This window comes from Mustela nivalis (assembly GCF_964662115.1).
Source record: "Mustela nivalis genome assembly, chromosome: 19".
In the NCBI taxonomy this organism is placed as follows: domain Eukaryota; kingdom Metazoa; phylum Chordata; class Mammalia; order Carnivora; family Mustelidae; genus Mustela; species Mustela nivalis.
Genome location: NC_139038.1, coordinates 10,167,659 through 10,237,081, shown reverse-complemented (window position 1 = coordinate 10,237,081; position 69,423 = coordinate 10,167,659). Strand labels below are relative to the sequence as shown.

The window sequence follows — 69,423 nt, the reverse complement described above, 5'->3', positions numbered from 1 at the left end:
ACAATATCCTCTTAAATAACAGGTGGGTCAAAGAAGAAATCACAAGGGGAATGAAAGGTTATTTCAGGGTCAAGAGCACTGGGCTGGCTTAGTTGGTAGAGCATGCAACTCTTGATCTTGGGGTGGTGAGAATTAATTAATAAATGCGGAAGAAGCACTTAACAAAATCCAACACCCTTTCCTGGTAAAAACACTCAACAAACTAGTAATAGAAGGGAATTTCCTCAATCTGATAAAGGCCATGTACAAAAATCCCAGAGCTAACATCAGATTTAATTGTGAAAGACTGGAAGTTTTCTTTCCTAAGGTCAGGAATAAGACAAGAATATTTGTTCTCACCACTTCTGTTCAACATTGTATTTGAGGTTCTAGCCAGAACAATAAAGCAAGAAAAAGGCATCGGATTAGAAAAGAAGCAAACTCTATTTGCAGATGCCATGACCCTAATACACAGAAAACCCAGTTTGTCAAACTTAAAGGATACAACATCAATATACAAAAGCCAGTCATTTTCCTATACACTGACAATGAACAATCTCAAAATGAAATCATGAATATAATTCCATTTATAATAGCATCAAAAGAATAAAATACTTAGCAGTAAGCTTAACAGAAGAAGAATGAAACTTGTACTGAAACTAGGAGATATTATTGAGAGAGACTAGAGAAGATTCAAATGAATGAGAAAACATCCCATATTCATATTCATGGATAAAAAGACTTAATATTATTAAGATGGCAAAAATCCCCAAATTGCTCTACATAGTCGATGCAATCTCCCTCAATACCTCAACTGCCTTTTTTGCAGTTGGACAAGTTGATCGTAAAATTCAAATGGAAATGGAATGAGCCTCAAATAGCCAACAATCTTGAAAAAGAACAGAGTTGGAGGACTCACACTTCCTGGTTTCAAAACTTACTGTAGAACTTACTTACTACACCAATTAACACCTGTGGTACTGCCATAAACACAGACATATAGACCAATGGAGTAGAACTGAGAATCCAGAAAACCTGGATGATCTATGGTCATTTGATTTTTGACAAAGATGCCAAGACCGTTCGATGGAGAGAGGATAGGGTCTTCAACAAAGAATGCCAGGACAACTGGTTACCCACACAGGTAAAAGAGTGAAGTTGGCTCTTCACAAAACACTGTATAATTTCACCTCACACCATAATCCAAGACAGATCAAAAACCTACCTATAAGAGCTAAAACTTTAAAACTCCTAGAAGCAAACATCGGGATACATGTGCATGACCTTGGATTATGCAATGATTTCTTAGCTACGACTCCAAAACCTCAAGCTCCCCAAAATAGATAAATTGGATATCATCAAAATTTAAAATTTGGGGGGCATCAAAGAACAATATTGGTAGAGTAAAACTACCCCTTGAAAGGGAATGGAACTCCTGGGTCGTAGGGTATCTGTCTTTAGAGTTTTGAGTAACTGCCAAACTTTTCTATGGAGGCTGCATTCTACGTTTCCACCAGCAATGTATGAAGCCTCCAATTTCTCCACATCCTAAACAACACTCACTATTTTTCCTCTTTTTGAGGTAAGTGGTGTTCATTGTGGTTCTCATTCACTTTTACATTTCCCTAATGAATGCTCTAATGTAGGGCATCTTTTCGTAGGTTTATTGCTCATATGTGTATCTTCTTTGGAGAAATATCTACTCAGATCGTTTGCCTATTTGAAATTTGGGTAGTTTGCTTTCGGTTTATTGAGTTGTGAGAGCAAAAACTATAAAACTCTTAGGGAGAAAACAGGGGCAAGTCTTTAGAAATTGGACTTAGAAATGGTTTCCTAGATGTGACACCAAAGGCACAAGAAACAAAAGAAAAGGGAGATAAATTGAATTTCATCAAAATTTAAAACTTCTACAAATCAAAGGATATTATCAAGGAAGTTAAAAAACAATCCACAGAATGGAAGAAAATATTTTTAAAATCACACCTTTGGTAAGAATCTAGTGTCCAGAATATTTAAAGAACTCTTACAACACAATAACAAAAAAGACTTGAACGGACTCTTCTCCAAATAAAATACGTAAATGGCAAAAAAAAAAAAAAATCACGTGAAAAGATGCATCACATCATTAGTCATTAGGGAAATATAAATCAAAATTCCAATGAGATACCACTTCACACCCATAAGGATGGCTATAATCCAAACATAAAATAATATGTTTCGATGAGGTTATGAAGAAACGGGAACACTCGTACTTTGCTGGTGGGAATGTGAAATGGTGCAGCCACAGCAGAAAACAGTGCGGCAGTCTCTCTTAACTAGTTAAACGCAAAATTACCCTGTGACCCAGCAATTCCATTATTAGGTATATATCTGAGAGAACTGAAAAACATGTGCACAGGGAAACTTGTAAACAAATGTTCATAAGAAGCACAATTCACAATAGCCAAAGATGAAAACAGCACAAATATTCATAAACTGATAAATAAATCAACTGTAATATATTCATACTCTGGAACGTTGTTTGAATGTTCTGAGACTTTCTACAATGTGGATGGACCTTGAAAAACACTATGTTAAGTGAGAGAAGCCAGGCATAAAAGACCACATACTGTATGACTCCATTCATATGGAACAGCCAGATTCATGGGGTTGGAAAGTAGATTAATAGTTGCAGGAGGTTGGAAAACAGGAGAATGATGAGTGATAGTTTTATGGGTATTGGGTTTCCTTTGGGGGTGATGAAAATAGAATTAGATAGTAGAGATGGTTGCACAATATTTTGAATGTACCAAGTGTCACTGGGTTTTACATTTGAAAATGGCTAGGTGGTAAATTTTATGTTCTGTGTATTTTACCACAATAAAAAGTCACCAGTATGAAAATAAATAGACAAGCCACAGACTCAGGAGAAAATATTGGCAAAATATATATCTGATAAAAGACTTATACCCAGCATATATAAAGAACACCTACAAATCAATAATTAAAAAAAGAATGAATGCAATAAAAAACAAGCAAAAAAATCTAAAATCAGAAACTTTTCAAATGAAGTTTTATAAATAATAGTATGTTCTTCACAGCTGGTCTGCAGGAAAATGAAAATTAAAATCACAGTGAGATATCAGCACATTTCTATTAGAATGGCCAGGCTGAGAAAGGATACCTACTGTATGATCTTATGGTGAAGGCTGAAATTTAAAAGACTGACAATACCAAGTGTTGGTGAGAATATGGAACAAGTCTCCCTCATTGTTAGGGGAGATATATATATATAACCGCTATAAGAAAAGTTCTGATCATTTCTTGACGTACACTTTCCCGACCATTCCAGCATTCCATTCCTTGTTAGTTACCCTAGAGAACATTCTGGAATGATGGAAATGTTTTCTACCTTTATCCGTGTCACGGACTAAATGTAAAGGGAGGGCTTTGGGGAGGTAGCTAGGTTTAGATGAGGTCATGATGGTGGGGACCCCAGAATGGGATTAACCACCCTTGTAAGAAGATGAAAGAGACCAGAACTCTCTCTGTCCTTGCCATGTGAGGACACTGCAAGATGGCGGCCATCTGCAAGCCAGGAAGAGAATCCTCCCCCAAAACGGAATCTGCCAGCATCTTGATCTTGGGTTTCCCATGAGGAGCACGAGAAATAAATGTCTGTTGTTTAAGCCTCCAGTCTTCGGTATATTTTTGGTGATGTTTGCCTGAGACGCCCACGGTCACTGGGCTACAGGAAAAGCAAATGTGAGAACTCATCAAAGTACATACTTAAGATTTGTGTGTTTTCTCTATTAAATTTTATCTTAGGGAAATGCAAATAAATGTTGACTTCCAGTCCGTAGGTTTGCCTGTTCCGGTGGTATAGGTTACCAGCTCAGAAACTGTTTTCTTGTATTCTAGGCTTGAGCGAGTGAGTGGTAAGAAAGAGCCAGGTTTCTCATTGTTGGAGAAGGAGAACATAGGTACATGGGAAGGAAAAGTCTAGAAGTATACTAGGTTGCTGGATAGATGCTGGGCGTGTCAGGACGAACTCACAGTTTTTAGTGTGTGTGTGTCTGTACAGAGTGAGATTATACAATTATATGATTAGATGAGATTATATGAAAAAGCAAAACAGGGCAAAATGTAAACATCTAAGCTAAAAAAAAAAAAATCCCTGGGTTTTGCTTCATATATTCTTGCAGCTTTCCCGTAAGTTTAAAATTATTTCTAGATAAAAAGTTAAAAAAAAAAAAACACAATAAAGCAAATTGGCAAAAAGCAGCCCGCAGGGACGCAGAGAAGAGAGAAGTTTTCGAGAATCACCCCACCCAAGGATGCTCGGGAAGGGGAATCCTCTTTACACACTCAGACTTGTGAGCGTCCACACACGCGCTCTGGTGTCCCTTCCAGAATCAAAGAGAAATGCCACGTGGATTTTCCCATTTGGAAGAGGCGGCGGCAGCCTGGCAGAGAGAAAAGAGGCCGGGCCAGGAGCCAGGATACCTGGGCCCGAGTTCCAGCTCATGGAGCCGTGGAGGGTGGCTCCTGTCCTCTGGACCTCACTGTCCTGTCCACACTGTGCGGGGGCCAAAATCTCCAGCCACTCTGTTTTCACCACTCTGGATGGTCCCAAAGCCAGCGTGGGGCTCGCCAACAGCTCAAAGACCCACGGCGGCCCCCCTGGGGGTTTCCACTTTCCAAGAATTAGTCTCTCGGCTTGTGTCTCTTGGAACGCCAGCCTCCTAGCACTTTCCCTGCCTTGTCCCGGGGCCAGCCTCCATCTCGTGATGTGATTTTCCAGACCGAGGCATCTCCTTGCCCTTGGAGCCTCCGTGCTGCAGTCTGAGGACAGACCCTGCCCCCAGCCCGTGAAGATACAGCGGCCACAACAGGGGCTCCGCTCTCGCTGGACTTTCTGACCTCCGGGGTGGTGGCCACAGAGAGACAGGTGACCTCTGGATCCAGGACCACCAATGATCCCTGGGCTATGACGACCCAGGTAGATGGGACTCACCTGCTGATCCTGTCTGCCCACACCCCCGACTGTCTATGCTGAATCTCAGAGACTTCCTCTGCAGGCTCCAGCGTCCCCAGGGCAGAGAGAATACGCCTTCGCTAATTTCACACATTTTTACCGACCGTTCCGAGTCGGGGTGAGCACACATACACCCAAAGAGTTTGCATTCCACGCCAGCTGCACGGAATCAGTGCTCTGTAGGAAAGGAGAAAGGAAATCCTTGCATTTCTTCGGTCAAGAGAGGAGAACACAGTTTTGGGCACCAAGAACGGGAAATGCAAAAGCCCTGAGGCCACATTGGGTTCAAAGAAGGGAAAGAGGTATGGCCAGGGTCAACAGGGGCCAGATGTGTAGAATGGCCAGATGTGCTGGTCCCTTAGGGGTGATGTGAACGCAGTTGCATTTGCCAAAATGCTTGACCACAGAGCAGAGGGTGCCCAGAGGCAAGTGGGGTCACTAGTCTCAGACAGACACGTTCTCGCCATTGTCCCGCCAGAAGGTGGGGTCTGAAGGTGGAGCCTTGTGGTCCACCTGACTGAAGAAGAACACACCAGGGACCATCTGACCCACTGCTGCCCTTGCACCTCTAACCAAAAGAACCCACTCCACTTTATTAAGATATAATTCAGATGTCATACAACTCAATTCAAAGGGTGCAATTTAGTGGATTTTAATACACTCATAGGTATTAGCACCGTCCATGCTAGAATATGTTCATCATCCCCCCAAACAAACCCTATGTCCTTCATCAGTCACCCCCAGCCCCCGTCTCAGCCCCTCCCAGCCCTAAGCAACCCCAAACCTACTCTATGCCCCTGTAAGAATGACCCACTCTTTGCCACTCTCCACCCCCACTGGCCTTACCTGGGAGCTGACTCCTATCCCAGTGCTCCAGGCACTGACTGAACCCCTATACCCACCTGCTGGAGTTGGAACATCAGGGCTACCACCAAGCCTGCCCTGCCCTCGGATGCCAGCCATGGCCTGCTGTCTGAGTGCTGGGACAGCCCTAGGTATGTGGGAAGGAAAAGTCTAGAAGTATACTAGGTTGCTGTCCTCAGCTCTGCTTTTTGGCTGGATATGACTGGATTCTGTTCCTCTACCTGCCCCATGAGCTAGCTTTCAGGAGCCACTTCCCCAAACCCCAAGACTAGACTTCTTGGGTCTCAACTTAGGACCTGCTTCTGCCCCTTCTTCTGTCCCAGGACCAGGTCCCAGGCAGCTCCAGCCACCTAGCCTAAACTTGTTCTTGTCTCTCTCTCTCTCAGGGGCAGGACTTAGATGGCCCCCCATTTTGCCATTCCCCCCACCCAGGATCCACCCTGACCTTCCTGGAGGTCTAGAGGGTGCTCCCCATTTCAGAAGCAGAAGCCTCCCCCACCAATGGGGAAGGACATAACTGTCGTCCATTGGCTCCTCCACTCTTAGCACCCAAACCCTTTTTTTCATGGAGAATCCATTTCATCTGGTTTGGAGGGGCTGACCCTTCTCTGTCCCCCACTCCCACAGAGATAGCCATATGACTCGGGCATGAATAAGATAGGACGAGAAAGGGAGAGAGAATGAGAGAGACCTGGGAAGTGGACGGTTGTGTGCTAGTTAACGGTGGGTCCCTTTGGGATGAGATGAACCCCAGCAACTGGCTCAGAAATGGGCATATGAGCCCAGCAGGACGGTTCATCTTCCCTGAGATTTGCATTCAGCAGCTGGAAGGAAGAGTGTCTCTTTCCTTTCCTACGGGGACTTCTAAGGATGGTGTCCAGGGTTGCTAGACATCGGTCTTCCCAACTCATGGAGAGAGGCCCTCTGAGACAGACACCAAAACACACTCCAGAAAGCTGGAGGGAGAGAAACCCAGTGACATAATTTCTATCCCAGGATATGGCCCCACCCTTGGACTTCCCAGCTACCTAGGCCAATAAATTCCTTTTTTGCTGAAGTCATTTGAGTTGAGTTGCAGTCGCTTGTGACCAACACTTGCTGAGTGGTGAGGGAAAGGATTCTGGCTTCAGTGGGAAGCTGGGCTGGGTGGATGTTAAAGCCCCCTCCAGCTGGGAGCCTGAACCATCAATTTGGCAAAACCAGCCCTCCACCCCAGCTTCAGGGACTGACGTGGGGGAGCGGACACAATGCACGTCCTACACTGCAGAAGCTGGGGACCCCTTTGCGTCCCTGGCCTTGGTGGTTGTCCTTGCAACAACCAGCTGATGGCCCTTTTTGGAGGACTGCCTGTGGGCTGTAGAACAGGCTTCCCTGTGCGTGGAGAGAGCCAGAATGCCGGAAATTTCCCACCTCTCAATGCCATGGTTCCCGACCCCTGACCAACACTGGCACAACAGTCATGCTCAGGAAAGTCCAGCTTGCCTGGTTCAGGCCAGGAAGCACAACGTCTGCTCTAGGGTCCCCTCCAGGTCAGGCTCCTGGGGCTCATGCCGGGATCATGCTTTTGCTTGACTCCCTCCCCCATCCTGTCCTAGGTCCTCTAACCCCCGCTAGTCTCCCCTAGGAACACTTTCTCAATAAACGATTTGCACAAAAATTGCATCTCAGGGTCTGCTTCTAAGAAACCCAACCTGTGTTCTTCTGACTCCCGCCTGTACATCAAGACTCCTGAGGACATGTCCAGCTGACAGGTCCACCTCAGCCTCCATAAACCCTGCATTGAGATCATCCTATTTTGATCCAAGCCTACTCTTCCTGATCCTGCCTACCTCACCTCCTGATCCCCAAATGGAGGGGTCATCTTCAACCACCATCACCCCCACCCTCCCTCTGTGACCCGCAGTGCATCACCCACTCCCCTAGATTCTGTCTCTCTGTTAGTTTGTGACCTACTTCCTCCCTACCTAGTTTGTTTACCTTGGGTACCATCCCATAGATATTTGCCTCACTATAGCTCAAGTCCAAATATCTGGCCGTTTGGTCTCCTGCACAACCCTATCCACGGTTTGTTTCAAGGGTAACAAGTTCCTGGGCTGGGTGTCTGAGGTCTGCAGGACTTCACCGATGCCTGCTCTGGACCTAGCTTCTGGCCGAGCACAGGGCACGTGCTCATGTGGGGACACGTGGGTACATGACCCAGCCCCACATCTCAGGGAGATGTCCTCCTCTGACTCAGATCTCTCTCCCCGACCCCACTGCACCAGGCAGCCTTTCTCCATCATTTTCAAAATTATGGATTTTTATAATTCAATATTTTCGAATTTTCTGGCGCTCCTTTTCACCATCTGAACGCTGTGCTCTGTTTACCACCGGGTGTTTATATTTTGACGGTTTCTAGTTAGGCTTTGGGCAATCCAACATTTCGATTGTTTTCATGTTTCAATGATCAGATGTGTCCTCTTGTGTCCTCTGCTTGTGTCTCCTTGGACCTCCTTTTGGAGTCTTCATGTCTGGCAACTGGCTTCCTGGGTAACATCTTCAAGAGACCATCTGGATGTCTTTAGACTGGGACCAAGGCCGGAAATCAATCCACAGGGTCGCCACTGCCTCCTCCTCCTGCCAGTGTTCCTGTGGGCCATCTGGGTCACAGCAGGCCAGGCTCCTGGCCCCCTCCCACCAGGACCCAAGGATTTTCCCCATACAGGGTCCAGCAGGGCCCCTCACTGGGCACCTGCCTAGGACCACACCCTCCCAGCCCCGCCACTCTGGCTCAGCAGAAGCAGGTCTTTCCCACAGGGAACCTACATCAAACTAGAAACAGAAAGAAGCAACATGACCAAGGGCTTTTTATAGTTTGCAGAATGCTTTCACATGCACACATCCCATTTGCGCCCCATAAGAAGTCTGGGAGGTGGGGCGGGGTCATAAGCATGTCTGCTTATAAATGATGAACTTGGGGCTTGGAGAGAGAATGCAGGTTGCCTTCCTGACGCAGCTAAACAGCGGTCATGGAGCAGAGACTCAAATCCAACCTTTGGCTTTCAATGTGGTGCTTTTTGGAAATCAACAGACACGTAAATACAAGCAGGTACGCGTCGTAAGTTCCGAATGGTACAGAGCGCAGTACCAGCCAGGCACCCACAGGGGATACGATGGTCCGGAGAGGCTTCCTGGGGGGACAGCCCAGAGTCTGGGTGTGAATGGCAAGGAACTAGAGGAGTAGGGGTGAGGCTCAGGACCAGAGACATCGCATGCATCCCTTCCTATACCCCTCTTATGGGGCCACCTCCCACCTCCTACCTTCCACAGGTGCTAACCCTCTCCCCCTTCATGTTACCCACCCAGAAGCAGTGGCTCAGAAATGCAAGAACTTGGCCAAGGTCACCCAGGCAGTGGTAAGGCATGAGAAGGAGCAGTGCACGGAGCAGGGGACAGGCCTCAGCACTGCAGAGGGGAGAGTATGGCTTCAGCTCTAAGTCCCCCAATGGCTTGGTCAGGCCCCATCCTGGTGAACAAGCAGGATGGACAGACGGCTTGGGGGTGTGTCTTTGGAGAGCTCCTCAGAGCGGGTTCCCACCCATCCAAGGGGAAGTGGACACTTTGTTCACCGCAGGGAACAGGGTCCCAAGCCCCTTGGCCATTCTGTTCTACCTTTTTTTTTTTTTTTGGCCCCCACAAATGTTGGAGGAAGGGCAGGGAGGGAAGATTTGTTTCCAATTGGTTTCAGGAGGCTGGAGCAAGACCTCTGTTTTTCCAAAGCAAAGCGGAGACGGTCCGCATTAGGACGAGGAGCATGAAATCCATTCTAAGAGGTTCCGTGTGTGTCTGCAGGATGGGGGGGTGAGCTGGTCCTCACCACCACCATCTCACGTTTGAGCCCTTTCCCTGGACCAGAGGCAGGGAGCCACACTCCGCCAAGTTCCCCTTGCCCCAAAGCAGCAGCAGAAGAGCCCAGCGCAAACCACAGGGGCCCCCACCGCCAATCCCACAGCGCTTGACCTGTTTGGAACCAGGTGGCGCCAGCTGGGGCTTGTCACTCCCACCCCTCCTTCTCCAGGAAGCCTGCCCTGACCACTGCCACACACAGGATCATACAACCTGGCCCCACCATGGCCTTGGCTGTGGGCAACACCATTGCCAGTTGAAGTCAGGTCAAAAAATACATCACACTTGTCCCATTGTAGGACTCTGTATGGGCCTTATAGTGTGTTTTCTTGTCACGTGTCATCAGTTCTTTCAAGGATTTATCTCACGAACAGTGATCAGGTGGCTGTCGGGGCTGACCCCCGAGACGTGGGTCTGGCTTGCCCTCAGGTGGTTCACCAGTTGGTAAAAAGGCCAGACAGGTAAACACATGATTAAAATTTAAAAGAGGGGCATCTGAGTGACCCAGTCATTAAGCATCTGCCTTCGGTTCAGGTCATGATCCCAGGGTCCTGGGATAGAGCCCCATGTCGGTCTCCCTGCTCAGCGGAGAGTCTGCTTCTCCTCTGCCTGCCATTCCCCTGCTTGTGCTCGCTCTCTGTCTCTCTGTCTCTCTCTCACACAACCTCTCTCTGTCAAATAAATAAAATCTTTTAAAAAAATAAAATTTAAAAGAGCAACTGTTGACACAACAGAGAGGAAGGACCTGAGGGTCAGGGAAGTCTTCCTAGAAGGGATTTTGAACCGGGTCTGAAGGGGGTTCAGCCGTTCTGCCGGTGGAGACAGAGAGGGCCCAAGTTCCACCATGGGGCTGGAGTAGCCACCGCATGGACGGAGGGAGGGGCGCAGAGGTGGGCTGGGACAAGTACGATAATAATAAAGCTGTTTGTTGAGCAACTAGTTGTCAGGTACGGCCCTGACTGCTTCACTCATGTGAACGTATTTAACAATCACAAACGGGCTATGCGGTACGTAGATCGGTGCCATTATTGTCATTTCAATTTTACTGACGAAGGGAGAGAGGCACAGAGAGTTTGAGCAACTTGCCTACAATCACACAGCTAGCAAGTGGTGGGACTAGATGTTGGCCTCAGGCAGTGTCGTTCCAGGGCCCATGCTCTCTGCTGGGATTTTGTACCATCTCTATTAGGAGGATTACTGTATCATCTCTTCCTAAAGGTTCTATATGCATCACAGTTCCCATAAATTAGCTTTTCAATCACGAACGAGGAACACCATCTCGGCTCCCCCACCCCCGCCAAAAGTCCCACTGCTCTTGTTCTCCCATGGTTTCCTTATGAATCTCATTTCCCCAACAAGAGCACAAGCCCCTCCTAGTAGGGTCTGCCTTTCAGGGCTTCCCCATTGAGCCCCATGTTCATGACCCATCTGGAGGCAGCCCCAGACCCGGCAGTGCTCGCTGGAAGGATGGGTTGATTGAGGCCTCACCGCAAGTCACCTGAGCTGCCAAACACCTGGAGGGCAGCCAAGTGGCAAGGCTGAGTGTGAAATTTTCCAAACTGCCTCCCCAGCCGGCTCAGTCCTGAGTCCGGCGGCCCCGGGAAAGATGAGCTCACGCAGGGGCTCTCCTACACCTCACTCTGAACTGCAACCAGTGCCTGAGCCCCTTCCAAATCCCTAACTTGAAAAACCTGTCTGCGAGCCCTTGGCCCCAGAGCGTGTCTGCCATGCACGATCGGTGCTAAGGAATGGCGCCCAAAGCTGGCCCAGCTGCAGCCCAGGCCCCAAACCAGGACCTCAAACATGGCCTCACCGCTGAGGCAGACATGGCCAGAGCCAGATTTGGGGGCTGTGTCTGGAGCTGTGGGCCAAGTCGATTAGCAAAGGCAAGGCTGGAAGTTGGAAGCCTACAAAGGAGTGTTGAAAGGGAATACTAAGCCTTGAACTCGGGCAGCAGTCATGGGCTAGAGAGGAAGGGAGGTTCCCCAAGACACTGGAAAGGTGTCAAGGACTGTACTTGGGTTCTCCAGATTGGTTGTTGGGGTGATGGACAGAGTGGGGGGCCCAGACCTGTGTGGCTGGAGAGAAGAGTTTTTAAGATCCTTTCAAAATTCTTTGACTTTTAACAGTTACGATTTGTCTCAGTGTGGATTCCTTTTAATTCATCTTACTAGGTGTTCTTTGAGGCTCTTGAGTTTATGGGTACATGTTTTTCATCAAATTTAAGATGTTTTTGACCATTACTTCTCACATATTTCTTTTGGCCTCCTTTTTCTCTTAGCCTTCTGAAACTCCCATAATGAATATACTGATCTGTTTGCTGGTGTCCCACAGATTTCTTGGACCCTATTCAGTTTTCTTCATTCTATTTTCTTTCTGTTCCTCAGATTAGATCATTTCAATTGTCCTATCTCCAAAGTTGTCGGGTTTTTTTTTTCTTCTGCATGTTCAAATCTGCTGTTGAATCTCACGTCAGTTATTATACTTTTCAGATCCAGAATTTCTTTCTATTTCTTAAAAAAATCCCTTCTATCTCCTTTGTTATGTTCTTATTGTTCTAACCTATTGGTTTCTTGATTTCCTTGAAACTTTGTTCATAGTTTCTCTTAGCTCCTGGAACATATTTAAGACAATAGATTTAAAGTCTTTATCTAGTAAGTCTAATGTCTGAACTTCTTCAGGAATGGACTATACTTCCTGATTCTTTGTATGCCTTATAATCTTTATTGAAAACTAGACATTTTGAATCTTAAAAGCAGCAAGAGAGGGAAAGGATCCACATAAGTTTAAAAGTTGATTTCTTGGGGGCACTTGACTGGCTCAATCATTGGAGCATGCAACTCTTGATCTTGGGGTTGTGAGTTTAAACCCCCACTGGATGTGGAGCCTATTTTTTTAAATGAAGTATTTTTAAAAGTTGATTTTTAATCATAAATCATGGATATCAAAAAGGAGAGGGGTGATTATATTTAAAGTGCTGAAACTGGGTACCTGGGTGGCTCAGTCAGTTAAGCATCTGCTTTTGGCTCACATCATGATCCCAAGGTCCTGGGATCAAGTCCGTCATTGGGTTCCTTTCTCAGGGAGGAGCCTGCTTCTCCCTCTCTCTCTCTGCCTGTCACTTCCTCTGCTTGTGCTCTCTTTCCCTGTCAAATAAATAATTAAAATCTTTAAAAAGAGATAAAATGTTGAAAGGAGGGCACCTGGGTGAGTCAGTCTGTTATGCATCTGCCTTTGGCTCAGGTCATGATCTCAGAGTCCTGGGTTTGAGCCCCACATCAGGCTCCCACTCAGTGCAAAGTCTACTATTTCTTCCCCCTGCCCTCCCCTGCTCATACTCTCTCTCAAATAAATAAAGTCTTAAAAAAAATAAAGTGCTGAAAGAAAAAAATAAGAATTTAATATCCAGCAAAACTATCCCTCAAAAATTTAAGGTAAAATTAAGACATTTCCAGGTAAACAAAACTTGAAGAAGTTCATTGCTAGTAAACCTGCCCTATAAGAAGCGCTAAAGGGAATCCTTCAGGTTGAAATTTAAGGATATTACATCATAATTTGAAGTCATATGAAAAAATAAAAAACTCCAGTAGGGATAACTGCATAGGTAAATATGAAATCAATAGTATTATAATTTTGGATTATAACTCCTCTTTTTATATCCCATAAGATTGGAAAGACAAAAGCATTTTCAAGGTTATAAACCTATGTTAATGGGTACACAATGCATAGAGATATAATTGATAATGATAGAAAGGTGAAAGGGACAGAATTGTATAGGAAAAGAGTTTTTGTGTGCTACTGAAGCTAAGCTGGTATCAATTCAAATGAAATTGTTATGCATTCAGGGATATTAATCACAACCTCCATAGTAATCACTAGGAAAATGTATAAAAGATATACACAAATGGAAATGAGAAGGGAATCAAAATAGTTCACTACAAAATAAAAATCAAACACAAAGAAAGCAGTGATGAGGATATGAGGAACAAAAGACGACATATAGAAAAAGTAAAATGGCTGAAGTCAATAATTCTTTATCAATAGTTACTTTAAATATAAATGGATCAAACTCCCCAATCAAAAGGTACAGATTGGCAAAATGGGATTTTAAAATAATAATACTTCAACTACATACTGTCTGCAAAAGACTCAGTAGACATGAGTTGAAAGTAAAAGGAAAGAAAAAGATTTTCTGTGCAATTTGTAACCAAGAGAGCTGTGATGTTTATACAATATGAAACAAGATAAGCTTTAAACCACACACTGTTACAATGGACAAATGGGATGTTATGTATTAATAGAAGAATCAGTTCATGAAGAAGATATAACAATTAGAAACATTTATTCACAAAGGAGTCCCAAAATATATGAATCAAGAATTGAGAGAATTGACAACAATGTGGATAGATCCAGAGATAGATCTAGAGATAAGTCAGTCAGAAAAAGACAAATGCCATATGATTTCACTCATATGTGGAATTTAGGAAAAGAAATGAACAAGCAAGAGGGGAAAGAGAGAGAGAGAGAGACAACCCAAGAAACAGACTCTTAACTACAGAGAACAAACTGATGGTCATCGGGGGGGGGGGGGACGACAGTTGAAACAGGCACTGGGGATGGAGGGCATTTGCTGTGATGAACACCAGGTGACATATGGAACTGTGGAATTACTAGATCGCACACCAGAAACTAACATTACACTGTAATGTTAATGAGTGAATTAAAATAAAAACTTTTAAAAGGGGGGAAAAGGGAAAAAATATTGACATAATCGAAGGGAGGAATAGACAATCCTACAATTAAGTTTGAGACTTTAATACACCACTCTCAATAACGGACAGAACATCTAGACAAAAGGTCAATAAGGAAAAGAGAATACAAACAACATTATAAGATAATTAGACCTAACAAAACCTACATAGAGCACACCAGTAATCAACAACAGAATACTCGTGTTTCTCTAGGGCACATGGAACAATCTCAAAGATAAGTCATATATTGGGCCACAAGACAAGTTTCAATAATCTTAAAAGATTGAAATCATATCTCCTATGACTACAGTGGAATGAAGCTGGAAATCAATAACAGAAGGAAACCTGGAAAATTCACAAATATATGGAAATCGAGAAACACAATCCTAACTGGTTCAAAGAAATCAAAGCAAATTAGAAAATACTTAGAGACAAATGAAATGAAAACACAGCATACCGAACCATAGGAGATGTAGCGGAAGTAGTGTTCAGCAAGAAATCTACAGCAGTGTATGCCTACATTTTATTTATTTATTTAGAAGATTTTATTTATTTATTTATTTGACAGAGATCACAAGCAGGCAGAGAGGCAGGCAGAGAGAGAGGAGGAAGCAGGATCCCTGCTGAGCAGAGAGCCCGATGTGGGATCTGATCCCAGGACCCTGAGATCATGACCTGAGCTGAAGGCAGAGGTTTTAACCCACTGAGCCACCCAGGTGCCCCGCATTTTATTTATTTTTTTAAAGGAAGACCTCAACTCCATAATTTTTTTTTAAAGATTTTATTTATTCATTTGTCAGAGAGAGATCACAGGTAGGTAGAGAGGCTGGCAGAGAGAGAGAGAGAGAAGCAGGCTCCCCGCTGAGCAGAGAGCCTGATGCGGGACTCGATCCCAGGACCCTGAGATCATGACCTGAGCCAAAGGCAGCGGCTTAACCCACTGAGCCACCCAGGCGCCCCTCAACTCCATAATTTAACTCTATACCTCAAGGAACTAGAAAAAGAAGAGGTAACTAAACCCAGAGTTAGTTGAAGGAATGAAATAATAGGGATTAAAATGGAGATAAATGAAATAGATAAATACTATAGAAAAACAATAAAATCAACCAAACCAAACATTGGTTTTTTGAAAAGGTAACAAAATTGGCAAATCTTTCACTAGATTGACTAAGAAAAAGAGTAAGGAAGACTCAAGTTACTAAAATAAGAAATGAGGGGCGCCTGGGTGGCTCAGTTGGCTAAGCTTCTGACTCTTGATTTCAGCTCAGGTCATGATCTCAGGGTCATGAGATCAAGCCTGCTTGAAATTCTCTCTCTCCTTCTACTTCCCCTCCTGGGTTGTGTGTTCTCTCTCTGTCTCTGTCTCTGTCTCTGTCTCTCTATCTATCTATATATAAAGAAAAAAAGGAAATGAAAGAAGGTACATTACTACTGACTTTATAGAAATAAAAACAATTTTAGGAAAATACTATAAAGACCTGTATACCAACAGATTAGATAGCCTAGCTGACATAGATGAATTCTTAGAATCGCACAAAGTAAAAACAGACTCAAAAAGAAATAGAAAATCTGAATAGAACTATAACACATAAAGGGATTGAATCAGTCACAGGTGAACATTTAAGGAAGAATTAAGAGCAATCCTTCTCAAACTCTTCTGAAAAATCAAGGAGGAAACACTTGCTCACTGACTTCCTGAGGCCAACATTACCCTGCTACCAAAGCCAGAAAAAGACCCTACAAGAAAACTACAGATGAACGACCCTGCCCGATATAGAAGCAAGAATCCTCAGTAAAATACTAGCAAAGTGGAGAGAGGAGCAAGATGGCAGAGGAGGAGGAGACCTAAGTATCATCAAGTCCCAGGAGTTCCGGTAGACAGTTATCAAACCATCCTGAACACTGACAAACTCAACAAGAGATTGAAGAGAAGAAGAGCAGCAATTCTAGGAACAGAAAAGGGACCACTTTCCAGAAGGTAGGACCTATGGAGAAGTGAATCCGAGGCGATATATGGGAAGACAGACTGCAGGGGGCTGGCCGGCTCCTGGCAAGTGGTGGAGCCGGGGAGCACAAAATCTGAATGTGTAGAAGTCTGCTCCACGGAGGGAGGTGGCTCCAGAGGCTAGGCGAGGGTGGAACCCTGGCGGGGACAGTGTCGGCTCAGGTCCCGCACGGTCATAGAAAGACCAGGGGTGTCTGAGTGTGGCAGAGGCCCAGGTATCAGAGTGGGGAAGCCGGTTACAGAGACGGAGACAAGGAGGGGCTCTCAGCTCTGGGTTACCTTAAACCAAGATCCGAGGCACAGTCGGACCACGGCTCTCCAAGCAAGGACCCCACAAGCAGCAGATCTGGGGAGACTCACCTTCTTCCTCCAGGAGAAGGGGAACGAGGGCCCAGCAGGAATCTGCTGGATTTGGAGACTCCAAACTTGGCCAGCGCCAGAGACAGAAACCCTTGGTCACAGGCAGGGGAGCTCGGAGCGCAGCAGGAGACCAGAGACACTGGAGGGATTGATGGCTTTTCTCTGGGAGGGCGCACTGAGGAGTGGGCCCCGAGCTCTCGGTTCCTCCCTGCCGGAGATAAGGAGGCCACCATCTTTATTCTCTGCCTCCAAAGCTCTATGGAAAGCGCTCAGGGAACAAAAGCTCCAATCGCGAACTCAAGAAGGTGACTTAGACTGGCCTCTGGCAAGGGTAGTGCAATTCCACCTCAGGGCAAAGTCATTTGAGAATCACAGCAACAGGCCCCTTGCTCAGAAGATCATCAAGAACATCCAGCCAAGAACTGCGGAAGTCCAGAGATAGGAAAATGCAACACATAGAAATCATGGCTTTTTTCCTAGGATCCTTTAGTTTCTCAAAGTTAAATTTTTTTAATTTTCTTTTTTTCTTATTTGGTTTTTAAAAAATTTGTCCTCTTTCTTATTTTAATGTTTTTTAACTATTTTATCTTATCAATATCTTTAAATAATCTTTTTAAATGTTCAATGTTATAGTCATTATTTTATTTATAACATATTATTATAATATGTTATAGTCATATTTTATTGTTCATTGTATTTAACCTTATCTTTTATACATATAGGTTTTTTTCCCTTAAAATCTTGGGATACAGTTTCTTTTAATAGATTAAAATATACTCTACATCTAACACATGGCTTTGTTCTAGTCTCCAGCCTGATGACATTCTATCTTTCTTTCTTTCTTTTTTTTCCCAACTTGTCAATTCCTTTTTCAGAATCTTTTTTGATTTTCATCTTTACAGTTATATTCCATCCCTTCATTGTGTTTACCCTTATTTTTGTATAGATATAAGTTTTTCTTTCTTTAAAATTTGGGGCAGTAGTTTCTTCTAACAAACCAAAATATACCCAAAATCAAGTGTGTGGCTCTGTTCTATTCACTGGTCTAAATATATATATATATATATATTTTTTTCTTTTCTTTTCTTTTTCTACGCCTTTCTTCCCCCCTGCCCCCAGTTTTGGGTCTCTTCTGACTCAGTTAGTGTATATTTTTCTGGGGTTGTTGTTACCCTTTTAGTATTTTGTTCTCTCATTCTTCTATTTTTATTGGATAAAATGACAAAGTGGAGAAACTCACCACAAAAAAAAAAAGAACAAGAGGTCATACTGACAACTAGGGACCTAATCAAGACGGACATTAGTAATACATCAGAGCTAGAGTTCAGATTGGTGATTATCAAAGTGCTAGCTGGGCTCAAAAAAAGCATGGAAGATATTAGAGAATCCCTTTCTGGAGAAACTAAGAGATGAGGAAATACATTGCTTCATACTTAAAGGGTCTGTCCAACGAGAAGATCTAACAATTTTAAATATCAGTGCCCCTAACATGGGAGCAGGCAATTATATAAACCAGTTAATAACAAAATCAAAGAACACATCAACAATAATACAATAATAGTAGAGGACTTTAACACCCCATTCACTGAAATGGACAGATCATCTATGCAAAAGATCAACAAGAAAATAAAGGCTTTAAATGACACATTGGATCTGATGGACATCACAGATACATTTAAAACATTCCATCCCAAAACAAGAGAATAGACATTTTTCTTTAATGCACATGGCACGTTCTCCAGAATAGATCACATCCTGGGTCACAAATCAGGTCTCAACTGGTACCAAAAAATTGGGATCGTTCCCTGCATATTTTCAGACTACAATGCTTTGAAACTAGAACTCAATCAGAAGAGAAAAGTTGGAAAGAATTCAAATACATGGAGACTAAAGAGCATCCTAATAAAGAATGAATGGGTCAACCAGGAAATTAAAGGAGAGTTTAAAAAATTCATGGAAACAAATGAAAATGAAAATACAACTGTTCAAAATCTTTGAAAGACAGCAAAGCCGGTCCTAAGAGGAAAGTATATAGCGGTACAAGCCTTTCTCAAGAAACAAGAAAGTTCTCAAGTACACGAACCTAACCTTACACCTAAAGGAGCTGGAGAAAGAACAGCAAAGAAAGCCTAAACCCAGCAAGAGAAATAATAAAGATCAGAGCAGAAATCAATGAAATAGAAACCCAAAGAAGAGTAGAACAAATCAATGAAACTAGGAGCTGGTTCTTTCAAAGAATTAATAAGATTGATAAACCCCTGGCCAGACTTAAAAAAAAAAAAAAAAGAAAAGAGAAAGGACCCCAATTGATAAAATCATGAATGAAACAGGAGAGATCACAACCAACACCAAAGAAATACAAACATATCATGAGCAATTATACACCAGCAAATCTGACAATCTGGAAAAAATGGGAGCAATCCGAGAGACACATAAATGACCAAAACTGAACCAGGAAGAAATAGAAAACCTGAACAGATTCATAATCAGTAAGGAATTGAAGCAGTCATCAAAAATCTCCCAAAAAACAAGAGCCCAGGGCCAGATGGCTTCCCAGGGGAATTCTATCAAACATTTAAAGAATTAAGGATTAAAGAATTAAACCTATTCTCCTGAAACTGTTCCAAAAAATAGAAATGGAGGGGAAACTTCCAAACTCATTTTATGAGGCCAGCATTATCTTGATCCCCAAATCAGACAAAGACCCCATCAGAAAAGAGAATTACAGACCAATATCCTTCATGAACAGAGATGCGAAAATTCTCACCAAAATACTAGCCAATGGGATCCAACAGTACATTAAAAGGATCGTTCACCACGACCAAGTGGGATTTATTCCTGGGATGCAAGGTTGGTTCAACATCCACAAATCAATCAATGTGATATAATACATTAATAAAAGAAAGGACAAGAACCATATGATACTCTCAATAAATGCTGAAAAAGCATGACAAAGCACAGCATCCTTTCTTGATCAAAACTCTTCACAGTGTAGGGATAGAGGGTACATGCCTCCATATCATCAAAGCCATCTATGAGATACCCACAGTGAATATCATTCTCAATGAGGAAAAACTGAGAGCTTTCCCCTAAGGTCAGGAACGTGGCAGGGCTATCCACTATCTCCACTGCTATTCAACATAGTACTAGAAGTCCTAGCTTCAGCAATCAGACAACAGAAAGAAATAAAAGGCATCTGAATCGGCAAAGAAGAAGTCAAACTCTGACTCTTCACAGATTATATGTTACTTTATGTTGAAAACCCAAAAGATTCCATTCCAAAACTGCTAGAACTCATATAGGAATTCAGTAAAGCATCAGGATATAAAATCAATGCACAGAAATCAGTTGCATTTCTATATACCAACAGCAAGACAAAAGAAAGAGAAATTAAGGAGTCAGTCCCATTTACAATTGCACCCAAAACCATAAGATACCTAGGAAAAAACCTAACCAAAGAGGCAAAGAATCTGTACTCAGAAAACTATAAAGTACTCATGAAAGAAATCAAGGAAGACACAAAGAAATAGAAAAATGTTCCATGCTCATGGACTGGAAGAACAAATATTGTAAAAATCTCTATGCTACCTAAATCAATGTGTAGACATTTAATGCAATCCCTATCAAAATACCATCAGTTTTTTTCAAAGAAATGGAACAAATAATCTTAAAATTTATATGGAACCAGAAAAGACCCCAAATAGACAGAAGAATGTTTAAAAAGAAAACCAAAGTTGGTGGCATCAACCATTCCAGACTTCAAGCTCTATTACAAAGCTGTCATCATCAAGACAGCATGGTACTGGCACAAAAACAGACACATAGATCAATGGACCAGAATAAAGAGCCCAGAAATGGACCCTCAACTCTATGGTTAACTCATCTTCGACAAAGCAGGAAAGAATGTCCAATGGAAAATAGACAGTCTCTTCAACACATGGTGTTGGGAAAATTGGACAGCCACATGCAGAAGAATGAAACTTGGCCATTCCCTTACACCACACACAAAAATAGACTCAAAATGGATGAAGGACCTCAATGTGAGATAGGAATCCATCAAAATCCTTGAGGAGAACACAGACAGCAACCTCTTCGACCTCAGCCACAGCAACTTCTTCCTAGAAACATCACCAAAGGCAAGGGAAGAAAGGGCAAAAATGAACTATTGGGACTTTGTCAAGATCAAAAGTTCTTTCACAGCAAAGGAAACAGTCAACAAAATATAAAACACGACTGACAGAATGGGAGAAGGCTCAGGCTCTGGCTTCCGCCTTTCTTCTTCTCTGCCTCGGGGCTCTCTGACACCAGAGAACTTGCTGGGTGCCACTCAGAAATGTGGGGGACTTGATTGCCCCAGGCACAGCCCCAAGTCAGTGGACAAGACTGCCCAAGACTGCCCTACAGTTCAAGAAAGGTGTAAAAGCAGAAAATCATTTCTTCAGTTGCATTAGCCACATTTCTGGTACTTGGTAGCCCGCAGGCGGCCAGGGGCTACCCAACTGTACAATGTAGATCGAGAACATTCCCGTCATCTGTAGAAGATTCTGTCGGGCAGCGCTGTCAGAGGGTCCCCGGGGGGCAGTGAGCCCCAGTGTCTCTGCTCATGAGCACACCTTTTGCTAGCTTAAGGCAGAAGAGGCCGGCCCCTCCTAGCCTGGGGTCTTTTTCGGAGCCCAAGGCTCTGTTTTGGGGGACATAGGCGGTGAGTAGCCGATTTCCCTTTCCCCGGTGAGCAGCTCTCATTTGGCTAAAAGGCACATGGTTCTGGAAGTCCCAGGCAGGCTGCTTCATGGAGGGAGGAGCCGGCTCAGTGACAGGGAGTAGGAGGACATTCTGGGACAAGGGGTTCCGACCATCTCACCCTTCAACCCCACATTCCCTTTGCTTCCCCCGAGTCTTCCCAAGCAGAGCTGGACAGGGTGGCCGTTGGAGAGCTCAGAGCCATGAGCATCATCCCCAGGGCACTGTCAAAATTAAATTAACATTTTTTCCATTTCCCCTTTATTGCAAACATATTGAATGTTGTCGTACAAACTCCATTTCTCCACTGGCTTCTCCAACCCCTGCTTTCTCGGGCCTGGGCCTCTAGAGCAGGGCTGAAGAAGGGTGGGGAGACAGGTCTTATGTCCCCCCTCTCCCTGCAACTCTACCTTCAAAGGTCCTGGTGCCCCAGAGCTGGAGTCAAGGGCCAGCCCAGACAAAGCCCAGGAAGGCTTAGCACCCATCCCTCTGCTCACTGGCTGCCGGCCCTCCTAGCTCCCAGGCACCCACCCCTCTCTGCCCCTCTCCCATGGGGCTAGATGTCCCAGCGGAGAATAAGTTCCCACACCCACCAGCCATCAGCCTCTGGCAAAGATGCTCAGAACACAGACCTGCCGGGGCCCAGCCTGGGAATGCAGAGGGGGTTCAGGTCCCGTCATCTCCCCAGGGACCCCAGAGAGAGGACTGAGGTCTTGCTGGGACCCTGCCTTCGCTCCTTTGTCCACAAAGTGCATTTTGACGGCTCCCTGGACCCCAGGCCCTTGGAGAGACCCAGAAGGATTGGCCACAGCCCTGCTCTTGGAGTCGGCACTCCCGTGGGAGGCCACAATGAGGCAGCGCTGGTACGGAGCGTGGTAAGTGCGGGGTGTTGCCGGGAACACACGCGAGCCGCCGTGGACTCCTGGCTTGGGCCAGCAGCGTGTCCAGACCAGAAAAGGAACCGGCATTCCAGGCAGGAGGAAAGAACTGTGAAAGATTAGGAGGAAGCACCCAAGGTGCGTGGGGAGGTGGGGGTCCTGGGCGGGGCCAGGCAGTCAGGGATGCGCCACAGAGGGCCCTGCAGCAGGGGGCCACTGGCGGGTGCTGAGCTGGGGAGGGGCAGCTGTAAGTTTGCACTCGAAGAGCTTCCCCCGGATCCCCGTGGAGGGCCTTGGAGAGTCAGAGACCCGTGATGGGGACGTTGTGATCGTCCGGGCCAGAGAGGATGAGCCCGGAGTGAAGCCAAAGGCAGGGGGAGAGGATAAGTCAAGGGAGCACATAGATCGGCCTTGGTCAACCCACCAAGAGTGGGGGGCGCGGGACAGGGGGAAGTCACTGCCCAGGAACCAGGTAGGTCGTGGGGCCCTTCACTGAAAAGGGGAGGCCGAGGGAGGAACAGGCCTGGAGGAGCCCGGGCAGCTGAGAGGGCCGACGGGTGGGTCACCCCGTCCTGGGCATGTCAATCTGGTTCCCGGCCTGCTGGTCTGGAGCCCTGGGGAGGGCTGGGCTGGCGCTCCAGTCATCCAGCCCAGTGCCTGGTATCCGGCCGCTGTCCCTGGAAGAGGACGGCGAGAGAAGGGAGTTAGGGTTAGGGTTAGTCTGGCCAGGGGCATGGGGAGGAGCCGTGGTAGTTGGCCACAAAAGCTCCAGCATCCACCCCTCCATCCCCGCGGAAGGAGTAGGGACGGAAGAGTGGGCAGCGAGGAAGTGGAGAATGGGAAGTGCCGACACCTCTTGGAAGGGGCTTGACTGTGGACCGAGGGATAGAGCTGCGGGGAGCAGGAGGGTGCGTGGAGGAAGCACCAAGAGGGACTTTCCTCGTTTTAGGATAAGGGCAATTTGAGGGTGGGTCACGCTCGGCTCGGAAGCCTTTGCAGCCCCGGGAGAGCAGGGGGACTTTCTGGGCTGAGGCCTCCGTGGCCAGAGGACCCCCGTCCCTCGGAGGACGGTGTTTGGATCGGTGCGCCAGCAGGTCCAGATGGCTCTGGCATCACGCAGGCCCCTTCGTGTTGGGGACCAGCGGGAGGGGCGGGCCAGCTGGGCCGGAGGCTCTTGCAAAGTGGGAAGAAGGAGTCCCCAGGGGGAGACTCAGGTGCCTAGAGTAAGTGGGGGGAGGAAGAGGGGGCCCTCCACCACCGACGCCCCTGATGCGTGCTCCCCTCTCCACCATCCGGGAGCAAGTAGACATGCCCGGGGGGCGTAGAGCCCGAGAGTGAGGGGCTGCAGGGGCCACGGCTCTAGCCCCGCCCCCCCCGGGCTCCCCCGCCGTGACCTGGAGCGGACCCCTCTGCCCTCTCAGACCCTCCCCTTCCCCACCTGCACAACAGGCCCTGGCATCGAGGGCCGCCGTGTGACATCCCATGAGTCTTGCATTTCAGACAGTGGAATTCGGAGAAGTCGATCCTCTGCTTCCAGGCGGCTAAAATTCTATAACATAATTTCTGTGCGGCCCCCAGGGATGAGTCCAGCAGACATCTCTCCCCAGCAAATTGCTCTGTCTGCCCATCCCCGCTGCCAGCTCTCCGTCCCTCCCTTCTCCCCATCAACTCTGGGCACGGCCAGCCTCGAACACGTCCCAAGCGAGCACTTGGCAGGCGGGGGCCGTGATTCATGCCCCTCCAGCAGGCTTCGTGGCTAGCCCGCCCGCCAGAGTATGCAAGACATTCTTGGCCTGGCCGTGCGCTCGGGATTAGCAGGGCGGGGGTGGCTGGGGCAGGGGGAGGCAGACTGTGTTCTCCGTCCTCCGCGAGGCGGGGGGCATCCAGGCACGAGCGTGTCTGAAGTGGCCGCCAAGCTGGCCAGGGAGGGAACATCGCCCCATAAACCGAGGCCACGTCTGGGACCCAGACGGCGGGGCTCGGGCGGGACCTTCGAGGAAGGCTGCCACCTGCTCCGTGTCCAGGGAATGAAGAAGGGCCAGGAGTCTGGGGCAGGCGAGGCTGCTCAACCCAGCACCCTGGCCCTGTTTCCCTCCATGAGCCCCTTCCTGCCCCACCAAGTCCCTTCTTCCCTCCCTGGGGTAGCCCGGCCCACTCCCTCTCATTCCCCCAGATCCCGGACTTGGCTGAGAGCTCGAAGCCTCTGCCTGTATAGTCAAGGGGCTGAGAACCTCACCTGCCTCCCGCCCCTCTCTCTCTCTCTCTTTCTCTCTCTGTACCCACTTCAGATCCCCCACCCGGGACCGTGCACAGCCCAAGGGAGGGAGACGACAAAGCTGCCGCTCCCTCCACCTACCCACGGGGTTCGCTGGTCCGCAGAAGGATGAATCTCTGTGCGGAGACACAGACCCCCAGTCCCCGGGGCTCCCTTACAAGTGTATCCTCTCCCCAAGCCAAGGCCTTCCCTGCAAAGAGCAACACCTGAGACCCACATTGACCCAGAAGGGGCCACGCCCCCCTGGCACCCTGGGACCAGAGGGGGAAACCAGATCCCACAGCGCCATGGGGGCAGACCTGGGCCCTGGAGAGTCTGAAGGTCTGAAAGCCACACCGGGGAGCCAGGGACACATGGTCGTCTCTTGTTAGGGGATGGAGGCGAGGGAGCCCATCTCCAGCCTCTGGGGAAAGACGGGGCGAGTCAGGGCTGGGAGGCCCAAGGTTTGGGCACAAGCCCCCAAGTGGCACAGCCACACCGGCCGGTGTCCCCGAACCTGGGTGACACAAGCAGGTACGCTCAGGAGCGAGGGGCACAGGTGGGCAAAGAGCCACCTGAGAGCCTGGGATTGGACGAATCGGCCACAATTGCAGTGAAAGGGACTGCTCGCGGACGGGGGTGGTGTTGCTCTGCCTCGGCCTTGTCTTTTGTCCCCCGAGACTGGGAGCCAAAGGACGGAGTCTAAATCCGGGCCGGGCCATCTCTCAGCGAGAAGGCCTCGGAGAAGACCCCTAGTCTCTCCGACCCTGACCTTGCTCCTCTGTAGAATGGGAGGGGGACTAGAACACGAGCCATCGCAGAATGACACAGGTCCGGCAAGGGCCCGGCACCACGACAGCATGGCCGTGCTTGCGGCCACAGCTGTGTTCATCACCCCCAGGCCCCTCTGAGAAGCTTCTCAGGGGTGCTCAGTTCCAGGGCGAGGGCAGGGGGTGGGGGGAGCAGCCTGAGCCAGAGGCCCTGAGCTCCAGGCCTGGAGCCCCTGCTCAGTCCCTGGGAAAAGAAGAGACCGAGAGCCAGCATGTTTCCAGCTCCCGACCGTTCCTGGTGTTAAGTACTGAGACCTCTCCCCACGGGGGCGCCCAGCCAAGCCCCTCAGAGACTGGGCCAGATCTGGAGGACAGCTTGGCCAGACCAGAGATGGAGCTGACTCCATGCGTTCAGTCCTTAAAAGTCCACCGGCCTGAGCTCCCCTCCCACGGAGGAGGGGGTCTGCCTGGGCAGGGGCCACATTCCTGGCATGCCGTGGGGTGGGGGTGGGGGTCCGGGGGAGGTCTCCCCAGAAAAACGCTTGGCTCCAGGCCGGATCCCGGGAAGAGGCCACAGCACCAGGACCTGGAACGGCCAAGCTGCTTGCTGCCCGGCAACTCGGAACTGCGCTGAGCACAGCACATGGGGGGCAACTGGTGGGGGGGGCAAGGGGGCGCTTAAGATAGGGCTCCATAAGAGGGGGGGAGACAGTGAGGGGAAGGGGCTTAATGAAGGGGGAGGGGGCTCAGGGAGCAGGGCAGGGCTCACTAGAGGGGCGGGGCCGTGGGCAGCTCCCTCTGGCAGCCCATGGAAGTCTGCCTGGAGGAGGAGGCATGCCATTCATGCTAGGTTTGAAGGAGAAGCAGCCAAATAAAATGCCTGGCCGTGGGGAGTGAAGGGGCCATCCGGGGGGCAGGCGTGTGGCAGGGAGAAGGACAAGGTGGGGCTGCAGAAATGGGTGCGCACCGCCCCCCCTTAGCCCGGCGAGTGACGCCAAGGGGGTAGGACGGCCTCTTAGAAGTAGCAGGAATAGACAGAGGTGTGTAGGTAGGGGAGGGACCGCCTGCGGTTGACATTCTCCCTGAGCAAGAGAAGGAAGAGGGGTCTCTGGGTGTCATTTTCCCCATGTTTGTCCCTCTGCCTCCAAAGGCCGAGGAAACTCCCGGTCTCTGCCCGTCACCCCCAAACACACGGTTGGTCTAGAGAGGACACGCGGTAAGAGCGAGTGGGGGGCAGGGTAGCTCATGCAATCATCCTCAGGCTCTGTCCAAGGCGAAGGGCGAGACAGGCTCCCAGGCTCCAAGTCCCATAAACCCAGGGGGGCCGTGGGTCACGGGGCGTCATAGCTAGACCTATTCCTTCTGCCTCCTTCTGACCACCCACCCCCCACGAAGGCAACTGGGCCTGGAAATACTGTTTAGGTATAAACCCTTCTTCCAGAAATACCCTGAGGGGAAGGGCAGGAGCAGGTTGGCTAAGGAGACGCCAGGACATGGGGGCACGCAGGGACCTCCTCCTGGTCAGCAAATGGCCCTGGTCCCTGGGGGTGGGGGGCAGGCTAGGCCACAGCTCTCTTTCCCATGGCCCAAAGGGAGAGTGACAGATGGAATGAAGAGAGACAGCACAGCGAGGAAAGGGCAGAGCAGAGCCCTAGACCAGGGTCCCAAGGCCTGGGTTCTACACCCTCGTCTGCAAGTGGGCCTCAGTTGTCCCATCTGTAAAATGGACAGGCTGTTCCAAGGGCTCCTTTGACCTGGGTTTTCCAGCTCTTCTGTTCTCCACTGCTGTCAAGGCCTCCTCAGGTTGGGGTGGGGGGGTCTTGCTCCCCACAGAAACTCCTCTCCACCCGCTCCCACACCCCTACTCCCTGTGGCCAGTGTGAGAAGGAGCAGTTGGCTAGATGTATGGGGGTGCCACCGGGGGGCCGGAGCTGGGGAAATCGCCTGGAAAGCCTGGGTGGGGAGGAATTTGGAAATTTTTTAAACCTTGACAACTGGAGCTCCGTGAGTCAGTGAGGCAGATGGAAGCGATTAGGCACTGGCGGGAGGTACAGTGGGGCGGGGACGGGAACCCATGTGGGTAGCTCAGAGCTCAGACCCAGGCGGGTGGCTTCCTCCCAGCCACGCTGCCGCTGGGGACCCAGGGCTGCGCTGTGTGTTCAGAGGCCCTGAGCCAGGCAGTGCACCAGGCTCACGTGCTGTGGGCTGAGGAGGCTAGAGGCAGGGGGTCCGGGGAAAGAGGGGACCCTGGGGCAGGAGAAAGGTGTGGGTCCCTGGGCAGGGACCCCTTGCTGTTGCATCCATAGTGCTTGCCGCCCAGATGAGGAAAGGGTCTCAGCGCCTGCCCCCTCATACCCACCCCTCACTCCCAGAAGCTCCTAGAACCTTCCCTAGTGATAATACAGACACCCCCCAAAGTCTAGTCATGTGTTCCCTCCTTGGGAGGCTACTCTCATATCCCTCAAATGATATATCATCTCTGGGCAAGAGGAAAGCAGGGAGTAAGCCATGGCACAAAGAATTTCATTTTAAACCATGCATTGAGCTCTTCCTAGGCCAGCCCGAGCTGGGTTCTAAGGATTGTGAGAAAAGCCCTCTGAGCCTCCTGCCCTTGAGAAGGGTCGGGTCACACAGGGGAGACATTTGGAAGGAGGGACCATTCCCCCTGGGAGGTGGGGATGCCGTGGGAAAGAGGTAGGTCTGGAGGCAAATCTTCTTGGTGGGGGGACGGTGTGAGGGGACCTCATTGGGAGTCTGAGGCAGGAACCCAGGGTCTGTCCCTGGAGGCCCTGAGGAGGGGTCATTAAAAGAATTTTAAACAGGTGCATCTGGAGTATAGAAAATCATGCTGGTGACCTGTGAGCAGCTCAAGATAAAGCCTGTTTAGAAGAAAGAGGTAGAGCCAAGAGGGGCTTAGGAGGTGGAACCTATAGGATTTGGTAACATGGTCAGGTAGCAGGGTGAGAGAGGGAGAAGGAGGCATCTGGAAAGCAAGGAGGAAGGAGGTGCTGCAGGGGCGAAGAGACAGTGGGGGAGGCGCCGATCTGGTACCATCACTGAGCTTCCCCAGAATCTGATGGCTTTGCAGCATCTGGGACATCTCAGTGATGACGTCCCCAAAGCTGTCAGTGCAGAACTGGCAATGGAAGTCTTTAGTGAGGATGAAGGGTCTTAAGCAGAAGGCCAAAGATCTCACAATGTTCTCATGGCTCAGATGAGGAGCGCCACTGGAGGCTTTAAGCAGGGAAATGACACAATCAGCTTTAAAAATACCATTTTGGCAGGAGGATGGAGGCCAGGGCAGAAGGAGACTGGAAGCAGAGACCTAGCAAGAGGATGAAATGTTCCCCTCGAGGCCAGGCTTCCAGCAGAGGCCAGGGTCAGAGAAAGGGTCATAATTCAGATCCTGGAAAGCAACTAACCTAGGCTTCAGGGTCACAGTGAATCTCACTTGTTACATCAGTAGGGTGTGGACAAGTTGGGTCATAAAGATGCTTATGCTGATCCTTTATGCCAGACCCTATTTTAAATGACTCGGCCCAAAAACAAAATTGACAAAACAATTCCGTGTGCAATAGCACCAAAAAGAACAAAATATTTCGGGATGAACTTAACAAAAGCGCAAACCTTGGACCCCCCAAAACCGTACAACAACACGGGGGAAGAAAATTAAAAATCTAAATAAAGGCAAAGATGGCCCATGTTCATGGATTGTCTAATTCATGAATACTGTTAAGATGACATACTACCAAAAACAGATTTGGTGTAATCCCTTTCAAAATCCTGATGGTGTTTCTTGTAAAATGGAAAAACTTCTAAATTCATATGAAATTTCAGGGGACCCCAAACAGCCAAAATAATCTTGCAAAAGGAGAACAAAATCGGAGAACACACACTTTCTGGTTTTAATGCTCGATACAAAGCTACTACAGTAATCAAGGCAGTGAGACCCTAGCGTAAGGACAGATCCATAACTCAATGGATAAAATTGAGAAGTAAACCATTACATTTACGGTTCACTGATTTTTTTTTTCTAAAGATTTTATTTATTTATTTGACAGAGAGAAATCACAAGTAGATGGAGAGGCAGGCAGAGAGAGAGAGAGAGGGAAGCAGGCTCCCTGCTGAGCAGAGAGCCCGATGCGGGACTCGATCCCAGGACCCTGAGATCATGACCTGAGCTGAAGGCAGCGGCTTAACCCACTGAGCCACCCAGGCGCCCCGACGGTTCACTGATTTTTGACAAGGGTACGGGGAACATTCCATAGGGAAAGAGCAGTTTTTTTGGTTGTTGTTTTGTTTTGTTCTAAATTTATTTGTCAGAGAGAGAACACAAGTAGGGGGGTTGGCAGAGGGCAAGGGAGAAGCAGGCTCCCCGCTGAGCAAGGAGCCCCATGCGGGACTCAATTCCACGACCCTGAGACACCCAGGCATCCCAAAAGAATAGTGGTTTTTTGTTTTTTTTTTTAAACAAATGGTGCTGGGACAACTATCCACATATGACAGGGTGAAATTGGACCCCTACCTCACACCATATATAAAAATTAACTCAAAATAGACCGAAGACCTAAACGTAAGAGTTAAAACTATAAAACTCTGAGAGGGAAACCCAGGGGTACATCTCTGTGACCTTGGATGTGAGACGCGACCCCAAAAGCAAAAGGGAGAAAAGAAAAAATAGATACATGGGGTATCCGAGGACGCTATCAAGAAAGTGGAAAGACAACTCACTAGATATTTGCAAAGATATCTCAAACGACTTAAGAGAACGTGATGTATAGAATCTCCTCTCGGAAACTTCTCCATGGCAGCGGGGGCGGGGGGGGGGGGTGCGGGGAATGGAGGCAGGAGACCCTTCCCCAACATACGGAGCACAGGGTGTCCGACATGTCCTGTCTTTCCTGGAGTGAGTTTGCCTAAAGGGGATCAGCCAGTCTAGGAAATTAGGGAAGTAAAACTCGGAGGAGGGTGGGAAGAAGCAGGGACACTTGCCCCCAGGGCAGTCACAGTTCTCTGGGAACTTGCTCGCAAATTCCCCGAATTCCCCTATATTAATTTTAGAACGAGTCCTCGAAACCCAAGGAGGCTGGGGACGTCCCGGCGCCGGATAAGGCAGATCTCAGAAAGAGGGCAGCGTGAGGGAGAGGCTTGTCTGGCCCGGGGCCTCCTCTCCCAGCCAGACCTCGTCCACGGAAGGGTCACGAGAGGCACGAGCTGGGGCCAAGCCCCGTGCAAGGGCGAGGGCTCAGGCAACCCGCCAGAAGGTCCTGGGGCCCGAGGCCTCCGTTCCCACTGACATCAGTGCAAGGTGTCAGGGGGCCTGAATCATCGGGGCTGGGGCCAGCCCCCTCCCGGGGGGAGAGCATAGCAGAGGTATGAGGCACTCCCAGCCAGGCAGGAGGCCGCGACAGGACGGACCGGGCTGGACCCGTGACTGTTTTATAGAATTAGCAATTGGGACCCGCCGCGGGGGTGGGGGTGGGGGGGTGTGGGGATGTCATTGTCCTGGATTCCAACAGGCTGCCCCACCCCACCCCACCCCCACCTCTTTCTGATTCACAAAATTAATTCCAACGGCTAGGGAGACAAGGCTGTCAACAGGGCCAAGGGGTCATAAACACGGGGAATATTAACAATTGCAGCCAGGCTGCCTGGGGGGCTGGGGGGCCGGCCAGAGGGACTGACTTATTTCATCTCCTCGTTGATGCTGCGGAGAGAGGAGCCTGTGGGGGGGGGGGCTGACCCACATTAGGGCAGGGATGTGCCAAGAAGAAGACAGACCACAGGGGTCTGTTCAAGGGCTCTGTTCCTTCCTCCTCCAGACAGGATTCCTCTGTGCACTACTGGGGTGCCCCCTGGCCCCACAACACAGCCAGGGGTGAGCTGGGTACAGCCATGCACGCGCGCGCGCGCACACACACACACACACACATACCTTTGCACATTTCTGAAAACAGAACTAGCTGTAGCTTCCTGCTTTCCAGGCAGGTGGACCGAACCGGGCTGCAGGGTCCCGGGACAGGGTACCACACCGTGCCACCCCAGAGGAGCACACAGACCAGGTTAGGATGGGCTCTTTCCTTAACTAGACCCTGACCTTCCTAGCCCTGCCCCCCCCAACCTCTCCCTGCAGTGAAGCAGGTTCAGGGGCACTTTCAGGGGGAGTTAAAGAAAGCCCCATGTGTACGCACATACATCTCGGTATCTCTGCCCCCCACTCCCCCTCCCTGTGCACAGTCTGTCCCACTCAGGGGAACAGAAATCAGGGCCTGTGGCACGTTCCGCCCCCTCCCCCAGTCCCTTAGGTCCTGAGAACATCATTCCAAAAGGACTTCGGGACCTCGGGCCCAGGGGGTCACTGGCAGAGCAAGGAGCCGGTGAAGGGAGTCGGCTGGACGAGGGCTTGCCGAGAACGGGCTCAGAGGCATGCCCAGGGCCCCCCCTGCAGATGGGCTGGGAGAACCCCCGCCCCTCGGGAAGCCCCCCGGTTCCCAGCTGCTCGACCCTTGGCTGCCAAGGCAGCGACAGACACAGACGGACCGGGACTGGCAGCAGCGGAGGTTGGGAGCCCGCCCGAGTCCCAGGCTGGAATGAAGGGGAAGCCTGTCCAACGATGAGATCAAGGGGATGGCACCAGTGTCTCCCCAGGGAGCCGGGCTCTGCGTCCCAGGACATTCCACACTGCGAACAAAACATGGGTGGGAGGCCGGCCAGGCTGGGCCAGTGCCAGATGGCCCCCCCCCACCCCTCCCCTCGACAGGGAGGCCGGCCCGCCAGTGGGACCGGCTGGGAACAGAGCATGAGCCGCCGGGAACGCTGCCCGTACAAGTCGCCTGGGGACGCGGCGTCCAGACACCTGCCACGTTCCCGCGGCGGAGCCCTGTGCGGTCATCTGCCCGCTCGCTCCTGAGCCGGGCCCCGCGTGGGATGCTGCGGGGCCGCCGGGCGGGCCCGTCCACCTGCCCGGGACCGTTCCACTTAGCGGACACCTTCAAAGCCACGATTGCATTTCCTAACCTCTGAAGGAAGCCAGGGCTGGCAGGTTTCCCCGTTTTGTAGGAAACTGGGGCCCCGGAGCCGAATTTGCTTGAGGCCACACAGTTCCTGAGAAGCTGATTTAGATTCTCACCTAGGACTGCTGCCTCCCGCTCACAATCTCTTTCAGCTAGACGGTGCCAGTGCCGGGAGGCCACCAATACACTGGGATTTTAGGAAAGAAAGAGAGAGAGAAAGAAAGAAAGAAAGACAGACAGACAAGGGCTGGTCCAAGGTCAGAGGGCGCCCGAGGTAGAGGTGAGATGCTGAGGCTGGGGCTCACAGGTACCGAGCCCAGCCGCCGACGTCAGGAGAGCTGGACAGAACTCAGCGTCCGTGGCTCAGAGAGCTGGGGAGTAGGGGGAAATCATGACGGCTTCCTGGAAGAGGTGTTCTCCCCAACAGGCCAGTCCTCTGAGAAACCTCCTCGGTGAGCCTAGGTAAAGACAGCAATAGGTCAGCAAAAGGAAAATTGCAAAGCAGAATCAGGCCTGTGGTCTCATCTCAGTGGTCTCATCTGTGCATGGGGACAAAGGATGCAGGCTCCGGCCATAGCCCACAGTGGGTCTCCAAGGGCTAGCCCTGGGATGCTCAGATACTGACCCTCACTTAGGAGACGTCAAATTCTAGTGGGGAGCCTGGGAAGACAGGGGGTACGTCGTCCCCAGGTTAGCCTATAGGCCTGGGGAGGGGACGTATAGAGCCTCGGAGGTATGACTGGTGCTGGCAGGCACTGATGGACAGGAGATTGAAGCCAGTGTCAGCAGCTTGGACCATAGTCCATAAATGATAGAAAACTGAGGGCATTCGGTAGGGCACAGTCACTATCACCATGGCATAGGGGACACTGGCTCAGGGAAGGAGTCATCTGTACAGCCCAGCAGTGGCCATGAGTTGGCAGCCAATGGAGGGGGATTTCTCTCCCTCTTTCTGGACTGTGGGCCCCTCGAGGACAAGAGAGGGGCTCTGGTCCCCGAGGCAGTCACGGAGAGGCAGGACGGGCCTGATGACTGTGTGCCGACCGCCCCAGGGAGCCTGGCCGTCACAGTCCTCCATGTGGACCTCTGCTGGACTGGGTCACGCTGACCGAAGGCTCCCCAGACTCCTCCCAGTGGTCATAGCTTGCGACGCAGAATGGTTTCCAGAAACCAGTGGTTCGAATGTCCACATCAAAGCGGGGCAAAGCACGAGAGGGGACAGAGACTGAAGGAGGCATTTGCCCCTGGCGACCCAGCAAAGGCTCACTGAGGACCTACTGCGTGCCAGGCTTGGGTCTGGTGTGGAGCGCTCAGAGATCAAGAAGAGAGGGAGAGTCTCATCGGGGAGGGGGTGCCCAGCAACCCACGAGCCATGAAGCGCAGCGGGGCTGGGCAGCGGGCAGTGGCATGGACAAGGACCCGGAAGATCAGGGCAGAGATGGGCAGAAGGAGAAAGGGGCAGAAGAGGTGGCCTGGGGGAGGGCACGGGTAAGTGTGAGGGACAGCAGGAAAGCACGGGCTTCTGGGGTCTGCAAGTGAGTGAGAGGGAGGGGTGCGGCCAGAGGGCTCTGCGGGGCCTCCGGGAGGGGAGGGGGCTCAGCAGCAGTCCAGTCGAACTCTGGACCAGGACCAGGACCCCAGAGCCCACCTTCCCCCAAGCCACCCGTCTTGCCAGGTTTCGGTGGAGACACAGAAGTGCAGTTATGGGCCATTTTCACCTTTTAAAAACCACAGATATCCGACACGGGGCACCAGAGCCAAATTTCTGGGAGAGACAGAGGCCCCGTGGGCGCTTTGCTTGACGTCAATCGGGGCTTCTCTTTTGTGTCTGCGGCTTTGACAGGAGGAGGCCAGATTAGGGGGCTAAGCTGAGAGGCAGAGAGAAGAACCCGAGGCCAAGCGGCGAGGCTCCTGGCCCTTCTGACCCGTCCTCTCCGGGGCAAAGCCCTGTTACAGGTGTCAGGGGCTGGCCAGGGGCTGTGGGCATCCGGAGTCCAGAGCCAGAATCTGGACCCCTTGTCCGGCTCCATGCCTGAGCCCTACTGTGAAAGCCACACTTGTGGTCTGGAAGGTTCTGCGCCGGGGAAGGAGCCCTTGGACGACAGAAGTGGCACCATCAGCCACTAACAGCTGGTAGTGGGTTCCCAGGAAGGCCTGTCCTGTCTGTCCCTCTTCCCCCTGCCTGTCCAGGCCAGGGCTCCTGCAGGGGCCTCCTCAGCCCCCAAACCTCTTGACAACAACTCCTCAAGCTGCCAGGGTCCCGGCTTCTGCAGAACAGCCCCGCTGCCCAACATGGAGCTTCTCAGACAGGGAAACTGAGGCCTAGAGAGAGCCAAGGGGCTAACTGGTACACCCTGGGTCCCCAGGTCCAGCACAAGCCTCAGGACATGTACACTGAAGTGTCCTCCGCACCCACCCACCCTGGCCTTCATTCTGCCTCTGGGCCACTTGCAAGGCTTCAGGGGTCAGGGGTCAGGGACCAGCTGGTTGTGGGGGTCGGGGTCGGGGACAGGGATCACCTTTAATATATCCCCACCTTAATCGGCTCAACATACGGGTCTTGTCCTAATACACATTGGGTGTCTGGTGTGAGACTTGACCCCCAAGCCCAGAGGGACCCCAACACTCACCCACCACAACCCCAGAATGAGGACTGGACCCCAAGTCCACAGGTAGACTGAACTCCAACCCAAAATACAGACTGACCCCAGAGCCCACTCTGACCCTAATCCCAACCCCAGATGAATCGCCCACTTCTGACCCCAACCCCAGACTGGACCTTGAACCTGACCCCACGGCAGAGCCCTGGCCCAGCATAAACCACCTGGGAAAGACCTCCGGAGACACCAGGACGTTAAGCCCCAAGCCCTCTGCTGTCAGGTGGGGCGGCGACTCCTCTGAATGCTGGGCCCCAGGTGTGAAGAAGGGAGGGACAGTACAACATTGTGTCACACTGGCCAGCCCCATAGTCCGGATCTCAGGTTGATCAAGGCGTGGAGGGGGGCAGGGGAGAACTGTGTCTCCCAGCCTATCTGCGTCAGGGCAAGGTGACTCTGGTGGGATAAAAGTAGGGTCGGGCAAAACGGTCCTGGATGGAACACGGGACCCATACATCCCTCTACACACAGATCTTTCTGGAAGGGTGTCCTGAGCCAGGGGGTCCTATTCCAGCAGGGAACATTCCACTGTGGCACTGAGCTCTCCTGCAGGAGAAGCAGAGCCTGCCCAGGGCCATGCTTTGCATGAGACTCGGGCCCGGGGGCTTAAGGCTTAGCAGTGTGGGGTCTCTGGGCTCTGCCTAAGAACAAGAGGTACAGAGTCAGGGTTGGGGGGGATCAGTCTATGTTTGCAGGATGGCTAGGGACTGGGGAACCTCCAGCTTGAGGGGGTGCTCCTTCTCCACCCCCTCCCCCAGATGCCCTTTGGTCTCAAGGCAGAACCAGGGCCCCAGGGAGGGCCGCCTGGGCCCGCTTCGGCCTCACTTCCCGCCTCACTGTGAGAATGTGCGCTTGCAGCCGCAGAGAAGAAATCAGCACGAAGGAATGTGCTGTCCGGGGGCCAGCGGACAGGATGGGCTTGCCGGAGAGGGAGCGAGCAAGGAGAGGTCCGGGAGATCGGAGCCGGGAAGGAAAACAGAGATGTACCGGGGCAGCCGGCCAGGCAGCACCGGCACAGCCATTGTTCCCGGCCCCACGGGTCAGGTGCACTTGGCTCCCGGCCGAATCCCAGCCTCTGCTCGGCGTGGCCCCAAGCCTTCCCCACCACGCCTGCCCGCCTCCCTCCTGTCCCAGACCCTGACCTCTGGGGCCTGGCCCAGCCTAGGAAGAAGACAAAATATGGCCTCCGAGGCCCCAACCCACTCTCCGGGCTGCTGTCCGTCTCTTAGCACACATCATCTCTTCCTGCTGAGGTCCATGTCCTTCCACAAGCCTGACTCTGTCCAGACCTCCCCATGGGAAGATGCTTCTGGTTTCAATGGCCTGATAAGCTGGTCCATATATGGACATTCACAGCTGATAACTATTAGACCTGTCCCATCAGAGTGTGGTCCCCAGACTAGTAGCATCGACGTCACCTGGAAACTTGGTAGAAATGTAAATTATCGGGCTTCACCCCAGATCTACTAAAGCGGCCCCCGCAGGGGGCGTGCAGGGTCAAGTTTGAGAGCCGCTGGCTAGGAGTGTGACCAAGGTCAACTCCACAAATGTTGATGGAAGGAATAGGTAATTGAATGAGCAAAATGGAGCGAATGACTTTCAAGAGGGCCTGAGCCGAGGGTTGAGTAGAGTGGTTGTGGTCTGGCATCGAAGCCTCGGGGACAGTTGGGAGCTGCAGCCTGGGACAGGGAAGGGCTGACCAGCTGGGTTCCCTCTGAGATGGAGCAGGTTCTCAGACTGTGTCACCTGTAAGGAGGTCATCCAGCAGGTCGGGCCTGGGGCCCAGGCAGACGCAAAGCGGATGAGCCGGAGTCGACGGGAAGAAGGGGTCCAGCAGGTCAACAGGATGTAGCTCCGGGAATCTGGGACTTCCAGCAGCGGACAGACAAGAGGGACCCCAGGACCAAAGCTGAGCTTCCGTTAACAGAGCTGGGACACCAGATCGAATGCCAATCCCCTGAACCTTGAACTTGGCTCCTTCAGAAATCCCCTAATTGAATTCAGTCCCAGAATCTGGGGCAGAGCTGAGCCTCCTGGTGGGGTCCAGCTGTGAGGAAGGGACAGGGATCTGCAGGACAAGAACCCTGCAGTGGTTCCGGTCTTGTTAACCCACCCCAAAATCTCATCTTGGAGTCAGATCTCTCCTGAAGCTGGGATAGCTCTTTCTAGAACGTCTCATCAGCCTCCTGAGTGAAGTCCTCCTAGCTTTCCCTACTGGGTCTTGCCCAACCTTGACCACAACTGACCCAACTGCAGCTCATATCTTCAGAATAAGTTATCTTCAGTTAGAGGGGTGCCTGGGTGGCTCAGTGGGTTGAGTCTCTGCCTTTGGCTCAGGTCATGATCCTGGGATCCTGGGATCAAGCCCCGCATCGGGCTCTCTGCTAAGCGGGGAGCCTGCTTCCCCCTCTCTCTCTCTCTGCCTGCCTCTCTGCCTGCTTGTGATCTCTGTCTGTCAAATAAATAAATAAAATCTAAAAAAAAAAAAATGTTATCTTCAGTTAGAGAGATGGACAAAGTCTGTCCTTACCCTCTTGTTCTGGTCACCTGCTGCCTCATCATTCTTCAGTGCCAAGGGAGAGGGCACAAAATCATGTGGCCAGATCTCCACGCTAGCTTGGCCAATCCCCATGGGCGACTTCATCCAATGTTATAAGGGTAATTTCCCACTTGACATAAAAAGAGAAGCATCTTCACTCACAGCCACCTTCTCTACTGGTTGACTTGGTGTTTCAAGTCCATGAGGTGTCTTCTGAACACGCAAAGGACAAGAGTAGGTCCCACTTGTCCTGGAGAAGATTCTATGAGGAAAAATGGCACCGGCATCAAATAGGGCTGGGAGACACTGCGTACTAGGGCCCAATTCTTAGGAGATCAAAGTCCCTCTTAATAATTTTTTTTAAAAAAGATTTATTTACTTATTTGAGAAAGAATGTGAGCAGGGGTTGGGGGAGGGCAGAGGGAGAAAGAGAGAGAACCCCAAGCAGACTCCCCACTGAGTGCGAAGCCCTGAGATCATGACCTGAGCCAAAATCAGGAGTCGGACACTTCACCGACTGAGCCACTCAGGCACTGTGCAAAGTCCCTGTTAATAATTAAAGGCTCTTTGGGACGCCTGGGTGGCTCAGTGGGTTAAGCATCTGCCTTCAGCTCAGGTCATGATCCCAGGTTCCTGGGATCGAGCTCCACATTGCGTTCCTTGCTCAGCAGGGAGCCTGCTTCCTCCTCTCTCTCTGCCTGCCTCTCTGCCGACTTGTGTTCTCTCTCTCTCTCAAATAAATAAAATCTCTAAACAAAAAAAAAAATTAAAGGCTCTGATAAGTCCTGTCTAGCTGTCAAGTTCAGTGTCTCCCCAGTTTATTGGATCCAGAACCTTTTTTTTCCCTCTCCTCCAACCACGTCCCCAGGAACATCACTTGGGATACACATCCAAAGTGCAAAGGAGCATTGTGCCCCACCACCCAGACACAGACGACCTTCCTTCCGGAGTTCCGGGAAGGAAAAGCAGAAGTGGGGCACCTGGGTGGCTCAGTGGATTAAGCCGCTGCCTTCGGCTCGGGTCGTGGTCCCAGGGTCGTGGGATCGAGCCCCGCATTGGGCTCTCTGCTCTGTGGGGAGCCTGCTTCCTCCTCTCTCTGCCTGCCTCTCGCGCACTTGTGATCTCTGTCTGTCAAATAAATAAATAAAATAAATCTTTAAAAAAAAAAAAAAGAAAAGCAGAAGTTGGGGGAGTGTCTTGTTCAGAGGTCCCATGGTAGAGCGCGGGAGACTCTGGAGACCTACAAGGGGCGGGCATGGACGTCTTTCTTTCCACCTCCAGAAGACCTCAACTCCAGAGCCATTGTCCCCAGAAAAGGTGTCATTGAGCAGAAGCCTCAAAGGAGGGGCAAGCTTAGCTGAGAGGGGAGGTTGGGGCGGGGGGTGCTGCCGCTCTTGGAAAAGAGAGAGGTGTGGGTGGGCTGGAGCGCCGAGCCAGCACGGGGAAGAACATCTCCGCATCCCCTGGAGGAAATTCAATCTCATCCTTTGGCTGGACTTGAACCAAAGACCAGCTCATGTCTCCATTCTGTCTTCTGCAAGTTCCTCTGCGTCCCCCGCCCCCGAGGCCTGGGACAACCTCCCGGCTCCCCGACCCCTGTGCCCGGAGGTGTCCTCCTCGGGCTGGAGGGGAGAGAGAGTCCCGCTTCAGCTCCCCGCCTCCTGCCCAGACTCTTGGCTGCCTCCTGAAGCCGGACAATGCAGGGAAATGTTTGCACCCAAACAGCTCCGCTGCCTCAGGAACTGCCCGACCCTGCCCAGGAAAGAGCCCTCCTGCCGCCCCACCCTGCGGCCCCCTCAGTCTGGGGACCAGAGACCAGAGCTGGCGCGTTGGCCCCACAGAGGGGTCGGCAGAGCAGGAGGGGTCAGTGCAGCCCCGATGGGGCAGAAGGGGAGCTCAGGTTCTTGTCTCTCTAGGGACTGGGGCTTGCCTTCCTGCCTACAACAGAAAGAGAATTCTGTCCCTGCCTGTGGGGTTGGCAGGAGCCAGATTGTTAATATTTATCTGGAGAGCCTCGGCCCTGGATTCATCTGGCCCGAAGATAATGAGAGGAGCACTTTGATGTGATTCGAGAAATGCATTCATTCATTCATTGAACAAGCATTCGCAACCCTCGGGGCCTGTGCCAAGCCCTAGGCATGGCACTGGGGATGTAGGGGTGGATGAGTCTTGCCGTGCTCTGCAGAGGTCTAGGGGGAGATACGGGGCACCCGCCAGAATAGAACAGGGAGCAGGTGGGCCTGTCATCAAACGCACCCACAGCTGTGGCCACCCAGCTCGGGAAGCCACGGGTCAGCGCCGTTTGCAAAAGCAGAGGTCACGATCGCCGGGTTCGATAAAGACTGAAATGCCCTCTGGGGGCTCCCTCCAGGCAGCCCTTCCCATCCGCTCAGATTCCGCCCTCGCCGACCCCAACAAGCCCCGAAGTGAAGGGCACCAGGTGCGGGCCAGCGAACATTGTTCAGAGCAGTGCAGGGGGAAAGCAGACGTGACACCACCACCAGGGTGACCTCCGGGCGTTCCCTGCGTGCGGAACTCGGAACTCGGGGCCCAGCGGCTCCCTGTTTCCAGCAGTGGGGGGTAGAGGGGAGAGAGCCAGTGACCCCCCAAGTCCCAGCGGGGCTCTTTTTTGTAGCTTGGAGGAGGCTGAGACCCAGATGCAAGGAGCTGGGGGGGGGGAGGGGCGGGGCGGACAGCTAAGGTCAAGGCAGCAGGCCTGCTTGTCACAACCCCTCACGCCCACCTCGCCAGAGTGCCAGAGACTGTGTTTTTGTCTTTCGGGGGTGGGGGGGGGTGGAGGGGTGTGGCTCGGGGCCTGGAGTGATGAGTTAAGTGACAATGAATTTGAACCACATGGAACTGGGGCTTAAGGGGAAAGTGTTTTGGTGAAACGCAGCTGGAATATCATCAGCCCCCACCCCCCAGACGGTATAAAAATAGTCCGGGCCAGGCCGGCTCTGACCCACAGGCCTGGCCCAGTTTCGCCGCCCCCTGTCCCGGAGAGATGCTTGGAGTAGCCTCTTTCCCTGAATCTGGGTTTCGTAATCTTGCCTTGTTGTTTTGGTCGCCCCGTTTGTTGACGGGCCTGGTTCGTCTGGGAGAACTTGCTCCCTGATGAGCTCCCCGCTGCTTGGCTTTGAAGAGAGAGCGAGGCAGGAAGACCCTCTCTCTCGCTGTTGGTAACAAGGCCCAGGGGGCTGGAAGAAGCTGGAATCTCTCCGGCTTCACGGCACCACCTGGGGCCTGGTGGGTGCTGGTGGGGGGAGCCCTGTGATCCCGGGAATGCGGGTGGGCGGGGAGGAGGTTGCTCTGGACGCGAGGGTAAGAAGCAGGCTTCCCCTAAGCAGGAACCAGAAGGTTCTGTGAACATCTCAAATCCGGCCTGGTTGCTCACAAGGGGAAACTGAGGCCCGGGGATGGGAGGTAGGTGCTTCCAGGCCCCAGAACCTATTAACAGCACCATCAGGACTCACCCCCAGCAAGGACTTGTGCTTCCCAGTGCAGGGTGGCCTCCGGGGTGTTCCGTGGGCTGAGAAAATGCTCAGAGCGCTTTGCCCCCAGTCTCCAGCTGGGAGGAAGGAGACCAAGGGGAGGCTGGACCCCCCCTGGCAGACCTGGAAGGCGGATAGGCTTCTGCCACTCTGAGCAGCTGTTATCCTGTCCCCCCAGAAGCGAATGGTGGGAGCCGCTCCTGGGGCCCCGCCCGAGGCCGGGAAGTGGCGGGGGGGGGGTATGCTGCTGATGTCCTCGCGGACCCAGCACGGGGGGCCGTGAGACAGCAGCCCCCAGAGGGAAGGAGAGGGGCGCCCGCAGCAGAGACCGGGGGCTGTTGGGATGGGGACGGAGTTCTGAGCAGCGGCGTCTCACACCCGCTGATGGAGCCGCTGACCTGACAGGCCAGAGTCAGGTGCACTAGACCAAGGCTGGACCCTGCCACCCTGGGGGGAGGCAGGCGAAGGACCATATCGGCCCTGAGTGAGCCACAGGCCTCATGGACCTCCCGGGGAACCAGTCTCCTAGCCTGGGCACCAGATTCCGCTCCAGAGCACCAAGGCTCAGGGACACTTGGTCCTGGGGACCAGGAAGGGCCTGGAGCAGCCAAGGGTTCTGGGCTCTCCCCAGCCACTAGCTGAGCCACACCTTCCGCATCTGACTCTGGGGGGTGGCAGCTCTGTGAGGACAGCGCCCCAGGTGCGGGGGGAGGGGGAGGGGCCACGGGAAGCCCGCCTGGGGAGCCCATGGGGGTTGAGCCAGGGCTCTCTGTGCAACCCGAGGCAGGGACCCTGAGTCCACCACCCCCTTCTGGCCCTTGCAGCCTGCCCAGGGCGGAGGAGGGAGGCGCTCTCGGGGCTGAACCAGCGGCTTCCTCCTCTTGCCAAGTTCAACCATGCAGAGTCCAGTTAATCTGGGTCTCAGCAGGAGCCTCCTCCACTTCCTTTCTCCCCAGGCCGGAGCCCCCTGGAGAGAGCCAAGTCCCCCTGGGACCACAGGACAAGACCAGCACCCGTCCTTCCTGCCGGGGTCTCCCCACACTGGCCTGGGTCATAGAACCTCAGATGTATGCAGGAGGCATGGCCCGGGGACCCCCCCATTCCTCCTCACCACTGCCCCCTGCTCTGTGGAGCCTGGGACCCAGCCTGTCTAGAAAGCCCTGCTGGCCTGGTCTGGGCGGTCACTTCCGAGACGGGTTCCGCTTCTCCCACTCCTATTGTCCTCCCCCTTGGCCCTCGGCCAGCCCCCAAGTCTAGGCTGAGCCCTCTCCACGCCAGCCAGCGAGGGAATGGGGGCATCAGGCAGGGGCTCTGGGAAGCCTGGGTCTGCCCCAGGAGTTGGGGAAAATGGAGCCCTCTTGGCAGGGGTGGGAATTAGGGGCTCCGGGAGAGGGGTCAGAACAGGCCTGGATTCGAATCTCTTGTCAGCGTGTGGACAAGTGATTTACTCACTCGGCGCCGCAGTTTCTTCATCTGTACAATGGGGGTGCACGTGACACCTTCCTGCCATGCCGTGGGGAGGGACATGTTACGTCACCTAAGAATGCGCTCGGCACAAAGGAGGTGGCCACTGCGGTCGGCTGCCCTGCTCATGCCAAAGCGGGAAGGTGGTCTGGTTGGTGGGAGAGGTTGTTAGAAGGTTGCTGTGGGGGGCGCCTGGGTGGCTCAGTGGGTTAAAGCCTCTGCCTTCGGCTCAGGCCATGATCCCAGGGTCCTGGGATCGAGTCCCACATCGGGCTCTCTGCTCGGCAGGGAGCCTGCTTCCTCCTCTCTCTCTGTCTACTTGTGATCTCTGTCAAATAAATAAATAAAATCTAAAAACAAAAAATCTTTATAGAAGGTTGCTCTTGGACAAGAAGGGTCAGTCAGAGTAGTCCGGACGGGACAGGGGGACAGGACAAGGCGGTCCCTGTGACCGCACCGCCTCTGCTTCTCCTCCTGGGCTGGGGACAGCAGCATCGCTTCTCGGGGCCCGAAAGCCACCCCGTCTCTGCCTCCCTCTGTCCCTTCTCCAGGCCCGTCTCCAGGGTGGGTCCCCCCTCCACAACATGCTGAGAGGCGGTGGTTAAGGACACGGACTTTGAACCCAACTCTGCCCCCCTCGTGGCTGAGTGGACCTTAAGCCTCAGGCTCCCCATCTGTAGAATGGGTTCGAGATAACAACAGGACTTCCTCCCTCCGTCGCAAGGGAGCCGGGAATGAGTTAATAGCAGCAGAGCCCTCGGAATGGTATCTGGCCCATCGTGAAGACTCAGTAAATTCTAGCCCTTGTGATTTTCCTATTTGTGTCTCCATCTCGCCTGTTTGTTGAGTCAGATTTTCCGTGGGTGAGGAGCTACAGCAGGAGGCATGAAACTCCCCGGTTTCCATTGCCTGGAGCTCCAGGTCCTCGGGGCTGGAGGCCGGAGCAATAGAGCATTCCTTTCAACGGGGGCCAGGGATGCTCTGATAAAATCGGGACCACAGGATGCTAACCTTAACCCCGGGCCTCGCCTCGGAGGCGGGGCCAGCCGCAGAGCCCGGGTCGTTCTGGGCGGGGCAGCCCCAGGTCCATGAGCCGCTGGGCCACAGGCCGGTGACATCTCTCCCCACTGCCTCCCCGACCACCCTCTGTGTCCCGTGTCTCTCCCTGCCGCAGGAGGCTCGGAGACTGAGGAAGCAGCATCTCGGAAGCCTGGGATCCGGGGGTTCTAGGGCCTCAGTGCCGCGTGAGGAGCTCACTACCGCAGTGACGGTGACAAGGCCCCTGTGCTGTCGCTCAGGAGGACCCCGCGGCCCCGGGGAGGTCAGGAGGGCCGTCTGAGGAGGAGCCAGTGCCAGCCACCACGGGGCAGTTCCTTCCCGTGGCTCAGAAGTTTCCTCCAAGCCCGACCCGAGTCCCGCCGCTGGCTGCCCCGTGCCATGTCCCTGCCCCCAGAAGCCCCTTGCCCCACGCAGTCTGTCTGGCATGCCAAGCCCTGGTTCCCTTGGGCAACCTCCTCTCCTGGGCCCTCTTCTCTGCATCTGGGGCCTCTGGGGAGACCCCTGTCCCCATCCTGCCGAGCACGGGTACTGGCAGGTCAGCGGGGAGGAGGAGGGATGTGACAACCGGACGCACCGTGTGAGACGGGCTTTGTGACAGGGACCCAGGACGGTCCCCGCACAGCTGGGGGGCACCCCATAGAACCCTCGGTGCCCCGGGGTGGGGGTAGGTAGGCAGGCCGACCACGCTGAGGGGCCTGGAGGCTCTTTCAAGCAATGCCAAGGGCTGCCGGGCGAGTGGGTGCCGAGTGCCAGCTGTCACCACTCCCGGCAAGGGCCGTGTGTCCCCGTTATGTCAAAACTCTGCTGCTCCCAAGGCAGCCCCCAGGAGAAGCTCTGTGAGCTGTGCCATCCAGAAAGGAAGAGCGAGCCCCCTCGGCATGGGACCCCCCGCCTTGGGGAGGCAACCCCAGGCAGCCTCAGCTCCAGCCCCGCCAGGCACGGGGGAAGGCGGGGCGACCCCAGGGCTCCAGCCTCCAGACGTGCCGCCAGCATTCCGTGGTGGAGACAGGGCAGAGCAGCCGCCAGGACCCCAGATGGGCCGCATTAACCTGGGAGCAGGCTCTCCAGGGCCCAGATGCTCTGTGTTTAGCCGGCTTTGGGCTCCAGATGTGGGGCTCAGCTGGGGGCGGGACGCGGCTCCAGATGGAGGCAGTCGAGCAGGGTCTGGGGCTTTGGGCACTGGGACAAGGGGCCTCCACGCTCGTCCTCTCCAGCAGGCCCCCCCCCACACCCCAGGGCCAAGAGGGGTTCAGGGTTCACAAAAGAAAATTCCGACTCAGGAGCCACAGAGCCCAAAGGCTCACGGCGTGAACGGCGACAGAACCCAGTGACCCGCCCAGGGTCCCACAAGCCAAGGAGGGCAGGAGCCGGGCTGGAGCAGAGGGTCTGACATCCGTCCAGTCCCAGGAAGCGTTGGGGGAGGGAGATCTCTGGACATATGCCTGCCGCTTGCCACCCACAGGGATGCACTCCGTCCCACACGGTTGGGTGACTGGGACATCCTTGTCCCAGCATCGAGAGAAGGCTCTGTCCTGACCTTCAAGGCAGGGTCTGTGGGGCGGGGGGCATAGTCCAGCCCCTGGAGACCCTCTGAGGTCGCAGCCTTGCAACCAGGAGCTGGCTGTCCCTAGCCTCCCCCTAGTCTGGACAGTGCTTGTCCATTTAGGAAGTGGAGAGACAGGAGGACACTCGGCAGAGAGGACCCAGGCCAACCATGGACACCCCTGCCCCAGGATCCTGGGCACCTAACCGCCAAGGTGAGGTGGTAGGAGAGATGTTCCTATTTGCTGAGCACCCACCATCCAAGCCCTTCATCATTCATTGGGTCCCCACAACTCCCACGCAGGGTGTGGGGTTCTCATCCTGCAAAGGGGCAGCTCTCTTAGGACCACCGGGCCAGGCCAGGCCGAGCCAGGCAGAGCCAGAGGAACAGCAGGGACCTGCCACTGGCCTGGCCTTGGCCATGAACTTGGGCGGTGGCTCAACATGGCGTCTGGGAGACGACCTTTGTAAGGGAGCCCAGGCGAGATGCTGTCCCTGGGGCCTGACCCTCCTGTCCCCACATAGCCCATCTGCCCTGGATGGGTAGGACCAAGTCGAGGGGACCCCCATTTCTCACTCACTGCCATCCGTCCCACGCCCCCCCACCCAATTTGATAAGCTGCACCTGGACAGCGCCTGACACCCCTGTTTCTCCTGAGGCTGGGATGGTGTTGGGGGGAGGGGACAGGGACATGTCAGAAAACGAGCCCCTTTCCCAGGGCTGCGGGCTCGGGGGCGCGTGGGAGCTGGAGGGAGAGAGAGGAGCTCCTGGCCGGCCAGGTCAGCGAGAGGCCGGCGACTCCGGCCGGGGAGCGAGGAGGGGGCCCCTCGCAGGCCGTCCGGGCTGGGCAGCCAGCGCCCTGTGTGTCTTGGCGGAGCGGGACCCCTGGGCGGCCAGGTATGTAACAATTCCAGCCATTTCCTGCCCTATTAATGAGAAAGGGGCTGATATAAATATACACTCAGCATAAATAAATACAGGCCAGGCCCGGGGCCGCATAGCAGACAGATTGCGTGGAGCTGCCGGCCGGCCCTTCAGCCAGCTCCCCCCACCCTGCCCGCAGCAGCCCCCCCCCCACCGCCCCCCACTTGTTTTCCTCCGCCAGGCCAGGGCCCCTCCACACACACACAGGCCCGAGGCAGATGGACCGACCGCCCTCGCCCTGGGGCCTCAGGAATGGGGTTTCCCGCGGGCCCTGGGAAGGCGGCCGGCCCGAGAGACGGGGAGCTGGGGTTCCCAGTCCCTCCTGCCTCAGGCACAGACCCGGTGACCATCCTGGGAGGCCTGCGGTCCTAGGATCGGGCCTGCTCGCCGGTGGGGAAACTGAGGCTCACAGGCCTAGTGTCCCAGCAGGCTGTGGATCTGGGATTCAAATCCGAAGCTTTCTTGCCCCAAGGCCTCTGAGCTGCCTGCTCTGTGAGAGGGGCAGTCGGGGCAGCCTCTCACCCTCCTGCCTTCCTCCCAAGCCCCAGCCCCGGGCCCTCCGTAGGCCCTGGAGGACTTCTGGTGAGGCCTGGATGCGTAGCTCAGCTGGGACAAGACGCACGTGCGACCCCCGACCCACCCCTGCTCCAGACCTCCTCCCAGCCGGAACATCCCCCCTCGAGTGCTGGCTGTCCCATCGGGATAACCCGGTCACCCCACACGGCATAGACATGGTAACTGAGACCCGGGGGCCAAGCTTCACTTAGGTCACGGAGAGAAGCAGGCCAGAGCCGGGGAACAGAAGCAGAAGTATCTGCCACCAGGCCTTCTCCTCAGGCCCCAGGGAACCTTCTTGAAAGCCTCCTGGCCTCGGTGCCGCCCCAGCTCCCCAGCCTGGATGCTTCCTGGGGGTACTCCAGTGTCCGCCTGTGTTCTGGAACCCAGCCGGGGCCCTTCCCTCGGCACAGGTCAGCCTCAGCGACTAGGAAAAGCCAAGTTCAGAGAGGTCTGGAGCCTGGCGACCATCACACAGCACGGGGCACGTCTGGGGCCGGCACCCCGGAGCTGTGGTGCGTTCTTCTCTTATAAACCCAGTTCAAATGCCCCCTCCTTCAGGAAGCCTTCCCAGCCACCCCGACCCAAAGGATGGGCTCCCAGTGTACCCTCACTCTGCCTCCCGGGCCTTGGGGTAATCTTATCAGTGTGTGTCTGAGGGGCCACTTAGCCCAGGAAGGCACACCGGAGTGTCCACGCCCCACCGCCACCCCGCCACCGCCACCCCCACCCCTCCGCCTATGCAGAGCCCCAGTGTGGAAAGTGGAGGCCAGGCCGTTTCCAGCTGCGGCCTCATTCTTGCCAGCGGCCAAGGCTTTGGGAGCCAGCTGTCTGAGAAGGCAAGTTCAGCAGGTGTGCGTGCCCGGGACGGCGTCATCCTGAATCCCAGCTGGTCTCCTGGCCCCAGCTCAGCCCATGCTCCAGGTCCAGAGGTCCTAGAGGCTCTTGGCCTCTTTGACCGAAGCCCCTGCCCCAGCCCCTGTCCCTAGGGCCCCAGACATCTTGGCCCCGGACCGCTGGGGATGAGGCAGGAGAGGTGGGAGTGCGGCAGGTAGAGGGTCACGGAGGAGCTCCCAGGGCCGGGGCCAGCTCCCACCCGCACAGGGTTGCTGGGGGCCCAGCCCTTCCGGGGCTCCGGAGCTCCCTCGCAGGGAGAGCGCAGAATTGGAAGCCGACGCCAACGCAGCCACTCGGAAGCACACGACATCCACGCGGACTGACTTGGGCGTGGGCCGGTGGCATGTCATCGAAGGCAACAAGGACGGGTCTCGGTCGGAGACGCGGCTGCAGGTGTGACGGGAGTGGGGGGGCTGGCTGCGGGCTCGCAGGCGTGCCCAAGCATCGTGGCTGGAAGGGTCCACAGCACACAGACCATCCCGTTTCTCTCAAGTTTCAAACCAGAGAGGAAGGGAATGCGTTTACCTTAACACGTCTGTGTTGTGGGTAATGTTTTAAAAAGTTAGTAAAAGGAAAAATCCTAGTGTCGTCTACGCAGTCTCGCCTCTAGCCCCACTGCCCAGGGCCGTGCCCGCCTCCCTGCTGGTCCGGCCTCCAGCCCCTCCCCCAGACCCATCCTTGCTCCCGTCATCCCCCTCCCCACCCTCCAGGGGGTGCAAGTCATCCCCTTCCTGTCCCCCTTTTGCCCGTAAGGCCCCTCTCCACCTGCCCCCTTCCTCACTCCCGGGCACCCCAGGCCCCCGCAGGCCACAGTCCAGTCAAGCGCCCGCTTGGGCCCAGGCAGCTCGATTTCCCGCCACCCCAGACTCAGCAGCGGGCCAGCTCCACGCGCCTCAGCGCACAGCTTTCCCTATAAGTTGGGGGTATGTTCTGGAATCCCAGTCGGGTTTACTCCAGCACCTTCCCAGCGCATGCTCTGCCTTGTGGGCCAGAGGGGAGCCCTTCAGACGTCTCCCTCCAGGAGCAGGCTGGGTGTGCTCCTCAGACTTGGAGGAAGGGCCCAGAAGTTCACCCCACGCCTACCCGGGGCCATCTACAGGTCCATATGGGAGGCAGAGCAGGAATCTGGCCCAAATTTCCCCAGGAAACAGAGTCCAGAAGGCAAATATGGGGCAGAACTCTCTGGAACGTCTTCCCACACTCACACCACCCTCGGGCTTGGGGGTGAATGGAAGGCGATCGCTAACCCCCACGAAACCATCCCTCCCCCTCCTCTCATGGCATTACTGGGCTCAGGGCCAGGGGGAGACTGACCCACTGCACCTGAGCTTGCTTGGCTCTCCCAGCTGAGATTTTGGACATTTCCCTCTCCCTGGAGGAGGAGGATGGAGGGATCTAGGGATGGATTTATGGGGACGCAGAGAATGGATGGTGGGGGGTGTGTAAACTAGCTGAGAAGTGGATGGACGGGTGGGTGGAGGGAGGGATGGGTGGGGAGATGGTTAGATGGATGGATGGATGGATGGATGGATGGGTAGCTGAGTGGTAAAGTGAGTGGCTAAGAGTGTAACTGAATGGATGGACTAGTTGCCGATTAGCTGAGGAGTCCCTCTATCTCTAAGAACTTTCTAAATCTCTGAAACGTGAGGCCTTAGCACCCCCCAGAGGCCAGAGTCTCTAACGACCGACCCATTTCTCTTAAAGCCCTGGCACCAACAGTCCTAAGAATCAGGGGCACAGACCTAGCGAAAGTTAGAGGAGTTCTGGGAAACCAGAAACCTAGGGTCCAGTGCTGACTGGACTTGCTAGGGCCCATGACTTGCTCTGGGGACCTTGGACATGGTTCAACCTTCTGAGGCTTAGTTTTCTCATCTGGAAAATGGAGCTACTCAAACCTGACCCCTGTGATGCTATGAGATTTAAACAAAATTATGCATGTAAAGCATCTGAGAGGGTTATCTGGCACAGATCAGGGGCCCGTGGAATGTGATTTCCTTCCCACAGGCAGCCCTAGGGCACGCATGCACACACACACACACACACATGCGTAGAGAGGAGGGACACAGAGCGAAACTCCAGGCCAGACCAGATCCAGAAAGGCAATGGGGACACACTTATTCTGTAGGAGTCCCATGCTCTGGCAAGGCTGGCCCAGCCTTGGGACCCAGAGGCTCAGGGAGCGGGGACGCGGACGAGGGTCCTGAGCCCTGCGGCGGCTCAGCCTCCTGGGCCTGGGCCAGCCGGGCGGTGTGCTCGAAGGCGGCTTGCAGCAGGTGGGAAGCAAGGCAGGTGGTCCAGGTGACAAGATAGGCCAGATGCCAGGTGAGGGCTGTTGTGGTCTCCACCCACCAGTACAGACGCTTCAGCAGCGCCCGGAGCTCCGGCACCACACAGGTGTCCAGCAGCGCCTGGAGGATGGACGAGTGGATGGGCAGGTGGCCAGGCCCGAGACCCTCTCCACCCCCCAGGTCTGCCCTCTCGAGGCCCGGCCCGGCTCCCGGCCTGCCCACCTTGCTGAGCAGCCCGCGCAGGCTGCAGCGACGGGCCCTCCGGCAGAGCCTCCAGGTCAGCAGCGACAGCAGCAAGCCTGCCAGCATCAGACCGTGCAGGCAGGACAGAAGCAGGTCCACGCAGGTGGCCGCAGACAGGCCCAGCCGCTTCGGCGCCAGGCCCAAGGCCCGGGCACAGCGCCGTATGCCCGCCCAGGCCAGCCGCGGTGCCCGCAGCCCCAGCCACAGGGGGACCCCCAGCAGTCCCAGCCCCGCCCGCAGCGCCAGGCACAGGGGGCTGGCGTCGAGCCCAGCGGCTGGAAAGGCTTGGCGGCCGCGGGACCCCCAAGCCTCCTGGGCCAGCCCTGATAGCCAGTGGTTGAAGACGAGAATCTTGAGAAGCAGGAGATTGTACAGGTGAACCCGGTTCTGGACCAGCTGCGAGGGAGGGAGAGCCAACCGTGGTCACACACGTGGGGGAGGGGCCCCACATGCCCCCCCACCCCACCCCCACCCCCTGCGGGCCGGGCTTCCTTCTCTCTGGGCCTCGATTTCCCCCACAAGAAGGATCGTTCTCTGCCCACTTCTAAGGACTCCGTTCTCGGGAAGTGGTTTTAGAAAGTAATTTCCAGTTATCATTGTTCTTTCCCCGGGATTTAAGTGTTTGTAATACTCTAGAAGGAAGGAGGTGGGTTTATTATTATTATTAGAGAAGGCAGGACCACCCAACCCTCTCAGCCCTCTGATCCTGTGGGATCTGAATCCCGGGCAGGTTTTTTTTTTTTTCTCCCAAACACCTGGGCTCTCCTGGCCACCGGTTGCCTGTTGATGTCACGATGGCCGCTGGAGGCAAAGAGCAGTGCCCCCAGGTAGGGTAGAGAGATGGGAGGCATGGGGGCAGCGACCCCAGGGCCTGGGGGACCTACGAAGACAGAGGGACCCGGGAAGGTCTCCTGGCTTCTGTCCTGGATGTCCTATCTCTCCCATCCACGGGGAGAACAGAGTGAGCTTGGGTCGGGAAAGAGTCTGGACGCGGGAAGCCTCCACCCGAGTCCTGGGGCTGAACGGCCCCTCCTCAGAGCCCCAAATCCCCCTCTCTGGACCCCATGCACCCTTGTCCAGAGGACGACCAGGAGCCCTAGGGGGCGGTGTGGGAGACGGCCACCTGGGGTTGGCTGTGCGTCCCACCACGGGCACCGTGGCTTGGGGGTAGGGTTTCTGAGGCAGGCAGTCACCTAGTGCCACCGGATGGGACAGGTCCACGCGGTCCTGTGAAGGGCTGTGAAGGGCTGTGAAGGGCTGGGAGGACCCCCACCCCAGTGCCCCCTGCGCCACACTCACCAGCACCAACAGCTTCACCAGCAGCAGCAGAATTCCCAGGAGGCTGGCTCTGGCCGGCCGGACGACCTCCATATCTGGCCCTTCCCCCCTTCCTCCCGCTGGGAGAGGGAGGGTGACCTCACAGATACTGCGGGGCGGGGGCCGAGTTACCGTGGGGACCCAGTTGCCACAGGAGACCCTCTTGTACCCGCCTCCCGCCCCTGCATGGCACAAAACTAGGGTATCTGTTGCCTCCACCCTGTCCCCTTCCTGGCTGGAGACTTCCCCGGACTCCACGTCTGGCCTGTCCACACAGGGGCCGGAGGAGGTCCTCTGATGGTCAGCCCTGCGGCCCGAGTGGGCAACGGAGGCCGTCGTCACGTACAGAAACGTGGCTGAGGGTGGCTGGGTGTTGCCCCCGCCCACATCCGTGGAAATCCCGAAGTATCAAAGGCCCAGGAAATAGAAATCTTGACGCCCCCCCCCCCAGGACCACAGGTGACATAGTATTTGGAGATGGATGAAAGCTTCAGCTGTCCAAGCCTCCAGGCCTCTACCTAGCCCCCTCCCCACCCCAGTCACAAAGCTGAGAACTGAAGTTGTGACTGTTCCTCTGGGATCTTAGGGACACCTGCCACTCTGTTAGAGGAGGGTAGGGGAGAAAAAGTGTGCTGACCCCAAGACCCCAGAGAGGTCTGGAGAGAGGCAAGAGGATTAGCCCCCCCGCAGAAGGCCATCAGCTCCCTGGGGCATCTCACAAAGCTTGCCAGAGGCTGGGATTAGGGTCAAAGGCTTGGAATTTTCTGGAAGAATCCAGGACCTTGATCACAACCGATTCCGTATTACTAGAGCATAAAGCGGGAAGTGGGGAGGGGCACAAGGCGAGGGGGGAGATCGGCAAGCGCCCCATGGGCCGTGGAACATTCTATTGCACGGTGAGAGCCGTGCAGGGGCTGAGGCAGCCAGGAGATTGCTGTGGGCTCCAGGACGGTCCCTCCCACTCGTGAGGAGGTGAGACTAGCAAGAAGGGGTCTGGGGCAGGTGGCAAGGGGCAGGGCAGGGGCGGGGGAGGGATCAGCTAGGAATCCACAACAGTAAGTCCTGGGCATGCAGAGAGGTGGACAGATGCCAGAAACGGGTAGAACGTAGAGCAACAGCGTTGGAGGCTGTCATCTACGGGGAAAGGTCCAAGATAGGACCCTACTAGCGGCTAATCAGCCGGCCTGCCTGCGTTCCTTGGCGGCTGGCAGAAGCACGAGTTTCCCAGGTCAGAGAGGGAGGACCATCTACTGACCACAGTACTAGATGCTAAGTGTTTAGCATTGGTTCCTGGAGGCTCCGATCCCCCAGGGTGACAGGGACAGGGCCATAGGACCCCTGTCCACCCAGTGGTATATTACGAGACAGTAAGCCTGAACTTACAGAACCCAAATCTTTTGTAACGGGCAGTAAGCAAGCCTGCCCTTTGCTCCCAAGGGAGATATTATCACGCTAGAATATTCCCGTGCTTTGACACCATGGATTCCAAGGTTGTCCGATAGGCAGACATCCCAAAAAGATAATCCAGATCAAAGATCAGTGTGTGGAACCAGGTGAGACCTCTGCCCTTGTCTCCCAACAGAGGGTTAAGAAAGAGAGGTAAAGCAAGGCGCGGGCCAGTGGTCCTCCTCAGAAGGCTTGGATGAAAGGCGAATGGTGGTACTGCCCATCAACGTGGGGTGGGGAGGAGACATGGGTTTGGGGAAAGGCCTGACAGATTGCTGGGAATCACACGGCAGGGACAGAAACTAGGATCTGCAATTTGTTTTCCTCCCTCCCTATCCCACACCACTATCACGCAGCACGCCAACGCCGCTCTCTCTAGGCTGAGTCGATGGTCTTCAACTTGACATTGACCAATACCCCTGGGCCATGTGGTCCAGGCAGGAGATAGGTTGCAAGAACCTGACCACCAAGGCAGCCCCTCGGGGCATCTCTCGAGACCAAGCTGAGTCTCAGTCCCAGCTCCGTCAGTTGTCCCCACCCCCTCCCGAGCTTGGTCCCCAAGCGAGATTTCAGCAAGGGCTCTCTGTGGTTCTGTGCTTGCTCAGACAATAGGAGGTGGGGGTCACAGACGGGCCCACAGGGCTGGAAAGCCAATGACAGAGGCCAGGAGCTCGCCCACACCTAGCCCCAGCCATGTAGTACCATTGGCCAGAAACCCCCGAGTCCCTTCCCGGCCAACCTTCCTTCCTCACCTTCCTGCCAAGCCTCCCACCAAGAACGTGGGTTCTTAGTCCCAGAGCTCTCCATCCCATGCTCTTTCCTACTCAGCACCCAGGTTCAAGGCCATCCCTGTACTATGGCGCTGCGGTGGTCTTGGGCAATAACGACTTCCCCTGCCCTGGCCCTGTCTGCACCTTGCAGGGTAAGCGGGAGGACCAAGTGGGTTAATCCAGTTACCAGTGGCTGCTGCCTTGCGCGACTCCAGGGGATGCCACGTCTCCCCCGCGCCCCTCGGCGCAGAGACTCCCCCTCCCAGCCCAGGACTTGGGGCTACAGAAGGGCAGGCAGCCCACCTTGGACTTGCTCACGTTCTTGGGGCCCAGCGCTCGCAGGTGCCCTCCCCAGCGGGTGCAGGACGGCAGTGCGGCCGCGCGGGGGCAGCACACACCGGCCGTGCGGAGCCCCGTGCACCTGCGCGCGATGCTCCACCGCAGCGCAGAAAGTTTTCCGTTGCTATTTTGTCCCCTGTCAGTCACAGAGGCTGGTTTCCCTGTGACAACACCATGCGTCATCCTGAGGAGCTCCCCCGGTGCGTGTCTCGTCATGCCCGGGTTACTGGAGGCGAAACCACGGAAATGATCTAGACCAATACTTTCCCTTCTTTCCTGTTCCAGGGTTAGAATCTCGCTGTATCTCAAATCTTCACACCCCCCAAGTACACAAAAATAAATAAATATAATAAATAAACATATTAAATACAATGTATTATATAATGCATATTATGTATATATTATTTGATATATAATATATTATGTATATATTACCTATATTAACTATAATAAAGAAATAAAGATGCCTTCATAGTTACTGGAATTTGTATTTTTGGCTGTCTAAAAATGGCTTTATCAGGGCACCTGGGTGGCTCAGTGGGTTAGAGCCTCTGCCTTCAGCTCAGGTCATGATCCCAGGGTCCTGGGATTGAGCCCCGCATCCGGCTCTCTGCTCCGCGGTGGGCCTGCTTCCTCCTCTCTCTCTCTTTGCCTGCCTCTCTGCCTACTTGTGATCTGTCAAATAAATAAATTTAAAAATCTTTTTAAAAAATGGCTTTATCAAGGCCACTTAAATACAAAAATAATAATTAGGAACTGATGGGGGCACCTGGGTGGCTCAGTGGGTTAAGGCCTCTGCCTTCAGCTCAGGTCATGATCTCAGGGTCCTGGGATCGAGCCCCCCATCGGGCTCTCTGCTCAGCAGGGAGCCTGCTTCCTGCTCTCTCTCTGTCTGCCTCTCTGCCTACTTGTGATCTCTCTCTGTCAAATAAATAAATAAAATCTTTAAAAAAATAATTAGGAACTGATGAATGAGAGAGGAACCTGGACTCGGTCCAAACTGACCTCTGACATTTACTCCTAGGTCTGTGCTTGCGCCCCAAGTTCCTCCTTCTGTAAAACTGGGTTATACTTTGTAGAATCTCGCAGGTGAGGTTACAGGGAGGCGTCAATGCATCGGGGTCTGGGAAGCGCTTGGAGCCGCACCTGGCCGAAATCAGCACCTGTGGATTGGAAAGTTAACTCAAGAATTTTCTTTTAGGGACGCCTGGGTGGCTCAGTTGGTTAAGCAGCTGCCTTCGGCTCAGGTCGTGATCCCAGCGTTCTGGGATCGAGTCCCACATCGGGCTCCTTGCTCAGCAAGGGAGCCTGCTTCTCCCTCTGCCTCTGCCTGCCATTCTGTCTGCCTGTGTTCGCTCTCTCTCCCTCTCTCTCTGATAAATAAATAAAATCTTAAAAAAAAAAAAGAATTTTCTTTTAAAGATTTTATTTATTTATTCATGAGAGAGAGAGAAAGGAAGAGGCAGGAGAAGCAGTTTCCCAGCAGAGCAGGGAGCCGGATGCAGGACTCGACCCAAGGACCCTGGGATCATGACCCCAGCAGAAGGCAGAGACTTAACCAACTGAGCCACCCAGGGATCCCAAGCTCAGTAATTTTTAGAAACAAATAAGAGGCAGGTTAGGCAAAATTGCTTTAAAACATGCACAAATTTGTAAAAGGAAATGACCTCCAGGGTGCACAGACTGAATTGATTCATAAGCCAACATGTGGAAATATTCATCTGAACCAAACCGCTTTCAGAGGACTCACTTGGAGGCTGAGACTACATTTTGAAATTCCAGAACAACATGGCCCAATATAAAGAAGGGTCATTGATACCTTTTAAAATTAGTTCAAAAATTTTTGGACACAAAAATGAGTAAAAATGTCCTAAAAATATTGAAAAGGATGTAAAGTGGCCAGACCATCCCATTGTTCAAAAACGTCATTCCCCAAATAAAAGGTCTGATAAATGGACCAAAATGTGTAAATTCCAGCGATGGAGTGCAGAATCACACCTTTGTGGTCCAAAAATCAACAAGCGAACAAACAGCTATGGGAAACGGAATTGTCACTAGTACGTCTCTTGAACAGTTTGTGCAGAACCAATGTGTTTCATGTACTTGTTTTCTGCCAGCTCACTTAGACCTCTCTCTCTCTCTGAAATTCTCCAACCCACCACCTCCCAGCAATCCGCAGCCACTCCCCCTCTCCCGGTTTGCTCTTTTCTCTACTAGGCTTCTTGGGTCCCAAGAAAATGTTCATCCATTGAAAGACAACTAGGTTGTTTGCGTATCTGGACTATTGCTAATTTCAGTGTAACAGGAACATGGGAGTAGATAGCTCTTCGCAATCCTGATTTCAAGTTCTCCGGATATATACCTAGAAGTGGGACCACAAGACTATGTTAGTTCTATTTGTAATTTTTTGAGGACCTCCATATGTTTTTTAAGGACCTCCCTACGTTTTCCACAGTAGTTGTACTAATTTACATTCCAATGTGTGAGAGATAAGTAAGTAGATGATTGATAGATACATACATACATACATACACACAACAGGATATTATTTGGCCTTGGAGGAGAAACATTTCTGACACCATGGATGGAGCTCTAGGATGTTATTATTATGCTAAGTGAAATAAGCAAGAAGCAGAAAGGGAAATAGGGCATGATCTCATCAGCACATGGAGTCTGATAAAGCTGAGCTCAGAAACCAAAAGAATGGTGGTTGCTAGCCAGAGGCTGGGGTTGGGACAAATGGGTTGGTCATACGGTACAAAGTTTCGGTTATAAAGATGAATAAGTTCTAGAGATCTAGTGTACAGCCTAGTGAGCACAGCTAACAATACTGTATTGTTTATTTGAAATTTACTAAGTAAATAGATCTTCAATCTTCTCAACACACACACACAAATGGTAGCTATGTAGAGGTGACAGATATATATATATATATATATATATATATATATTTTTTTTTTTTTTTTTTTTTTTTTTTTAAGATTTTATTTATCAGAGAGACACATTGAGAAAGGAAACACAAGCAGGGAAAATGAGAGAGAGAGAAGCAGGCTTCCCGATGAGCAAGAAGCCCAATGTGGGGCTGGATCTTTGATATATATATATATATATATATATTCAAAACATCAAGTTGGGGGCGTCTGGGTGGCTCAGTAGGTTAAAACCTCTGCCTTCGGCTCAGGTCATGATCTCAGGGTCCTGGGATCAAGCCCTGTATCGGGCTCTCTGCTCAGTGGGGAGCCTGCTTTCCCCCCTCCCCCGCGTGCCTCTCTGCCTACAAGTGATCTCTGTCCGTCAAATAAATAAAGTCTTCTAAAAAAAATCAAGTTGTACACCTTAAATATACACAACTTTTACAAAAGGAAACTGTCCCTCAGTGCCCCTTCCCCTGACCTGGTACAGAGACACCACGAGCAAAGCCAAAAGGTAGCATCAGCCTAGGAGAAATGTTGGCAACTCATGAAACAGTCCAAGAATTAGTATCCAGAATATATAGAACATCTAAGGAACTCCTCCAAACATAAAGGTAAATAAGATTTAAAAAAAAAAGGCGACTCGATTGAACACATAGGCAACAACAACTCACAGCAGAGGAAATCCAAAGAGCCGACAAACTTAGGAAAAGCTGTGCACCTTCATTAGTCACTGAGGGAAATGCAAATTAAAACCACCGTGAGACACTCTCTCATACAAGTGTGTCGGTGAGTCTGTGGGGTCAACCAGAGCATCCAGCAGGGCACATGCCCCCACCTAGCAGAGCCATGTTGGCTCTGGGACTCTGAGAGCCCCGCCCCCGTGGTAAGAAGGGTGTTATTTGCAGCTGCCCGTTGCATACCTACGCGAAACCCAAACGAGTTCACCAGATAATAACTGCCCTTCCTATGTGCAATGTGCACTTTCTATTCATCCGACTTGACAATGAACTGAATTGTTCTTGTTACCCCCTACCGGGATGCAGACCCCATTTTGTAAAGCGCTCCTTCCAGAAGTAGTCATTTGTGAACAAAGAAACATGTGCAAGGCTATTTGTGGCAGCATCATTTTCCATCAGTAGGGAGGCGGATACATGAATTGGGCGTGTCTGTTTGAGAGATGACTAAGTAGTGGTTACCATGAATGCTATTTGTAAACACCAAGGTGGAAAGATCTCAAAAACACAGTGAAAGTGGGGGGCGGGGAGTTAAGTAAAAATTTACAGAGTAATAGCTATGAAATGATGGTATTCACATGCATTTTCTCAAACCCATTAAGTATTATTAGATGTTCCAGACATATGTAGTAAAAATATAAAAACAAGACCTAGAAGGTCCTGCCCATTCAGGGTGGTAACTGGGTCCCTGGGGCAGCAGACAGAGGAGGGAGGAACTCAGAGAGAGTTTCGGGTTCATCTATAATCTCGCCTTTTTCTACATTCACATGTTCGGAAGCAACAGGGACAAAATGTTAACATTCGTTCATTCTGGGGAGTGGGTCCCTGAAAGTAGAGAACAAGCTATTCGAGCAGAGGTCTGAAGGAAGAGTGATCCAGACCAAAACCAGCAGTGCAAAGGTCCTGAGTTAACCGTGGCGTGTTCCAGGAACAGCAGAGGTTAGGATGGCGGAGTGAGGAGAGAGGTTAGGGAAGAGGGTGGTAAGGAATTTGGATTTTAGGTTTTAAGCACGGGAGTAAACTCACCAAATTTATATCGTAGGGGCACCTGGGTGGCTCGGTGGGTTAAGCCTCTGCCGTTGGCTCAGTTCATGATCTCAGGGTCCTGGGATCGAGCCCCACGTCAGGCTCTCTGCTCAGCGGGGAGCCTGCTTCCTCCTCTCTCTCTGCCTACTTGTGATCTCTCTCTCTGTGTGTCAAAGAAATAAATAAAATCTTTAAAAAAAATAAAAATTAAAAATACATAAATAAAAATGTATACTGTAAAAACATCATTCTGGTTAGGACCTATGTTGTTAACTGTGGAAATTGAGTGATCAAAAAAACCCATAGGGTCTATTGTGTTAATCTCTTGTGTATCTGAAATTTTCCACTCAAATTTTAAAAACAATAATCAAGGGCGCCTGGGTGGCTCAGTGGGTTGAGCCTCTGCTTTCCGCTCAGGTTGTGATCTCAGGTTCCTGGGATCAAGTCCCGCATAGGGCTCTCTGCTTGGTGGGGAGCCTACTTCCTCCTCTCTCTCTCTCTCTCTCATTCTCTCTCTCTGCCTGCCTCTCTGCCTACTTGTGATCTCTGTCTGTCGAGTGAATAAATAAAAGATCTTTAAAGAAAAAAAACAATAATCGATACTACCTCTGGCTACTCTGAGGAAAGTGGATTGCGGGGGGCGGGGGCAGAGGGAGTCAGGGAGGCTAGGGAGGAGGCTGCGGCGGGGGTCTGGGCGAGAGGGGAGGGTGAGCAGGACCAGAGTGGCAGAGGTAGAAGGGACGGGCCACGGGATCGGCGGGCCACGGAATGTGGGCTGAGAGAAGAATGGCCTGGGCTTATTAGCCCCTGGTGCCTCGTGGTTCTGGAGGACCAGGAAGGGCGGGTTTCAGAGCGGGGACAAGGAAAACAGGGTTTGGGAGCAATGCCAGAGAGGCTCGTGGCCTCCACGGGAGCCATCAGGTGCACAAGTCCAGAGTTCAGGGGGAGAGTCAGGGCTTGGAGTCACCTCTTTAGGGATTGCTGGCACGTAAAAAGTGTTTGAAACCACGCGACAGGATGAGATCCTATGGGAAGTGGGTGTGATTAGAGACCAAGAAAGGGCCCGGGACGGAGGGAGGGGGGTGCGCTCCCACTAGAGGAGGAAGAGGGGAGAGGCCGCCAAGGAGACAGGAGACCAGAAGGAGGGGAAGTTGCTCTCTGGTCCCCAATCACCCTCCAACCCGTCCATCGCCCCTCCCCGGCAGCAACCCCTCCCCCAGCCCCATCCTGAGGCTACTCAGGGTCACGAGATAGAGCCCTGAGTTGGTCTCCTCCATCGGCAGGGAGTCTGCTGGAGAGTCAATCTCTCTCCCTCTGCCCCTCCCCCTGCTCATGCTCTCTCTCTCTCTCTCTCTCTCTCTCTCTCTCTGTCTCTCTTAAATAATAAATAAATCTTTAAAAAAGAAAGATCAGCAGCCCACAGGGCCAGTCTTGGTATGCAGACCACTTGACTTCACCTAAGACTAAGCGGGAACCCCTGCTATTTAAACCTCTTGCACCCAGAAGCATCCGAACGGACCCCCCCCACACACCCTCGGGGATGCACACGTCCCCCCCTCACAGGACTGGCCCCGGAAAGTCGTGCCTTCCCCCTCAGAACCCTCGCCCACTGGCACCACTATGTCTTGCCTGGGGGCCATCGCGGCCTCATCCTCATCCACTTGACCCTTTCCCGCCACTCACTCTGGCCACAGGGTGACTCACCTCCGCCACCTGCAGCCCTTGGCCTCGGGCTCGTACATCTGTGAGGTCACACAACAGCTTTGAAACATAAACTGCTCCTTTTCACCTCCCCCAAATGGTCTGGCGCTCCAGGAAAGGGTATTGTCAGCCGAACACACAGGAAAGGCTTTGGGTTTCCAAAGTTTAGGACTAATGGGAGCTGATAACAGGACTCGGAAGCCGCTGGCATGTCCGAGAAACAACTCTTGTCCTGAGGCTAGGATGGGGTCCTGGGGCTCCGGAGGGGAAGGAATGGAGTGGGCTCTGGGGAGAGAAGTCAGTGGGGTCTGGGGCCCAGGCCTGGGAGTAGCAAAGCAGTATCCCATCCTGAGACCACCAGCTCCCATCAGGAACGCCCCGTGGCAAGTCTTGTTCTCTACCACGGTCTAGAAGCCGTTGCTATGGGAGCCATACTGGTGCCCACAAACGACGCAGTCCCCCCACCAGGGTGTGGGGCACCATTGAGCGGAGGCACTGAGGCACTATGGGGACAGATGGGCATCCCAGCCGGGTCCTCCCCAGGTTCCCTCTGATGATCCAATAGGACTGCCTTTGGGGTTCTCCACTTTGCTTAAAGGCTCATTCCTCATGACGACATCTTTCAAGATCATAGCGTCCCCCCTACCCCCACCCAGAAAGAGGAGTGGTCCTAGACACCCGGCAGGGGGTTGGGGGGGCTCCGAAGGAAAAGCCTGCACACAGATACTGAGGATAGTGAGCAGAGCCTGAACAGGAGAAGACACCCGACTCCCCAGCCCCCTGGGCCCGGCTAGAGTGGGGGCTGTTTCTGACTCATCCTTGTAACAGCAGTGCCCTGCCCAGGGCCTGATAAACAGAAGGTACACAATACATTTTTATTGGCCTAAACGGAACACAAGGCCATAGCGATGGGGCCCACACTGTCGGCTGACTGAGCCAGTCCCCTGTTCCCAACCTTCCCCCACCCAACCCCGATTCACCTGCTAGCGACCTCTCCGCGGCAGCCGGGGACCCAGTCTGGCCAATAGAATGAAGTAGAATTCCCAGCCATGGGCTTCCCATGGAGCTTTGGTGATGATGAGTAGTCTGAGCGGGCCTCCCTTTCTGCCCTTTCCTCTTCATCCTGTGCTGTCTGGAGATACAGAAACCACGAGGAGGTGAGAGTCACGAGCACAGAGGCCTCTGTGCAAAAGGTGACAGAAAAGGGAGATGACAAGAGTGTGGGTCCCTGATGGCATGACTGAGCCTCTGACCAGACTCCCCGGTCTCAGCTTCCGTGACGAGCCCTGTCCGTCTCTCTGCCTTTAAGTTAGAGCGGTTGCCTGTGCCCTGTTATTTGCAGCCGAACATAACGGATTCCCAACACGTTACCTGTACGCCTTTGGACTAAAGCAGATCTGGGTTTGGACGTTAGCAGGTGACAGCTGAAATCTGGGTTTCCTCCACTCCCCCAAAACTGGTCTTGCCAACGTCACTGGATGAATTAAGGGAAATGACAAATGACTGTAACAGACAATTCTGAAATCCCAGTGGCTCAACACCATGAGGTTGATTTCTTGCTCCTGTTACAGTCGGATGCAGGTTGGTGGGGAGGGCACGGTTATGCGCAATCACTGGGGGTCCGAGATGCTGTCGCCTGGCAGCCCCATTCTCCTCGGTCCTCGGAGCCCCTCCCTCAAGGATTGGGTAAGGGTGTTTATAGTCCAGGTCTGGAAATAGAGAGTGTCACCACCATCCACCTGCTATTGGCCAGAATTCAGCCTCATGGCCACAACCATGGGCAGGGGAGCCTGGGGCACAACGTCTAACTCAGAAAGAGGAGGCAAACGTGGCCACTGGTGGCCACTCTCAGGGTCTACCTGGGCCCCCAAAGACCTCCACATCCCTGTAGTCAGGGCTCACTTCCAAAACCTCATTTGAAACTACCTCCGTGCTGGCCATTCCACATCTTTTTGAAACACTCGATTCTTGGCATCCTTCCTGACCTCTCTGGGCTCTCTCCAGCTCTCCTAGACACTATTCTTCCTCCCTGAAGGGTTGGGGGTTCCCAAGCTGGATCCTGAGGCATGACCCTCTCCCCTGAGCTCCAGCCTGGCATCAAACAGCCTCCTAGAGATCTTCTCCTAGGCATCTTAGACATCTAGACATCTTCACACAGACACTTCAAACTCAACACTCTCAAACTGTGAGTGTTCTCTTTGCCCCAAACCTGGTCCTCCTCCCCAGCTTCCCTTGCTATGAACGGCACCGTCATCAACCCAAAGATTGGGCACCATCTTGCCCATAAGATTTCCAAAGGCTTAACTCCCGACAGCTTGCTTCCCCTCCCCAGGCCACGCACTCCCAATTACCAAAGCCCTGCTCCTTCTACCGCCAAAACATCTCTGAACTTCATCCGTTTCTCTCCACAGCCACGACTGCTCTCCAAGCTCACGGTGCCATCACCTCCTTCCTGGACAACGGCGACAGGCTCCCAAACTCCTCCTGCCCAAATCTCAATCCCCAAGGGTCCTCTAGGCTAGTGGTTCTGCAACTAGCAAGCCGCACGGAAATCACCGGGACAGTCTGTTTAAAGAGGGTTTCTGGGGCATCCCTCCCAGCCTAGCAATCTGATTCTGATTGACTCCATCTGGGGAGGGGCTCCGGGATTTGCATGTCTTACAAGTTCCCCTAAGGGCGTCCCCAGGAGGAACCCCAGCTAAAGATGCTGACACCGAGGTTGCAAGTCCTGGGACCAGTAGCAAGTCTTGGGACTAGTAGGAAGGACCCCGGTGCGGTCCCATACGGAGGTCCCTGGCCATAGATTGCTATTTAAATTATAGAAACAAAATGCAACTTAAGATTCAGCTCCTCAGTAGCACCTGCCACATGTCAGATGGTCACCGCAGCTGGTGGCTACTGTATCCAGCAGCAGCCCGGGACGACACATTTCCGCGGCCAGAGAAGGTTCTGCTGGATGGCGCTGCCCAGACCGAGGTGGCCGTTCTAAGAATGAAGGCTGGTCCCCCTCCTGCCCATAAGACTTCAGAGGCTCCCACTTCCTAAACATAAAAGCACGCATAGGACGTCGAGAGCTGGGAGGGCGCAGAGATGCTCCTGCACGGGGAAACCCTGACTACGTCTCGGAGGAGCCCAGGGCCTCCCAGGCGAGAGAACTTTGAGCTCATTGGCTGATGGGAGGGGCGGCGGCCAGCGCTTTCCTTTGATTGGGTACTTTCTGAGAGCGGACAGCCAATCCGCGAGGGCGGTGGGGGCGGAGCCAGAGTCGGCGTACAGGCCCCGCCCCGAGTTCCGCTGCGCTGAGCAGGGCGCGCTGCGGGGACTGGAAGTGAGTTCGGACCCCGGACCTCTTTAGGTGCCCCCGGGGCTGGCAACCAGCTCGCCGCTGCGGGGACGGAGAGTGGGGGCGGGTCCTCCCTCCTGCTGGGCGGGGACCACCTTCCTGCCAGCCCCGAAGCTCCGCGCGTGCTGTCCCCGCCTGTGCAAGGGCCCGGCGGGGGGAGGGGCGGGCCTGGGCGAGGCCGCGGCGGCCCGGGGTACCCAGGCTGCGTCCCCGCAGGAGCATGGCTCAGGAGCAGGGCGGGAGCCTGTCCGAGGCGCGGGCCCGGGTGGGGGCCCTGCACGGCATCACCGACCTGGGCCGCAAGCTGCACTTCTATGGGCGCTGGGCTGCGGACTACGACCAGGTAAACCCGCCCGGCTTCCCTCCTCTTCTCGTGCTCGCCCAGCCTCAACCTTCCTATCTGTAAAGTGGGGGCAGTTAGCCTCACCCCCTTCCCCAACCCCGGGTGGCTTGTGAGAACGAGGTGAGCCCCTGCAGTCCTGCACCCTTCGAGGACCAGCCCCTCTTTGGCTCAGCCACACAGACCCTACCCTCGGGCCAGTCCTGTGGCTCCACATCAGCAGGCCCTAGAGATCAGGAACCAAGACCTCCCCACCCCCAGACGGCAGCCCGGGCAGAACGGCTGGCTGTCTGGAGGAGGTGCCCCTTGAGGGGTCACTGCAGACTAGGAAGAGAGCACTGCCTTGGCCCACAGAGACGTTCTCAGCGGTGGGCTGGGCCCCGACTCTCTCATTCTGGCAGAGGAAAAGCATCTCGTGCTGAAATCCCTGCAGGGCTAGAGCCCTGGTGAGCCCAGCACACGCACGCACACACACACACACACACACACACACACACACACACAGCTTGGCCTGGCTGACTCCTAGACAACCCTGCACGGAAGTCCCCCAAACAGTGGGACACTGGGTGCCCCTCGGCTCTCAGAACTCTGTCCCCAGGACGTCGCCGCCCTGCGGTACCGTGCCCCACGCCTCGCAGTGGACTGCCTTACCCAAGCCCTTCCGGGCCCGCCTCATGCTGCCCGGATCCTGGATGTGGCCTGTGGCACCGGCCTGGTGGCTGCCGAGGTGAGGCCTCCCTGGGTCCCCTGCCCTCTCTTGAGCTCCCCACTTGTTCGGACTTCCTTTTACCCCTGGCCCCAGAATTCTGTGCCACCCCCACCCGCCCGTCTGACTCACGGGTCCCAAACACTCGGACTGCATTTACAGCAGGGCGCACTGCCCTCCCCGGGTTCAGAGACCCAGTCGGGAGATGGCAGGTCCGAACTGTGACTAAGTCCCCCACCCGCCACCCCCAATCTCAGCTGCACGCTCGGGGCTTCCTCCAGCTGCACGGAGTGGATGGGAGCCCAGAGATGCTGGACCAGGCCCGAGCCCGTGGCCTCTACCAGCACCTCAGTCTCTGCATCCTGGGCCAAGAGCCTCTGCCCAGTTCTGAAGGTATTTCCCCTTCCACCCAGACACCTTGCCAGTGCCCCTTTCTCTTGGCCAGCCTCTGTCCCCCTCCACACCCCTCATCCCACACTAAGCCCCCCCCAGAGCCTCACTAAGCCCCTCTCTGAGCCCTCCACCCCATGATCGGACCTCAGTCCAGGATAGGGCCCCCCCACTCCCGGCACAAGGGGCAGACCCAGTCCCTCCTGATGGGTATCACGAGGCTGTGACAAAGACACACCCCCACAACGCCTCTCCCTGTCCTGCATAGGGACTTTCGATGCGGTGCTGATAGTGGGGGCCCTCAGTGACGGCCAGGTACCCTGCAGTGCCATACCTGAGCTTCTGCGAGTTACCAAGCCAGGTGAGGAGCAGCCTATCCAACCCCAGGCACACACTTTCCCCCTCGCCACACAACAGCCAGCCAGCCTCAGAGCCCCTCGGGCCGAGCGGGGTCCCACGGCCTAGCCTTGCATTCTAGCCTCCAGCGGCCACCAGCAACAGACCCAGGCCAACAGGCAGGGCAGATGCGGAGCCAGCTGGCCTCTTATCCGTGGGACAGCTCTGCTGTCCTCTCTGGCTCTGTCTCCTCACCTCCAAGCAGTGGCAGACCCCCTGTCCCCACAGGATGGTGGTGGCAGGAAGAGGGCCAGGCCCATGCTCTGAGGAGTCAGAGACGGGGGTGGGGGGGGGTGCGGTGGCAGTGAGGGCGGCCCACATGGGAACGCGGCCACAGGCAGAAACCGGAAGTCAGGAAGACAGCCACAGGGAAGTCACCGGCAGAAAGGGGGATGACAGAGCCTCGCTGGGCCCAGCAGGGCCTATGGCTAAGCCTGGGCAGGTCTGGGCAGGCTTCGGCCTCAGGGAACTGTGGAGGCTGACAGAAGCAGTGTCTTGAGAGGGGTCAGAGAGAGAGGTCGTGATGGGGCTTGAGAGAACAGGAAGCTCCCCGCAGAACCAGCCCAGCCCGTGCTCATCAGGCCCCTCAGCTGGCCGGAGCCCTGTCTGTCTGTCCACATGGCACAGGCTCCCCTGCATTGGAGCCTTTCCTCTCACGGAACCCTGTCACCCACCCTGCAAGGCCTTGCTCCTCCTCACCCCTTCCTCCAGGAAGCCCTCCAGACACTATCTGAGCCTGCACTGGGCACGCTATGGGTGTCTGGAGAAGACCTGAAGGGATAGGTCATTCATTCATTCATTCATTCATTCATTCATTGAGCCGGGGCTGATGACTCCGCAGTCCTTCCTATGCCCCGCGGGAGGGGAATCAGCCCCACTCCGTAAGCTGGGAAGACAGGCCCAGAGAGGTGAGGGGACTTGCCCGAGGCCCAGAGTGCTTCTTTCCTGTGCTTCCAGACGCTGCCACATCCTCCCGCAGAGGGGCTGGGTGAGCAGTGAGGTTGGAGTCGCCCCGTCCAGGGGACTAAGCCAAGAATTTCCAGGGTAAAGGACACGGGGCCTGGATGGGCACGTAGGAGGCTGTGAGGCTGAGGGAGCAGAGGGTACCCCTGGGGGCAGGGACAAACATCCGGGGAAGGGGGGTAGGGGTGGGGCTCGAGCCTGGAAACCGGCCTCCTGCCCCTCCCCCACTCACTCTCCCCCACCCCGTCCTCCCCAGGGGGGCTGGTGTGTCTGACCACCAGGACCAACCCATCCAACCTGCGCTACAAGGAGGCACTGGAGGCCGCGCTGGACGGGCTGGAGCAGGCCGGGGCGTGGCAACGCCTCATGGCCTGGCCCGTGGACCGCTGGGAACTGGCCACCTCCGAGCTTGAGGTGGGGCCTGGAACTCCTGACAATGATGGCTTCATCTCCGGCATCGTCTACCTGTACCGAAAGCGGGAGGCGGCTCAGATGGAGGGAGTCAGGCCCCGTCCTCAGCCCCCCACTGACCTCTGACCCTCCACGTGCCCTCAGCCATGCCCATCCTGGGCCTCTGCTTCATCTCTAAAATGGGGTCCCTGTGCCCAGCTTGCCCCTCAGGGAGTTCTGCCTATTAAATCAGAAGGCCCCAAGACTCTGGCTGATTCTCTCCCCCAAGAAGGTGACACCTGTCTCTGAGGACAGAAGTGAGAAGAGACAGAACAGCAGGGGCTCCCACCCTCACTTAAGGACCAGGAGAGCCGTGCTCTTGCTCATGCCCTTGGCCTTGACCGAATCCTTTCACATATCCAGGACTCCCGTTCCTTATCTTGACTTTTTATCGAGAGTCCGAGAGTCCGGAAGCCCGGTGTGTCTTAGAGGCTCATTAGGAAGGAGCCTTGGGGCCGGGCCTTCAGAATGAGCAGGACTCAGAGGCCTGGAGAAAAGGGGGAAGGACATTCCAGACCCACAACAGGGCAGGGGACAGCCCCGGCCAAGGCCAGGACACGGGACCTGGAGGGTGAGCGGACCAGCCTGGCTTCCCAGACAAAGCCGGGACAAAGAAGGGGAGAGGGCAGGTGGCCCACTCCCCTGGCCTCCCTCCTGGGGTCCCCAACCCTTTACCACGGTGCTGGGCACACAGCTGTGTCTCCTACATATGGCTTTACCTTCTAACAAATGAAGGGCTTTGAGCAAGGTCACTCCAGAACTGAGGGTCAGCTCTGATTTGTCCCAATTCCTCAAAACCAGTTTAAACGTTCTTGTCGCAGCCGCATCACAGTGGTCCTGCTCCTTGCCAACCCCACCCCTGCCCACCTTCAGGGCTGAAATCAGAAACCACATGGTCTTCCTGTGCACAGGTCCAATTTATTGTAGAAAATAACAGTCATGACCATGACAAACAGATCTCCTTCGGTTACAGAACAGAAACCACGGAGGAGCAGGAAAAAGGCCCAGGACTTCCCGGGAGGGCAGGCCCGAGACCATCCCCCCTTCCCGGCTGTCCCCAGGATGTCCAGGGACCTTGGCAGCGGTGGCAGATGTCGCAAGTCAGGAGAGTCCTGGGGTCCTGCTGCGGGGGCTGCCGAGGCAGAGCCCTGAGGCCGTCGGGTGGGGACAGGAAGGGGTGCGGGCTGCCTGGGCAGCCTCCATGGCCTCCTCCCCACCACTACCCAAACCAGTTTGCAGCACCTTCAACCCTCCCCTCCAAACCCGTCCGTCAACTCTGTGTCACCTCTGGCTCCACAGTCAGGTGGCTGAGCGAGGCCCGAGCCGTTCTCCTGGACAACACAGGAATGGGCAGGGCACCCCCTCGGAGGCAGAGCCCAAGCGAATTCAGGGCTGAGCTGTCCTGGCCAGCAGGAGCCAGCTCCCCAGCCCGCCACACCCTGGGGCTTCTCGCCTCCTCTCCTGTGTCCACAGGCCCTTCCGCGGAGGGAGGCACAGAGTCTTTCTGTCCATCCTTGCTGGCATGGGGGGGCCTCGGGTTCGGTGTCCGGGTGGCCAGAACGGGTTGAGTTGCTGCCGGCGGGCGGCCTGGCTCAGTCCCCCGCCTGCCCAACCCCAGGCAGCCTGCAGCCCCATCCTGGGCTCACAGGCTACACCTTCAGTCCCGGAGGGACAAAGCTGGCGGGACAGAGCTGAGTAGCGGGCACCTTACACGTAGTTGCTGGCTGGGGCGGAGCGGGCGGCGGAGTACTTGGCCGAGTAGGGCTTGTCGGTGCGCGGGGGGCAGTTGCAGCAAAGGAGGGCCCCCCCCAGCAGCAGCAGCCCCGAGGCGGCCCAGCCGATGTAGAGAGAGGCACCCATCTCCCGCTTCTGGCCCGAGGCCACCAGCGGGTTGTAGAAGTCCCGGATGATGGTGTTGGCCGTCCAGGACGCCGGCACCAAGACCAGCAGGCCGGCCAGCAGGAACACCACGCCCGCCACGATCATGGTCTTGGCCTTGGCACTCTCGTCCTCCACGCAGTTGGTGCACTTGCCCCCCACCACGGACAGCAGCACGCCCAGCACGGCCAGCAGGATGGACACGACCATGAGGGCGCGGGCCGCCTGCAGGTCCTGGGGCAGCGCCAGCAGCGAGTCGTACACCTTGCACTGCATCTGGCCGGTGCTCTGCACCACGCAGTTCATCCACAGGCCCTCCCAGATGGTCTGCGACGTGACGATGTTGCTGCCGATGAAGGCCGTCACCCGCCACATGGGCAGCGCGCAGCTCAGGATAGCGCCCAGCCAGCCCAGCACGGCCAGCGCGATGCCCATCACCTGCAGCCCCATCGAGGCCATGGCTCGGCGCCTGTGGGGGCGGGGAGGGGCGGGGCTCGGGGGGGCCTGGAAGGCGGCGGGGGTCCCACGCAGGG

General features: G+C 54.0%; 3 protein-coding genes across 6 annotated transcripts in view; 1 reads left to right on the top strand and 2 right to left on the bottom strand.

The window, feature by feature from the left end:
• Positions 1–49,753: 49,753 nt before the first annotated feature.
• On the bottom strand, positions 49,754–54,188 carry TMEM270 (transmembrane protein 270). Of its 3 annotated transcripts, none has more exons than XM_082712615.1 (4): positions 54,013–54,188; positions 51,476–51,602; positions 50,156–50,572; positions 49,754–50,053 (listed from the first exon to the last, which is right to left on the bottom strand). In XM_082712615.1, exons 2-4 carry the CDS (start codon positions 51,545–51,547, stop codon positions 49,760–49,762), a joined length of 783 nt encoding a protein of 260 aa, XP_082568741.1. In that variant the 5' UTR covers positions 51,548–51,602; positions 54,013–54,188; the 3' UTR covers positions 49,754–49,759. The 3 variants fall into 3 exon arrangements, with proteins under 3 accessions (XP_082568741.1, XP_082568743.1, XP_082568742.1); XM_082712617.1 differs by lacking the exon at positions 54,013–54,188 and adding an exon at positions 52,131–52,194; XM_082712616.1 differs by lacking the exon at positions 54,013–54,188 and having other exon boundaries at positions 51,476–51,611.
• A 9,494-nt stretch (positions 54,189–63,682) lies between these two features.
• Positions 63,683–67,215, top strand: METTL27 (methyltransferase like 27). Of its 2 annotated transcripts, none has more exons than XM_082714018.1 (6): positions 63,683–63,752; positions 63,984–64,110; positions 64,706–64,834; positions 65,095–65,206; positions 65,472–65,564; positions 66,819–67,215. In XM_082714018.1, exons 2-6 carry the CDS (start codon positions 63,988–63,990, stop codon positions 67,097–67,099), a joined length of 738 nt encoding a protein of 245 aa, XP_082570144.1. In that variant the 5' UTR covers positions 63,683–63,752; positions 63,984–63,987; the 3' UTR covers positions 67,100–67,215. The 2 variants fall into 2 exon arrangements, with proteins under 2 accessions (XP_082570144.1, XP_082570143.1); XM_082714017.1 differs by having other exon boundaries at positions 65,071–65,206.
• A 695-nt stretch (positions 67,216–67,910) lies between these two features.
• CLDN4 (claudin 4) overlaps positions 67,911–69,423 on the bottom strand; it is a 1,683-nt gene continuing 170 nt past the window's right edge. Inside the window, exon 1 of the mRNA XM_082714019.1 lies at positions 67,911–69,423. This exon is cut by the window's right edge and continues 170 nt beyond it. Within this exon, the coding sequence (XP_082570145.1) occupies positions 68,720–69,349 (630 nt within the window). The 5' untranslated portion in view covers positions 69,350–69,423 and the 3' untranslated portion in view covers positions 67,911–68,719.

Excerpts from the sequence above, each read along its gene's own strand:
- TMEM270 (XM_082712615.1), bottom strand. The coding sequence starts at position 51,547 with ATGGAGGTCGTCCGGCCGGCCAGAGCCAGCCTCCTGGGAATTCTGCTG. Across the intron at positions 50,573-51,475 it reads TGGTGAAGCTGTTGGTGCTG|CTGGTCCAGAACCGGGTTCA; the intron begins GTGAGTGTGGCG and ends CCTCCCTCGCAG. Across the intron at positions 50,054-50,155 it reads TGCGCGGGCTGCTCAGCAAG|GCGCTGCTGGACACCTGTGT; the intron begins GTGGGCAGGCCG and ends TCCATCCTCCAG.
- METTL27 (XM_082714017.1), top strand. The coding sequence starts at position 63,988 with ATGGCTCAGGAGCAGGGCGGGAGCCTGTCCGAGGCGCGGGCCCGGGTG. Across the intron at positions 64,111-64,705 it reads GGGCTGCGGACTACGACCAG|GACGTCGCCGCCCTGCGGTA; the intron begins GTAAACCCGCCC and ends CTCTGTCCCCAG. Across the intron at positions 64,835-65,070 it reads CCGGCCTGGTGGCTGCCGAG|CTGCACGCTCGGGGCTTCCT; the intron begins GTGAGGCCTCCC and ends CCCCAATCTCAG.